Here is a 72,089-nt window from a genome sequence, read left to right as displayed (position 1 = left end):
TTTCACATGTGTATTCCTTGTGACAAGACCTTTCTTTTGGTACCAAAGTTTTTGACCTTGTTACCTTTTGAGTTTTACCTACTTTTAAGAAAACCTAACCCAGGTAATATTTCCTGGACTATTTAAAGTAAGGCTCTCATATTTTGTATATAGATTCCTTATAGCAAGACCTTTGCTAAATATTTGTTTTTTGGGTTATTGTTGCAGTTTTAAGCCCATTATCCAGTATATCGATAGTCAGTTTGAGCGTTACTTGGAAGACGAGAGCGGATTAAACAGGCGACATATTGTCGACAATCGTGTTCATTGCTGTTTCTATTTCATCAACCCATCAGGCCACGGGTAAGTAAAGGAAAACAATTAAAAACAAGAACTTCTAGGAGATGTGTAAGAGTGTAGTTTCATGTTTATTAACCCTCAAGAAGAAAATGTGAGGAGAATATTGATGAAAGGGGTAAAAGTACATGTACCTCAGATTCAGGAAACTGCATATCAATATCTTAAAATGGTGAGGGCTGACAGATTACTGAAATAAAAAATTCTTGATTAAAACTCCAGATATGTAGAATGGTCCTTAAGGGTTAGTGATATGAATACTGAGCAAGACATCAGTGTCGGAACATTTTGCGATTAATGCCAGGATGATTTGAATGGTTGTCTTTTCAGGTTACGTCCACTCGACATTTCATTCATGAAAGCAGTTCATCACAAAGTCAACATAGTCCCCGTCATTGCCAAGGCTGACACATTGACTCAGCAGGAGTGTAAACAGCTGAAAAGGAAGGTCAGTATGTCTGGTTTACATGTAGTTTAGTCTGGTTTATATGGTTTGTGTTCAGCTTAAGAGAAATGTCAGTATCACTGGTATTAAACTGATGTACGTAACTGCAGTTACGTACATCCCAAGATGGCGGAAGAAGAAACGGGTAATTTTTCAATTTAGATTATATCTTATCCTATCAACTATTCAGTGATATTAATTAGTCAAGTTTGTGTATTTCTTTACGCTTTATAGTTCAGAATGGTAAAATCTGTTTGTTTCTCCTGAATGGACGAGTTAAACTTGTGTGTAAAAACACATGTGATGTACGTAACTCATTAAAATATTTTTGGTTGATGTACGTAATTTTCCTATATGATGTACGTAACTGTGCAATTCACTCGTAGTTCGACAAAGCCTAAAGCTTGCTTTCTAAGCAGCTAGCTAAACTAGCAGATAAGTAATGCACATACTTTGTGGCAGAGAAAGAATGCCTTTAGCGATAAAAAAAAACAACCTCATTTGATAACCTCTTGAGATATTTGATACGAAAAGAAGCTGCACACAGGGAAGGGGGGGGGGGGGGTATTACTTCAAATTTTGTACCATTTAAAGACTATGCCTATTCTTGGGAGGACAAATTTTGAATTTTGGTGTCTTTTGGAGGTCCAACAAAAATCAAAACCGTAGTATTTCTGTCGGGGGGGGGGGGGGGGGGGGGGGGTAAAATGGATGTTTTGGGGTTGGTTTTCTTGTTATTTTGAAGGGGTTAAAAATTTAAAGGAGAAATTTACATCATTATCATTAACTTGTATGAATGTTTCACAAGCTTAGAAGATCTTGATTTTAAGATGTTTTATATTTTTCAGGTTATGTAGATTTTCAGTAATTCTTTATTATTATTTTTTTGGGGGGGGGGGGGGATGTGCATAGATATTTGGGGGATGTTTTTACCAGGTATTTCTTTAGAATACGTTGACAAACATGATTTGTTTGGTATTCTTTTGCTGCAATACTACGTAGACTCAATTACTCTGCTGGAATTAACTCTCCTGGAAATTTTTCATGTGATCTTCAGAGCTCCAGAGTCTGTTTTATCCGAGTACAATTAATACCAATTAATTACCTTCAATATATTATTTAAATATCATTTCACGCGTTCTTATCTGCATATGCATGATATACATAAGTGTTGTAACAGATCGAAATTTTCATATTTCTTCATATAAAATTACATTTTTTCAACAATAACAAAATCTGTTGATAGCCATTTTCATCCGATTTTTGTGAACATTCTTATTGTGAAATTCAGAAATATATCTAATTTCACTGTTTAATGTTGAAATATTTTTATTACTAATGCTATAACTTATAGCATTATAGGTACTACATCATAGATATGAAAGAACGTTCCTAAATCTTCTTAAAAGAGCTTAAATTGAAAGTTTGATTTGATGGCATGTTGGTAGCATTATCTAACATGTGATTTTTATTGATGAAGGCATTCTATCGGGCTTTTTGAATGAACAAATGAATAAAAGTTTAACGGAGATCTTTTGAGTTACGTACATCTTTAATGTGCAAATCGGAAAGTTACGTACATCATATTGTGAAAGTTACGTACATCAATCTACGTATTTCAAATACCGATTACAGCAAATTCAGGACAGTATCATGAAGACTTTGGGTACAATTGTGAACTATTGATATAAATAGACATCCTCTTTCATGAAGTGTATTTCACTTTGCTTTCTAAAAGACAAAAATATCGCTATTCTAATTTACCCGTTTCTTCTTCCGCCATCTTGGGATGTACGTAACTGCAGTTACGTACATCAGTTTGATACCAGTGAGTATGTCTGGTTTAGTCTGGTTTATGTGGTCCGTGTTCAGCTTGAGAGGAATGTCAGTATGTCTGGTTTGTGTTCAGCTGGAGAGGAATGTCAGTGTGTTTGGTTTAATCTGGTTTATGTGGTCTGTGTTCAGCTTGAGAGGAATATCAGTATGTCTGGTTTATGTGGTTTGTGTTCAGCTGGAGAGGAATGTCAGTGTGTTTGGTTTAATCTGGTTTATGTGGTCTGTGTTCAGGTTAAGAGGAAGGCCAATTTGTCTGGTTTATGTGGTTTGTGTTCAACTTGAGATGTAAGGTCAATATGTCAGGTTTAGTCTGATATACATATGATTTATTGAGATGTAAGGTCAATATGTCAGGTTTAGTCTGATATACATATGATTTATTGAGATGTAAGGTCAATATGTCAGGTTTAGTCTGATATACATAGATGTAAAGTCAATATGTCAGGTTTAGTCTGATATACATATGATTTATTGAGATGTAAGGTCAATATGTCAGGTTTAGTCTGATATACATAGATGTAAGGTCAATATGTCAGGTTTAGTCTGATATACATATGATTTATTAGCTCTTCTGAGCCAAAGGCTCAAAGAGCTAATGCTATGGCCATTTGTGCGGTGTGCGTAAACTTTTTAGAAAAAGGGCTATAACTCAAGAACCCCTTGGCCAATTTCTTTCAAATTTGGTACAGGGTATCATTGGCCCAAGGGCTTTCATACATACTAAATAAAGGGATGTGACCCTTTAACAAGGGGAGATAATCAGGAAAATACAAACAAAAGTAGTGGTTGGTAAAAAATCTTCTTCTCAAGAACCACAGGGCAGATTATCACCAAACTTACACATAAGGATGAGGATATGTTGTAGATTAAAAATTGTTCAAGGGATTACCCTGGGGCAAAGGGCGTGGTCTCAAGGTCACTTCAAAGTTGACCTAAATTTAAATTTTTTTTAAATTCCTTAAATCTTAGATATTTTAGCCATTATAAGGACTAGGATCATCAAATTTTGACAGTTGATGCATCTTAGGACCTTTTGTCAAGTTGTCTCAAAAGTAGGTCACGGTGACCTACTTTTTGAATTTTGCAGGTATTTATTTTAAAATTAATTTTGATGCATATCTTGGACACTTTGAAGCCTATGATCATCAAAACTTGTCAGTTGGTGGATCATGGGACTTTGAAATGCGTCAACTGAAAAATAGGTCACCGTGACCTACTTTCTGAATTTTATGGCTTATCATTTATAGATATATTTTAAGTTGTTATTTCAAATACCGAGAGGTTTAGAATCATCAAATCTTGTAAGTTGATGCATCTTGAGGCCTTGAAACATATTTATAAAAAAGTAGGTCACAGTGACCTACTTTTTGAATTTTGCAGATATTCAAATTTCACATTTTCAATTTTAGATGCATATTTTGGGCACTGTAAAACCTAGGATCATCAAACTTTGTCAGTTGATGCGTCTTCGTCTTCGGTTTGTGTCGACCAAAAAGTAGGTCACCGTGACCTACTTTTGGTATTTGACAGCTAAATTACTATATTTCAGACACTATTTGACCTACAATCATCAAACTTTGACAGTTGATGCATCTTGAGTCAACGGAGTGTGTCGACCAAAAAGTAGGTCACCTTGACCTACTTTTGGAATTTGACGGCTATATTTATATATTTCAGATACTATTTGACCTACAGTCATCAAACTTTGTCAGTTGATGGGTCTTGCATGTTCGGAGTTCGATGACCAAAAAGTAGGTCACCATGACCTACGATTGGAATTTGACAGCTATATTTCAATATTCAGATACTAATTGGCTTAAAATCATCAAACTTTGTCAGTTGATATTTCTTGGGTTCTCAAAATGTGTAAACCAAAAAGTTGGTCACATTCACCTACTTTTTTTGAATTCTTAGGATTTAACTAAAGATTTAGAATGCTAAGAGGCTAAGAATAGAAATGTTGGGGTTGTACAATTTATCAGAAGAGCGATTCTAGGCCCTTGGGCCTCTTGTTCCTGTTTATATGGTTGTAATGTCAGCATGTCTGGTTTAGTCTGGTCAGTGTGTTCCGTTTTCAGCGTGAGAATTATGTCAGTATGTCTGGTTTAGTCTGGTCAATGTGTTCCGTTTTCAGCTTGAGAATTATGTCTTGTTTAGTGTGGTCAATGTACAGTGAAACTTCTCTAAACCGGCCGGCTCTCGGACCGTAAAAAACGGCCGGTTTAGAGGGATGGCCGGTATACCGAGAATTTAGCAATTATAGACGTTTTATCTCAATATTCACAAAGTAGGTACTGTTCACTTTGATCTGGTGATCTATGATCAATTATCGGTGGAGATTAAATAAGTCCGCTTGTACCTAAAGGTAATTATGAATTACAAAAAATATTCTCGCTGAAATCATCTAATTTAAAACTGAAAATCTATAACAGGATACATAAAGAAAACACAGAGGCCTATTATTGGAATTCCTCTTACCTATAAAAACTCTGTTTACATTCACCGCTTATGTCATTAACAATTTTGTTTTGACGTTTTTAAAAAGTACAGTAGTAAATATGAAATTATAATTTGAATATTTCTTTGGAATTTTAAGTGTATGGAAACCAAGAAAATTAATCTATCTTTTAATAATTATCATTAACTGTCATGGGCTTGTTCTTTATTAACTACTGCTTATATCCATACGATAGTGTGGTGCAAAAATATGGCGTTTGATACTGTATTCATTCATTATGTTCCTAACTGTTTTTTACATTTTGTACTGAACTTGGAAGGGTCTCTTGGATTAGCTAAGTGCCAATTAACACCCTTGTGAGCACAGGTAAACAATAGAAATTAAAGAGGTCACTAGTGTTTTTCACCTGGCCAGTCTGTCAGTCAATTTGCACACCTGGACGATATTGATCAATCTCTGGCCAAACTTTTCTTGTCTTCAAAAAGTGGCCGGTATGTTAAGGGTAAATTACACATGTTTGTTAACAAATGTACTTTCAAAAGTGGCTGATGTCCGGTTTACAGGGGTGGCCGGTTTTGTAAGACTTTCTTTATAAGGAAATGTTAAGATTTCTGCCTGGACTTTGAAAATCGGCCGATATTCAGGGAGAACCGGTTTCTTGAGGGGCCGGTTTGGAGAAGTTTCACTGTATTCCGTTTTCAGCTTGAGAATTATGTCAATATGTCTGGTTTAGTCTGTCAATGTGGTCCGTTTTCAGCTGGAGAATTATGTCAATATGTCTGTGTGGTTCAGCTGTACACAAAGTGGAGAGGAATCTCATCCAATTTTACTAGACCCCCACTCCTGATATCTGTAGTTTGAATGCTTTTGGGTTTTGATTTTTTTATTTTAGCACAAATGCACACAGAAAAAAAAAAATTGGTAAGATTGGTGATAAAAAGATTAAGTCATTGAATTTAAAATTGAATTTAACTCAATGAGCTTAAACTAATGCTGAATGTTATGTACACATTGGAAATATGCCTCTGGCTTATTGGACAGCACTTACAAAAATGCAAAAAAGCTTGTACAATGCTTTTGAACAAAGTCTCTAGGTATGCTAACATTTTTTCGTACATTTCACAATATACAGGTAATTTTGGGAAGAGGTTCATATTTTGCAGTAAGAATGAGCACATTTTGAAATAATTAAACAGATCCTAAAACCTCAAGTGAGGATGTTTTAGTTGGATATCTGCCGACACAAGTGGGGTTTATTTAAGAAAGTCAGAAGATCCAATTACATATGTAATAACGTGGTTTTATATCTGTGTAAATATAACTGTGACATTTGTCAGTTTTTGACAATGATCAGCTGTCTACACTCCTCCCATGCTCGGTGTAATGACTAAATTTTGTGCTCTTTTCATCTGATTCAGTTGAAATATAATGCTCTAGTGATCAGCAGTTCTCTGCAATTATTTGTCAATAAAAGTTTGTTAATTGGGAAAGGGGATCTCATTAAAGCTTCTCCTAAACCTTTATTTTCATAATAGCAAGAATTTGCAGAGTTATAGAAAGTTGGCAGAACACATCAGATACTTTGTTCTATCAAAAAAGAAAAGTAAGAAATAGTACAGAAATGTGAACTTTATGTAGAACTGAATAAAAGAAATGAAAACAATTGTAAAATTTTGATAACTTGGATGCTTATCTTCAATATATTTTGACATATGTGCAGGTGATGACCCAAATAATGGAGAATGGAATCAACTTGTATGCTCTCCCAGACTGCGATGAAGACGAAGATGAGGAGTATAGAGAGCAATGTCGACTCCTGAAGGTCAGTTATATTGTTTCTATGTTAAAAGGTGGTATCTGTTTCTTTCTAACAAAAATATCTGTTACATTGTTACAGTGTCATTATTTTTATATATGTACTTCTTAATTGAATTTCTTTTGCAGGAAGCGGTGCCTTTTGCAGTCATTGGTGCTAATACTGTGATAGAGGTCAAAGGTAAAAAGGTCAGAGGTCGTATGTATCCCTGGGGAGTCGTAGAGGTGGAAAATCCTGATCACTGTGATTTCATCAAACTCAGAACCATGCTTATGTAAGTTGAGATCATTTCAATTTAGTTAAACTGGAAACCATGTTCATGTAAGCTGAGATCATTTTGACCATGCTCATTTACATAGGATCAAGATTTAAGATATGTGACATTATAAATGTAAACAGGTTGTGAAATTCACCAAAGAGCTTAATTTCCTACTGAAAAACAATCATGTTCATTGATTCAAGAAAACAGTCACAATTTTCATAATGAAGTATTATTTTTCCAGAATCTTCCCTCTGTTGCTGTTGGAAAACTTTTTTGCAGAATGATTCTCTTTTTCTCCATTTTGTCTTCTTCCTTTTTGCCTTTTGAAACCTTTTGTTAAACTTGTGTTATATTTTTGTATAGCACTCACATGCAAGATTTACAAGAAGTAACACAGGAAGTTCATTATGAGAATTTCCGAGCTGAGAAATTGGCGGATGGAGGTTCAGTACCCAAGAAAACAAGGTATGCAAGTGATTTAGATGCGGGACTCTGCTGCTGTTGTCTGTTTATGAGAAATTAAATTAAATTTATGGCAATATTTATGTGAGCAGATATTTAAACCTGTGCTTTATTTTGCTTATATTGCTTTGTTTATCATTCAGGAAATTTTGAATTATTTTTAGTTGATATGTGAATTCACTTACATTATTGGTCTCATATAACACTTGCCCTGATTAAATTTAGATTAAAATCAATCTAATTAAAATTAGATCCTTTGATCCGCTCATCTACTATCGCTACACAAGCGATAGTAGATGAGCAGATCAAAGGATCTAATTTTAATTAGATTGGATTAAAATAAAATTGAAATTCTGTGAAAAAACTTTTTTTGATTATTTAATAGGTAAAATATAAAATGCATTTAGAATTGAGTTGATTTTATGAAATGTCAATCAAATTTACAGACGACCTCGCAATGAAGAAACTTACAATGAAATGATAGAGTATGTCTTATTTTTATTCAGTTTCCATAGTTACAGATTAATATACCCCCTCCACCACCGTAAGCATGTAATCACTTGTTCGTAGTTAATCTAACATTTTTTTCAGTTTCACCAATGTACATGCAATGAATTTGTGCAGAATGTAATGCCAGTAGACTAGACTCCCATTAGATTGCTCAACCAAACTTTTGTGTTTTTTGTGGGAATGTTTGTACAAGTTTGTAAGATTTGCAAATGTCTGCATCTGTAGAATAAAACAAGGTTTGCAGAATGATTCTGTTTGTCAAAATATGTATACATGTATTTCAGAAATATGTGTGTAGAAAATATCCATATTGTTGCCCTGATTTTAAAGTTTACCAAATAATTACTTGGTTTTGGTTTCAAGTGTAGTTCAGATCCATTTTGTATAGTTGTAGGAAATTTCACCCACATAGAGTCCTATTGATGTAGTACATGTAGTACTTCCTGAATGATTAAGTGGGAGGACCTTCCCAATATAACTAAGGTCGAAATATGAATTTGAATAGTTCATACTTATTTGTCTTCCAATGACATAAATACAGGAATTAAAAGATTAAAACAGAGAAATATGTGTGGTATGGAGAATGCATTACTTTCAAACAAAAATTAATTTTGAAAAATGCATGAAACTAATATTTGTTTCTCTTTTGTTCTTCCTTCCCTGTTCTAAACCTGTGGTCACCTGACACTGGTGTCTGGGTAAGCATACTTCTCGTCTCATCCGTCGACACTTCCTGTCTTGTCAGCTGGCACTGTGTGGGGTCTTTCTAACCTTCATTCTGTCCAAACTTCTGTTTATTGTATCATTCCATTCACAACAACCTTAAGAATATCCTGTATGTTAGAATTTAAAAAAATACCTTCTATGGTAGATGTTTCACTAAATGTTCAGTGAGCTAAATATGCATGTGTATGAATATAAAAGTGTACTACAAATAAGATTTTAGAATGATTTAAGATATATTCTGTTTGAGGTTGTAAATATGATGAACTCTTTTCTATTTTAATTTATCATCATCACAATATCACTACATCTGTATGTCTTTCTATCTGTCTGTCTGTCTGTACAACTAATTTAACACATCAGCTTAGTACAGTCACACACAAGTTACTGGTCATTCATCTAGATAATCAGTTTTTTGCCTCACCTGAGCTGAAAGCTCAAGTGAGCTATTCTGATCACCCATCTGTCTATCTGTAAATTTTTCAAATTTTCTTTTCTTCTCCAGAACCACTGGGCCAATTTCAATCAAACTTGGTACACATCATCTATGGATGAATGGGATTCAAGTTTATTCAAATGAAGGGCCATACCCCCCTTCAAAGGGGAGATAATCATGAAAATGTTAAAATAGGGTGGGATCCTTTAAATTTTTTCTTCTCAAGAATCATTGGGCCAGAAAAGTTGAAATTTACACGAAAGCTTCCTGACATAGTGCAGATTCAAGTTAATTCAAATCATGGCCCCCGGGAATACAGTGATTATATAGGGAAAGTCTTTAAAAATTTAAGCACCACTGGACCAGAAAAGTTCAAATTTATATGAAAGTTTCTTGACATTGTGCAGATCCAAGTTTGTTCAAATCATGGTCCCTGGGGGTAGGATGGGGCCAAAATAGGGGATCAAAGTTTTACATTAGAATATTTAGGAATCTGCTCAAAAACCACTGGGCCAGAAAAGTTCAAATTTACATCAAAGCTTTCTAACATAAAGTAGATCCAAGTTTGCAATTTATGCCCCCCCCTCCCCCCAGGGTAGGGTAGGGCCACAATAGGGGATCAAAGTATAATGTGCTGATATACTACAGGTTAAATCTTTAAAAATATCTCTTGCACTATATAAGCTAGGTCTTTCATATTTTGTATATACATGTATATATTTTATGGAAAGACCTTTGATGTGATCCAATGATATGTGATCTTGTGACCTTAATCTGGAAGTTTTTTCTTCTTTTAATAAATATATGACCTATACAATATGTCCTGAACTATCCAAGATAGATCTTTCATATCTTATATATTTATGTATATTTATGGCAAGACCTTTCATTTCATATCATGATCTTTGATCTTTTGAACTTCGAGTTTTACCTACTTTTAAGAAAACATGACATAAAATTTATTCGGAACTGTTTTAGGTGGGGCTTCCATATTTTGTATATAGATTCTTTATGGCAAGACCTTGTTCACATTGTTGTTTGATCTTTTGACCTACTTTTGAAAAAAAAATCCCTGACCTATTCAATATCTCCTGGAGTATTTAAGGTAGTGCTTTCATATTTTGTTTATAGGTTCTTTATGGCAAGGCCTTAATATTTTATGAAGCTTGACCTTGTGACCTAGACCTTAGAGTTGGACCAACTTTTTTTTAAATCTGACGTAGTCAATATCTCTTGAACTATTTAAGGTAAAGCTTTTATGTTTTGTATATAGATTCTTTGTGACAAGACCTTGATATACTTAGGTGTTTGATCTTGTGACCTTGACCTGGAAGTTTTACATACTTTGATAAAAATCTTAACTGTTTGATCTCTACAACTATTTAAGATAGATCTTTCATATTCTGTATATACGTTTGTTATGGTGAGGCCTTTATATCATACTATGACCTTGTGATCTTAGTCTTATCCAGGACAACAACAGGATAAAATCCATGATCAGGGATCATTTCAGCTTTAATAATCAATCTTTCACAAATAAAGACCTCAATGTATTTTAGTGTTTAAATGCAAGTATTGGAGACCATCGCAATACTCAGCACTACATCTTGTTAGTGCCATGCTGTTGCCCAGTATGGATCTTGGTTTTGAATGCCCCCCAACCCATGAAGAAAAGTTGTGTTTTCAGTTCATTTGTTTTTGTGTGCTGATTAACAGTCATAGATTTTCAATTAAAATTTTCTACCAAGGATAGGCTTATGGATGATAACAAATGATTAAATTTTTAGACCGGGTGACCTATTGCAATTGGTCTGCATCCGTCATGAATCAACAATGAAACATTTTTAACATCTTGATAGCTACCATTCCAATTTTTTGAAAAATTTGGTATGAAGGATCTTTGGGACAAGGGGGACATAAATGGTAAAATTCAGGACTCCTGCACCCCTTGGGCCGTAGGGGCTGGGCAAAGATTGACCAATTTTCATAAATCTTGTTCTCTACAACTGTACATGTGTAAGAAAAGCTAAATGCATAGTGTTGTAGAGCAGGAAGGCCTCTACCAAAATTGTAAATTTGATGATCCTTGGGGTAGAGGTTCTGACTCCAGGGAAGGGTAACTTACTATATTGTATTCATGTGTAAAACATTTGAATAATATCTTCTTTAATGCAATTGATACTAAATGGAAACTAAATAGATATTTAGATTGAGCAGGTAGTCCTTTACCAAAATTGTTGGGGTTTTGGTATCGCAGTGAAGTCAGTGGTCAGTGATAAAATGTCTTAACAATTAAACATTTTAAACTTCTTGATAACTACCTTTTCATTTCTTTTCAAATTTGGTATGAAGTGTCTTTGGGGTGTAAATTGTATATTTAAGGACTCCTGCACTCCCAGGGCCTTAGTAGCAGGGCAAAATCTGCCCAAAATTTACAAATTTTCAAAATATTCTTCTATACAACTGCATATCTCTAAGAAAAGCTAAGTGCATAGTGATGCAGGAAGACCTTTATCAAAATTGTAAATTTCATGATCCCTGGGGTAGAGGTTCTGACTAGAGGGCTTTAATGATGATGATACTAAATTGAAACTAAATAAATATTTTAGGAAGAGTAGGTAGTCCTTTACCAAAATTGTAAATTTCATGATCCCCAGGGTAGAGGTTCTGACCCAAGGGTTGGGCCAAACTTGGTGTATATATTAGGGCTGAAACGATACACCCCCTTCACGATATGATACATATTGCAGACCTGATTTTATTCCGCTTTTTAGCGGAATTCCGCTCTTTAAATTTGTGCAATCTGTTTATAAATTTGTATTCCGCTTTTTTAAAATGGACATACATGACCGTTTTTGTTCGGTGAATCTATTTTAGATCCTTTTATACTATCTTATCATTGGACGTAACACGTAATTTCATTGGTTCTTGGAAGCTAGTAGTGTATGTTTAACCAATCGTTGGTAGTTTAACTGAGAATGTTGGTCGCGGTAAAAATCCGTAATGGATGTCAAAATTCTACGACCTTGGTTGGAGAATAAAAGTGTTCAAGAAGTCGATAAAGGTATCAAAACCCCATGGAGATGGGAGTGATTGGATAAAAGGTGAACGATGATTAATAGTAGCGGGAAGGGCTTTGCCAATTATGCCATGAAGAAATCAATTACTCGTCACGTAGATGGTTGGCACTGGAACAGTACATCAACAAGAAAATTGCATGAAATCTAGTAGAGCCAATCAAAGTTTTTCTGGTAACTACAAAATAATATAAATCCATTGATTTACGATAACAATAAACAGAGATTTATCAGTACCTTCTCGCGGGAACCGAAATTCGTCTCCCTAATATTTTTTAAAGTCTTATTCTTTATCATTTAAAAGTGTACAATACCTTGAGGCTTTCATGAGAAAACAAAGTAAAACGGTCAGATCATCCGTAATTTCCCCTCATTCACCTCATTTAGCAATACTTCATGATTGATATGTTATAAGCACTATATAAACATCTCCCAACTTTTATAACCCGAATTTTCTTAATTTCCTCTGTTATGGTAATTGCAATGAAGATAGCTCATGATATCATTTTTACTTTCTCAGTTAACTAAAGAGTTATCTAAACCAAGAGGAAGACTAAGAAACTATAACAAAACTTCAAAAAAGGCTAGATTAAAACCTCCTTTTATATTGATACATGAATTCATATTAATTATTATTGCTGTAATAATCTAGGGGTAAAGAAAACATATGTAAGAATTAAGAAAGTATATGTAACATAAAAGTTTTGTATAAGAAATAGACAATTTGAAAGTGAAAAAGAAGTGCCAGGAAATGCTCAGAATGCAGGATTTTGCACCATTTACCCCAGACCCACCGGCCTATTATCTTTAAATCAGCTTTTTTCATTTCCTTGCAAAATCAGGTCTGATATTGCAATACTTATGCCGCAATTCAATACTTTCAATACGATACAATTTACAGAAGAAACCACTGATAACATTTAGAAAAAAAACCCACTGATAACATTTAGAAAAAAAATTAATTACCAAGATTCACATTCATAATTTTAAAAGCAAAACATTTCCAAATTGCCAAACAGTAAGATGCCTATTGGCTCTGTAGTTTAAACTGATGAAGTTCATTATTATTTTCGTTAGACTCAAGGCAAACAACAGTCTGAACGTTATTCGACATTATTTTGTTCCTCATGCAGATAAAAATTATAAGTATACAGGCCAAGCCTGATGTATTTTACTGAACCAGTTTGTAATAAACGTATTGAACCGAAAATCGAGGCAATGAACCGAACATTAAATTGAGGGTTTATATTGAACAGTATCGATATTTCGGTGAATTGTTTCAGCCCTAGTATATATAGTGTATATGTGTAATAATTTAAATAATATCTTTAATGCTATTGATACAAAATTGAAACCAAATAGATATTTTAGAAGGAGTAATTAGTCCTCTACCAAAATTGTAAATTTTATGATCCTAGGAGGTAAGGGCCGGGTTGGTTTCAGGATGGAGCCAAAATTATTATAGTAATTGTTAGAGCTGAAATGATTCACCAAAATATCGATACTGTTCAGTATAAATGCTCGATTCAATGTTCGATTCATTGCCCTGGTTTTCGGTTTGATACGTGTATTACAAACGGTTTCAGTAAAAAACATCAGGCTCAGCCTGTAGTTATTATTTTTACCTGCATGAGGGACAAAATAGCCTCGAATAACATTCAGACTTGTTTGTCTTGAGGCTGACAAAAACAATAATGAGCTTTATCAGTGTAAACTACAGAGCCAACAGTCATCTTACCGTTTGGCAACATTTTCCTTTTAAAATTGTGATTTTGATTCTTGATAATTAAATTTTTCTTCAATATTATTATTGGTTTCTTCTGTAAATTGTATTGTATTGAAAGTATTGAATCGTGGCATAAGTATTGCAATACATATTGTATCGTGAAGGGGGCATATCGTTTCAATACATATTGTATCGTGAAGGGGGCGTATCGTTTCAATACATATTGTATCGTGAAGGGGGCGTATTGTTTCAGTCCTAGTCATTATTGCCTTTTATCATTTGAAGGACTTCTTTAAGTTTGCTAATACAGTATAAAAACTAAATACATATTTAGGAAAAGCAGAAAAGGATGTACCAAAATTGTGAATTTTGCAACCCCAGAGTTTTGACTCTAGGACAGGTCCAAATTAGCCATTTTGTGTTAATGTTGCATGCACCTTATTATGTAAAGCCTTTCATCAGTATAGGCACTTTTGAGGACATTTAAGTTTCAAGAACACATCTTGTTTTAAACTGTTGCTGAACATTAGAATTTAGCTTAGATATTCAGAACAGGACATTTTTTCTAGATTTCATATCCCGTGGGACTAGTGATACTTTTCTCTTTGGGACTAGTGATACTTTTATCTAATACTCAGGTGACTGATGAGGCCTGTGGGACTAGTGATACTTTTATCTAATACTCAGGTGACTGATGAGGCCTGTGGGACTAGTGATACTTTTAACTAATACTCAGGTGACTGATGAGGCCTGTGGGACTAGTGATACTTTTAACTAATACTCAGGTGACTGATGAGGCCTGTGGGACTAGTGATACTTTTATCTAATACTCAGGTGACTGATGAGGCCTGTGGGACTAGTGATACTTTTAACTAATACTCAGGTGACTGATGAGGCCTGTGGGACTAGTGATACTTTTATCTAATACTCAGGTGACTGATGAGGCCTGTGGGACTAGTGATACTTTTATCTAATACTCAGGTGACTGATGAGGCCTGTGGGCCTCTTGTTGGTGATATTTTTCTGGTGGATGCAGGATATTGAGAGACTTGGATGGATTTAATGTTTTACATACTCATTAATGAAGAAAGATGATTTATGAAAATGCTACGATTAAATCTAGGGTTTTTGGTGATGGTTCATAGACCTACATACTCTGATGATTTCATGAAATTTTTGTGAATTTACATCCCTGGAATTTGTCTTCTGATTTGTGTGCAAACATTTAAACCAGTCTCGGTTCATGTGATATATCTGGTTACTGAAATCTTTGATAGGCTTTAAGGAAACACTATCCTTTTTAGTCGCAATTTAGCAGATCTAAAGAAGGGTTACCATGATTGCAATTCCCTATCCTCCTCCTCCCCTCTCCCCCTCCCCATTTTGTTGGGAAAAAATGTTTTAAAAGAGGAGGTAATTTTCTTTCATTTTGGATTCTGCAAACCCCTTTTAAAATGGATATGACACTATCTTGGGTCACTAAATAACCCCCACCCCCCTTTTGTATATTTCTGGTTCTACCACTGTACGTTAGGTGATTTTAGTAGTTTCAGCGTTTTCTTTTTCCTCTAAATTGCAGAATGATAAACACTGTTAAGTATATATACTTCATTTGAGAATGATTATCATATAATAGTGAGTAGAAAATTACTGCAGGTTAATAATTTGGATAGATGGATTCTGTACATATTCTAGTTTTATGTACAGTCAAACATATTTAAGTATGGCTAGCATATAATACTCAAACACAGAACTTGGTACAAATTGGTATTGTGACCTTGTTTGGAAATATCTTTGAGAATATCTTAGTCTTCATTGATTTACAAGATATCACTTGGTAGTTTGACTGAACTTAACATTTCATATTGATTTTTATTAAGTAGACTTTAATCAATAATTAGTAACATATTTTACTCTTTAATCAATCAGTACTGCTGTATGACTTCGGTCGACATTATGCTTTTGCAGATTGCAATTTTCAAAATTTTAAAATTAAATGATGCTCAAATATTTAAATTTTAAAAAAAGATGAAGGTGTAGCATGTTAAACTGACTCTTGTGTTTATTTTTAGCAAACGCAGGCCTGAAAATCCACAAACTGATTTGTCAGAGCGAGAAAAGCAGCTTGTGGAGAAAGAACAAGAGGTGATGTATTTATATTTTACTACTGGACACTCGGACAGGCCAGAATTCTGTTTAGTCAACAGCTAAAAGTAATTTTGTTTGGATAAAATAATGTAGTTTGGTAGATAGTTATAAACATTTCTGTCTACAGTAAGTTAATGTACTTCTGTAATCTTGAAACTAATTGAAAAGGAGTCCCTCTGCTGTAATTACATTGAAAATCGAGGTCATTGACTAAGGCCTGGGTTTCCCTGTTTGATGGAAGGTTATTTATAGAAATCATTTTTTAGTCTGTGACAGTAATGGTAGACATTTAATATACCTTTAGGACAAGTGATGGTGGTGGATGAAATCTCAGATGTAATTAATTTAAAAAGAAATAATTTGAAAATTTGTTTAATGGCTATTATTTGTAATGCAATACTGGCCATGTATACATTTGGGTCATAAAACAGCAGTGTCCAGATTTTATATGCCTGTCGGGAACGTATTATGGTATGGTGGCGTCTGTATATTTGAGAGGAAGATGCCGATTGTTTTTCAAGGTCAATGTTGTAGTATCAGTTGTAAGCAGGATACATACTGAACAATTGGGGCTAGGACTGTCAAACATGGTACATATACACCTTATGGCAAGCAAAGGATGCCTATTGTTTTTCAAGGTCATAGTAACACTTAGTAGAAAAACCTTGTTTTTGTTACAGATACAGATATTGCCCTGAAATTTAATCACAAGCTTCCTCTTGGAGGAATATAAGTTCAGTTTGCATTTCAACTGGATTGGTGCACCATGACCTTGACCTACTTTAGAGGTAAAAGTGGTCAAACAGTTTTCCAGGTTTTTTTCGTTATGAATACAGGTTTTGTCCAGAAAGTTTGTCACAACATCCCTCTCAGAGAAATACATAATCATTTCACATTTCAACTTGGTTGGTGCACCTTGGCCTACTTTAGGACTAAAAGTAGGTCAAATAGTTTTCTGGACTTTTTTTCATGGGTATAGATATTGCTCTGACATTTTGTCACAACCACCCTCTCCGAGAAATGCATAATCAGTTCACGTCAGATAGACTGGTGCTCCATGATCTACTTTGAGGATTTTTTATTTGGAATGTGTATGATATCAATTCAGAGTGCATAATGTGCTTACTGGTCCAATGGGCATATGGTGTACCGGGCGTATGTTTTAATGTTTGCGGTACTCTTAATTGTTACAACAGTTTTACAACTAAGATAAAATGCTGACACACTTTGATTTCATTGTAATTCATTCCTTGAAGATTTCTGAATTAGTTAAGAACTAGTATGCATAGGTAATAAAACTTGTGTATTTGCATAACATATTGTGATATTTTCTTGAATGCATGCAAGTTTGAAAGAATCTTATATTTTTGTAAGGCTACACAAAAAGATCTGTTGATTCTTGGGCACTGCTGTTTTATAATCTGCATCATTTAAAGGGACTGGTTCATGATTTTTTATAAAAGTATTTTTCATTTTTGATGTTAAACATTAGAAATATAGCTCATTTAATGTTGACAGCCAAAATTTTGACCTTCTGAATGCAAGAATAAAAGTAATATTTTAGCCTTAAATATGTGTTATGTAAACAAAGACTCGAGTCTTTTTATGTAAACAAACAAACAAGTGAACTATTGATTTTGTAATATAATGCATCTTAATTTTGCTTAGTCACAAATTTTAACTTTTAGATGACACATTTCACCCCAAAAATGCTTGAAATGTGAAAGATATAATAATACTTAGAACGATATCCATTTCTTTTGAAAATTTCATAAGCAATAGCATACCGCAATCTTTGCTTACAAAACAAATAATAAACTCTCTAAAATGAGCTTCTGTGATGATATATCACCTTAATTTTCATGTGAAATCTTTCAAACAGTAGATTTTGATCATTAAAAGTGAAAAACAAAATTTTGGGTAAAATCGTGAATCAGTCCCTTTAATATTGATTTTTAACAAATTTTTATATGTAATTTTTTTTTTATGATCATGTTCTAATATTTATAGCTGAGAAGAATGCAGGAAATGATTGCGAAAATGCAGGCTGAAATGAATCAACGCAATACTCCACAGAAAACGCATCAAAATGGAGAAGTCAAATCTCAGAATGTCTAAAGCTTATTCAGGTGAATTCAGAATTAGTATTGCTTGTCTTAAAAGATAAAAAAAAATGAAATAATTTGTGAGATACTCATTTTATACAGTTTTGGAAGTGGTGAATCTTGCTCACAAATGATTGTAGAGTTTATTCATGAGTCATTACCAGAACTTTTGATTAAAATAGATACGTATTTCTGAATAAGGGAATATATATGTAGATTTAGATAGCAGCAGACTATCTAAGAAGCATGCAATATTACAAATAAGTGATTTATCATTAAAAGGAGCCTTCAAACGAACATTATCAATACATGTATTTCATAGTACTATGGGTTTACATAACATAAATCATAATCCTTTTTTTATATACTAGCTGTGTGCACATTTATGGAATTGACAGAACATTTCTAATGCTTTCTGTATGTATTTTATTGGAAAATAGAGTTAACTTCTCTTTATATCATAAAACAGCACAATTTTGAAGATTATCACTTAGATATTTAGTAAGAAAGTGTTTTTAAAAAGAATAGAATTTCATTTGTAGACTTTCTATCAATGAATCACCCACTGCATGTAAATAGAGAGTTATCTGCTCTTTATATAAATAAAGTGTTATCTGCTCTTTATATAATAAAACAGTGCATTCTCACATTAAAATACAGAGTTATCTGCTCTTTATATAATAAAACAGTGCTTTTTCACATTAAAATACAGAGTTATCTGCTATTTATATAATAAAACAGTGCATTCTCAAATTTAAATACAGAGTTATCTGCTCTTTATATAATAGAACAGTGCTTTTTCACATTGAAATACAGATTTATCTGCTCTTTATATAATAAAACAGTGCTTTTTCACATCTCTGCTATTTATATAATAAAACAGTGCTTTTTCACATTGAAATACAGATTTATCTGCTCTTTATATAATAAAACAGTGCTTTTTCACATTTCTGCTATTTATATAATAAAACAGTGCTTTTTCACATTTAAATACAGAGTTATCTGCTATTTATATAATAAAACAGTGCCTTTTCACATTAAAATACAGAGTTATCTGCTCTTTATATAATAAAACAGTGCATTCTCAAATTTAAATAAAGTGTTACCTGCTCTTCTTATAATAAAACAGTGCATTCTCATATTTAAATACAGAGTTATCTGCTCGTTATATAATAAAACAGTGCTTTTTCACATTTAAATACAGAGTTATCTGCTATTTATATAATAAAACAGTGCATTCTCACATTTAAATACAGAGTTATCTGCTCTTTATATAATAAAACAGTGCATAGGGGGGGAAGTGCACATGCTCGACATGTAAGGTTGTGTTTTTCGATCGAACGATAGTTTTTCACCAAAAACCGGGATTTATAGAATTCACAGGTTATCACAAGTAGTTTTTGGTAGAACTTGCTCAGACACTTGCAATCCTCGAGCATGTTGTCAGGTTCAATATTTGTGGGAGTTTTTCCAAGTCTTCGCCGCAATGTTTTTTTTCCTTCTATTCTCTTTTCTTTCCTTAGAGGTACATATACATTGAACAGGACAAAGCTCCTGTCAGAACTTTGGCTATCATGGATAAAAACTTAAGTGAAAACAATCTTTACATACTTACCTTAAACTGCCAGGGACTAGGATGAATATGAAACTCGCTGGCAGAGAATATGTGGAAACTTATGATTAGTATATACATGTAGGTCTATACTATACTATATCTGTACTTTTTCATCAAATGGTTTTTTTTTTTATGCCCCCGAGATCGAAGATCAGGGGGCATATTGTTTTTGTCCTGTCTGTCATTCTGTCTGAAATTTTAACCTTGCTAATGACTTTTGAACAGTAAGTGATAGAAATTTGGTATTTCACATGAGTATTCCTTGTGACAAGACCTTTCCGTGGGTACCAACATTTTTGACCCTGTGACCTTGACCTCGGAGTTTGACCTACTTTTTGAAACATTTAACCTTGCTAATAACTTTTGAACAGTAAGTGGTAGAGCTTTGATATTTCACATGAGTATTCCTTGTGACAAGACCTTTCCGTGGGTACCAACATTTTTTACCCTGTGACCTTGACCTTGGAATTTGACCTACTTTTTGAAAACTTTAACCTTGCTAATAACTTTTGAACAGTAAGTGTTTGAACAGTAAGTGGTAGAGCTTTGATATTTCACATGAGTATTCCTTGTGACAAGACCTTTCCATGGGTACCAACATTTTTGACCCTGTGACCTTGGAGTTCGACCTACTTTTTGAAAACTTTAACCTTGCTTATAACTTTTGAACAGTAAGTGGTAGAGCTTTGATATTTCACGTAAGTGTTCCTTGTGACAAGACCTTTCCGTTGGTACTAAACCTTTTGACCTTGACATTTGACCTACTTTTAATTTTTTTTTTTTTTTACATTGATCATAACTTCTAAATGGTAAATATTAGAGCTTTCATATTGTACATGAGCATTTCTTGTGACAAGATCTTTTTACTGGTACCAAGATATTTGTCCTTGTGACTTTGGCCATCTTCGGAATTGGCCATTATCGGGGGCATTTGTGTTGCACAAACACATCTTGTTTTTGTTTTGTTTTTTGTCTGGTTTTTGTGTGTGTGTGGTTTGATCAATAGATATATATAGATCTATTATAGTTATCAAAATAGGCAACGAAATTAAGGGGAAATACTCGCTAAATGCGAGTTCAAAATTAAAATTGCGAGTGAAAAATCACAAACGATCGCAATTTTTTGCGAGTGAAAAAAATCTTTTTTCGAATTTCCTCGGTTTGCTGGCTGTACTTTGAAGTTTACAATAATTTTGTCTTTGTCTTGTGCATAGAAATGCTTTACAGAATGAATATAAATGTATTGAAAAAGTAAACGTGGATCGAATAAATAACTAAGGCCAAGATCATCTCAGTCAGTGATGTCGAAAATGGCCTACTTCAAGCACACTTCAGGCGTCTCGGAGACGTCTGATTTAAATAGCAAGCATGTTGATCTCGTCCGTGTTTACTTAACACATGAAGTGTTAGTGTCACCGCTTCAGGCAGTGTCCTGCTGTAGTCTATAGTCAAACACTTCGAGTGCGCGGGTTGTTGTTTTTTTTCAACTAGAATTTATTAGATGAAATTTCCAAAAGTTTTTAACATATACATGTAGTTTGAATTGGCGCTAACAGTCTTCAAGATTTCAAACCATGTGGTGTTGTAAATAGGTGGTAGATCTCTGGACAGCTAGTACACCACACAAGTGTATCCTATGACCCTCACCATGCACCAATGCATGTTGTCTGATAATTCATTAAATGGTAAATGAAAGAATTCTCAATCTTATTTTTATTATTGCACTTTAAAGAAGATTTTTCCTATATTTTAATATAGAGACATGCTTGTTTTCTTAAATTCCTGTAAAACAGCAATCGATTGAAAAATGCTAGTAAAAGCTAAATTTTGCTAGTTGGACAATAATCCACTAACTAAAATTTGCTAGTAGTGAAAACAGTTAATTTCGATCCCTGCAAAATCTGTTGCCAAGAAATTAATACTTATGTACCTTTATCTTTTTCCTCCCCCTCTCTCTCCCCCCCCCTCTCTCTCTCTCTCCCCATAAAAAGATTTTTACATCATACATATACTTACATAAAAGAATAAGATAAACATGAAATGCAGACAGTATACCTGATGTTATTGAGTTGTATTTCAAAATGAATATGTTGTGTGAAAATATCCGTGTAACCTATTTCTCATATGTATGCAACAGTGATATATGTGTGAAGTAAAAATTTCGTAAATATAAAAGAACTAAAAAAAATAATAAAACAGTGCATTCATATATGCAAATACAGAGTTATCTGCTCTGTATATAATAAAACTGCATTCTTCTATTTAAATACAGAGTTATCTGCTCTTTATATAATAAAACTGTGCATTCTCACATGTAAATACAGGTCAGTCTTGTTGCAATGTCACAAACGCTGGAAAGTTCCCCCATTTCCCATGGTGCACTTTCTAAGACGGAAATTTCCTATGAGAGATTAAAAAAGAGAAAGAATTAGAATTGTGTAGATGATTTCTGTACTGTAGAATAGTTGTTTTCCATGTGGTACAAATTTCTGTTATGTTTGTGGTCCTAAAAACTGCAGACTTTAGTACCAGTTCAACTATAAATTCTTATCATAAATGTAAGAGGAGTTTTGCACAAGCAATTTTACTGGTATATTATTCCCCATATTTATATTGTTATTATTTCATGTAAATATCTATATTGTTATTATTTCATGTAAATATCTATATTGTTATTATTTCATGTAAATGCATTAAGTTGTTATATTTGATGTGTTCCTCAAAATTGAGGATAAAATCTGATCAAATAATTACACCTTGATCAATATGTATTGTTTGTGTCAATTGTTTAAGACACATCATAAACAGTGGTACAGAGGCATCAGTAATAACTCATTTGATGTTGATTAAGTTTAATGTAGAAGATATTCTGACAAACAGCATCTTGTTACGCTACTGCTGATTTGACATTAGATGTAGGTATGATGAAACAGTTAAGTACTTTTGTCTGCAGGGTTCTAATTCCACAGATTTATGTTCCTTAAGGTCATAATTCTGTAGATTTGTATGTGATAAATACAATAATTCATCTGTAGTATTCATTTCTAAACTGTGACAAAATTCTAATGCTAAATGACATACATTTCTTTAATAACTTCATATTCGACAGAATGTAAACTTTGGAGCCATGCAACGTACGGTATAAGACAAAGCACAATGTAAACCGTGGAGCTATGCATCGTACAGTATAACACAAAACGCAATGTAAACCGTGGAGCTATGCATCGTACGGTATAACACAAAGCGCAATGTAAACCGTGGAGCCGTACATCGTACAGTATAACACAAAGCGCAATGTAAACCGTGGAGCCGTACATCGTACGGTATAACGCAAAGCGCAATGTAAACCGTGGAGCCGTGCATCGTACGGTATAACGCAAAGCGCAATGTATATGGTTCTATCCACTGCAGTTTTAGTAAATTTATTCCTGTTAACTACTTTATAGATATAATGGTTAGGTTCTGTTCACTGCAGTTTTAGTTTCATGATGTTAGTCTACAGTGAAAATAGGTAAAATTAAACTGCAGGAAAACTCGGACAGCTGTACAGTACTTTGTTCCACTGACAGGGTCTGCATGTTCCCTGTACTGAAAAGAATGACCAGTAACTCCATATAACCCTAAAGTCATTTATATACTGATGGAAAATTTTGAAAGATCATCAATATTTATACAGTTGCAGTTTTGAGATGCATTGCGTATGTATTCACTAACATTTAATTTTTGTTTTATAGATGACCATTTCAATTGGACCAGTATTGAACAAATGAGATTGTCGTATTTGTACCTTGTGACCTCGGACAATCCTTCACAATAAGAATCACAAATTAATCACATCGTTACAGGAAATCACGTCGCAGCAGAGAAGTGTTCATTTTGTGATGTGTAACATCAACTAAACTGCTTCTGGTTTCTAAATTTACTCTCTTATCTGCTCTGTATGTGTAGTAAACAACTGGAATACAATATTTATAGGTGGAAAATTTTGAATGTTAATCTGTTATAGATATGAGAAATTGTAAATCATTGAAAAACAAGACATTTTATATGCATGCAGTTATAGAAAATTCTTGAGGTTATGCATTACAGATGTACTAACAAATTAAGCTTTGATTTCGGCTAAGGTTTGTAATTCACGTGAGAAGTCCAATATCTAATTCGTGTACATTTTGTATTATATTGATGTCATTGGACATAAAGGGCTTTGTTTGTATTCCAGTCATAGCAACTATCGCATCGCAAGGAGAAAAATAACTGTACAACAGGCGCATGGTCTAGTCATCTAATTTCGCGTTCAACAGTAACAAGGTAGAGTTATCTGCCTTGGATAGTATAGGTCAATCAATTTAGAAGTAGGGCTTGCAATAAAAATTTTGTTGTGGCACACAGTTTTGTCTTTGAATTTTATTTTAGTGATATTATTTCCATCAAAACATTCTTTGTATAGCTGATCTCCCTTGTAAAATTTCCTTTCCCATTTTTTGTTTCATTTTTCATGCAGAGATGTATTAAGTACACTTTGCTAATGTTAAGTGTAATTTTTTCATTATTAATTTTTTTTTATTATATATATATATTTTGTAAAGTACTGTTTTATTTTTGTGTAGTCAACATATATAATATTACCTTTTGTGTCGTTATTTCTAGAAATTAAACCTTTATTATATTGTAAAGCATATGAACAATTTGTTGATCTGAAAGTGACTAAGATGCATAATGGTCCAGAAATTGAAAAGGAAACCAAAATGTTTATATTTCAGTGCTTCATCTAAAACACATAAAACCTACAGTTCATAAATTAACCTGTTAGACTGTGTCATATTCATGTACTAATTAAGGGATTCTTTGAAATTTTGTGGGGACCAAGTTTCTTTGGGATGTAGATTTCATGCATATGATTTCTGTATAATGAAGCATTATATAAACTATGTATTATGTTGAGATTTTGTCTGGTACAAGAAAATTGTACCCTGAAATGTTTGTAATTTGGGCCCCTACGAAATATAATGAGTTCCCTGTAATGAATTGTACTGATATTTATTTCCTGATTTTTGGATGAAGAAATTGACCTGTTGTTTGACTGCTTGAAAGCTTGTTCTGCTGAATTTTATCAATCTCTGCAATAATTTTGTATTATTTTTATTTAATTTGTACATGAATAAATTAAATGTATAACAAGTTCTTTGTCGTTAGTCTGTGATGAAGGGGATCATTTTGATATTCAAACATTTAGGATTTCCTTGTTCTGTTTACTAAGCAGTTATTAAAAATAGACTATGTTTTCAGAATGACCCCCCATCTCCAGAATTCTCTAGTCATCCGGTCATGTTAACAGTTACAATCTCTGATTAATACATCCGGTCATGTTAACAGTTACAATCTCTGATTAATAAATCCGGTCATGTTAACAGTTACAATCTCTGATTAATAAATCCGGTCATGTTAACAGTTACAATCTCTGATTAATACATCCGGTCATGTTAACAGTTACAATCTCTGATTAATAAATCCGGTCATGTTAACAGTTACAATCTCTGATTAATACATCTGGTCATGTTAACAGTTACAATCTCTGATTAATAAATCCGGTCATGCTAACAGTTACAATCTCTGATTAATAAATCCGGTCATGTTAACAGTTACAATCTCTGATTAATACTAGTCATCCGGTCATGTTAACAGTTACAATCTCTGATTAATACATCCGGTCATGCTAACAGTTACAATCTCTGATTAATAAATCCGGTCATGTTAACAGTTACAATCTCTGATTAATAAATCCGGTCATGTTAACAGTTACAATCTCTGATTAATACTAGTCATCCGGTCATGTTAACAGTTACAATCTCTGATTAATACTAGTCATCCGGTCATGTTAACAGTTACAATCTCTGATTAATACATCCGGTCATGTTAACAATTACAATCTCTGATTAATACTAGTCATCCGGTCATGTTAACAGTTACAATCTCTGGTTAATACTAGTCATCCGGTCATGTTAACAGTTACAATCTCTGATTAATACATCCGGTCATGCTAACAGTTACAATCTCTGATTAATACATCCGGTCATGCTAACAGTTACAATCTCTGATTAATACATCCGGTCATACTAACAGTTACAATCTCTGATTAACACTAGTCATCCGGTCATGTTAATAGTTACAATTACAATCTCTGATTAACACTAGTCATCCGGTCATGTTAACAGTTACAATCTCTGATTAATACATCCGGTCATGTTAACAGTTACAATCTCTGATTAACACTAGTCATCCGGTCATGTTAACAGTTACAATCTCTGATTAACACTAGTCATCCGGTCATGTTAATAGTTACAATCTCTGATTAATACATCCGGTCATGTTAACAGTTACAATCTCTGATTAATACATCCGGTCATGTTTACAGTTACAATCTCTGATTAATACTAGTCATCCGGTCATGTTAACAGTTACAATCTCTGATTAATACATCCGGTCATGTTAACAGTTACAATCTCTGATTAATACTAGTCATCCGGTCATGTTAACAGTTACAATCTCTGGTTAATACTAGTCATCCGGTCATGTTAACAGTTACAATCTCTGATTAATACATCCGGTCATGCTAATAGTTACAATCTCTGATTAATAAATCCGGTCATGTTAACAGTTACAATCTCTGATTAATAAATCCGGTCATGTTAACAGTTACAATCTCTGATTAATACTAGTCATCCGGTCATGTTAACAGTTACAATCTCTGATTAATACATCCGGTCATGTTAACAGTTACAATCTCTGATTAATACTAGTCATCCGGTCATGTTAACAGTTACAATCTCTGGTTAATACTAGTCATCCGGTCATGTTAACAGTTACAATCTCTGATTAATACATCCGGTCATGCTAACAGTTACAATCTCTGATTAATACATCCGGTCATACTAACAGTTACAATCTCTGATTAACACTAGTCATCCGGTCATGTTAATAGTTACAATTACAATCTCTGATTAACACTAGTCATCCGGTCATGTTAACAGTTACAATCTCTGATTAATACATCCGGTCATGTTAACAGTTACAATCTCTGATTAATACATCCGGTCATGTTAACAGTTACAATCTCTGATTAACACTAGTCATCCGGTCATGTTAATAGTTACAATCTCTGATTAATACATCCGGTCATGTTAACAGTTACAATCTCTGATTAATACATCCGGTCATGTTAACAGTTACAATCTCTGATTAATACATCCGGTCATGTTAACAGTTACAATCTCTGATTAACACTAGTCATCCGGTCATGTTAACAGTTACAATCTCTGATTAATACTAGTCATCCGGTCATGTTAACAGTTACAATCTCTGGTTAATACTAGTCATCCGGTCATGTTAACAGTTACAATCTCTGATTAATACATCCGGTCATGCTAACAGTTACAATCTCTGATTAATACATCCGGTCATACTAACAGTTACAATCTCTGATTAACACTAGTCATCCGGTCATGTTAATAGTTGCAATTACAATCTCTGATTAACACTAGTCATCCGGTCATGTTAACAGTTACAATCTCTGATTAATACATCCGGTCATGTTAACAGTTACAATCTCTGATTAATACATCCGGTCATGTTAACAGTTACAATCTCTGATTAACACTAGTCATCCGGTCATGTTAACAGTTACAATCTCTGATTAATACTAGTCATCCGGTCATGTTAACAGTTACAATCTCTGCATGGTTAATACTAGTCATCCGGTCATGTTAACAGTTACAATCTCTGATTAATACATCCGGTCATGCTAACAGTTACAATCTCTGATTAATACATCCGGTCATACTAACAGTTACAATCTCTGATTAACACTAGTCATCCGGTCATGTTAATAGTTACAATTACAATCTCTGATTAACACTAGTCATCCGGTCATGTTAACAGTTACAATCTCTGATTAATACATCCGGTCATGTTAACAGTTACAATCTCTGATTAATACATCCGGTCATGTTAACAGTTACAATCTCTGATTAACACTAGTCATCCGGTCATGTTAATAGTTACAATCTCTGATTAATACATCCGGTCATGTTAACAGTTACAATCTCTGATTAATACATCCGGTCATGTTAACAGTTACAATCTCTGATTAATACATCCGGTCATGTTAACAGTTACAATCTCTGATTAACACTAGTCATCCGGTCATGTTAACAGTTACAATCTCTGATTAATACATCCGGTCATGCTAACAGTTACAATCTCTGATTAATACATCCGGTCATGTTAACAGTTACAATCTCTGATTAATACATCCGGTCATGTTAACAGTTACAATCTCTGATTAATACATCCGGTCATGCTAACAGTTACAATCTCTGATTAATACATCCGGTCATGCTAACAGTTACAATCTCAGATTAACACTAGTCATCCGGTCATGTATATAGTTACAATTACAATCTCTGATTAATACTAGTCATCCGGTCATGTTAACAGTTACAATCTCTGATTAACACGAATTTAGAGAACAGAATTTGTAAAGTTTGACAACAAATTTGGATTGAGAAGTGTGATAAGTTAATTATCACACATGCACAAAATGTCCTCGTTATATCAAGTACAAAACACTTCTACTCAATATTTTCTTAACTGGATTCCGGCACTTTGAATAGATTGTCATGTACATATTATGTTTTACATGATGTTAAACACAGAATGAGAACATCCCTATGTATGGTACGAAGTCTGTCATTCTAGATAGACATTGAAACTAATCGTGTAAAGTGAACAGATAGAAGCACCAGAAGAGAATGATGGGTGACCAAGCTTACATGATCATTAAATGTTAGATATTCAGTTAATTTTCTCTGTTGGGGACTTTGTTTTTACTCACCTCTCATCCCCCCACACCACCACCACAGGATGTTTAACCTTGGTCATAAATTGAACTATACAAGATGAAGATTTGATCCTTGTTGAACTGAAAGGTTATGGTTACATGTATGTCAAATTCAGGATAAAGGTCAAATTCCATAATATGAGGGTGAGTCAATAAGTAACCAGCTTATCCCATTTCCGATTGACCGAGATGGTCACAATTTTCATGCCTTGTTTCAATACATGTTTTGTACCTGGGTACAAAATTACACACGTATCAAGTTGTTCTTTAATAAGATATTGAATGTCAAACATGGATATAGTGATGCAAAGGCATGCTTTTCATCTAATTTAAAGTTGAGTACCGGGCTATAATTCGGTACTTGTACTTATAAAAGGTAAAACAGACAAGGAAATACACGGTGAGTTAGCTGATGTTTATGGGTCTTCTGCACCATCTTGTGCTCAGGTAGAATTCTGGGTAGGGGAATTCAAACGCGGTAGAACATCTTTAGAAGATGAAGCCAGGTCTGGATGCCATGGACGAAAAATGTGTAAGAAAGTTCGGGATCTGGTATACTCGGAGTCGATAGGGGGAAGAAATAGTGCAGGCATTTGGCATTTCACATGTTAGCGTTTCAACAATCTTACATGATGGTTTAGGTATGCACAAGCTAAAAGCCCGTTCGGTCCACAAATCCCTTAGCGATGATCAAATGTCAACCAGAGCATTAGTACCCAGTATGCAGCACCTTGTTGAAGCGTTTTAGGTCAAAAAATGATTTTCGTTTGTGTCTGGTGACTGTAAATGAGACTTGCGTTCATTATTATGAGCCAGAGAACAAAGCTCAGAGTCGTCAGTGTCCCCGAGGCCAAGAAGTTCACGCAACCATCTGCTGGCAAGGTGATGGCCACAGTATTTTGGGACGCAAAAGGCGTTATTAAGTTGGACTTTTTACCCAAGAGAAGAACAATAACTGGAGTGTACTATGCAAACCAACTGAGAACCGCCATCCATGATAAATGCCGAGGTAAACTCTAAAGGTGTTTTGCCACAACAGGACAACGTGAGAGTCCACACTTGCAAAGTTGCAATGGATGCTGTAGAGCGAAACGGGTATGAATTAATACCACATCTTACCTATTCGCCTGACCTTACTCTTTGCGACTTCTTCCTATTCCCAAACTTGAAAAGGATATCTGTGGATGTCATTTCCAGTCTGACGAAGAAGTCGTGATGGCAGTTGAGGAGTGGGTCAATGGAAAGGACCCTGACTTTTTCAGTTCTGGGCTGGTGGCACTTGGAACACAGTTGGTCTAAGTGCATCACACTTAGGGGGCAATTACATTGAAAAAGAAATGGTGGATCTCAACCAGAAATAAGTTAGGTTGGTTACTTATTGACTCACCCTCATAAGTTTTAGTATTACAGACTTTACTTGTTAAAGTAGAAATAAACTTGCTCTGGACTACATAGAAGCGATTTTAGTGTGCTGTCATATTAGACTACATAGAAGCGATTTTAATGTGATGTCATATTAGACTATATAGAAGTGATTTTAGTGTGATGTCATATTAGACTACATAGAAGCGATTTTAATGTGATGTCACATTAGACTATATAGAACCGATTTTAGTGTGATGTCACATTTGGTTTTTGTTTTGGATGTTTTGAGGATTGTATCCCTCTGATAATCACACATAGAAATTACCAGCTGCAGGTCAAGTGCCACAAACTTTGACGGATGCCAAGCACTTGGAAGACTATTTAGCAGTTCTCTTATAGTGTCAATACTATCCACGATACGTACCACACCACTATTTGATGTAAGAGGAAATGTACTGCATTAACATGTATTTCTATGTCCCTTAATTTGATTATGACAAAACTGTAATGAGGCTGAACTTTAAGTGGACTCTCTTAAGGACGCTAATTTGTACCCAAAAAAATGATGCATGGGTTGATACATATTTTTGGATTAATTCCTTGTATCTGAAATAGTGAGCCTTGTGGTAGGCAGTGAGAAATAGAGAGCCTTGTGGTAGGCAGTGAGAAATAGTTAGCCTTGTGGTAGACAGTGAGAAATAGTGAGCCTTGTGGTAGGCAGTGAGAAATAGTGAGCCTTGTGGTAGGCAGTGAGAAATAGTGAGCTTTGTGGTAGGCAGTGAGAAGAACTGGAGTGTGCAATAACAGTAGATAGAAGACATAATCAAACAAAATATTGATGCATGGGTAGATATATATTTTTGGCTGTTAAAAGTTAATAAATTTGTGAAAAAAGTAAGGGACTTGAAAATTTTCTATGATGTTCAAATACCCCTCCCTATATTACTAAATAAATTTCCCCCACCTTTTTGGACTTTTAAAATTAAGAAATCATGGGAATAATTTACATTCCATATGGTAAATAGTATTCATTTTACTTATAAAAGCATAGTTTTCATTCTCATCATTTTTGAGTTGACTCACAAAGCGAGATGCTTCTTGCTCACAGTCACCTGTGTCTTTTAAAAGCGGATTTTCAGCGGCTCACAAACTTTCTGTTTATTCTTACCCATGCAGACAGCAAATAAATCCTGCACATAAAGATCTTCAAAAGTTTGATTTGCTTTTTTGAACAGCTCCATTAAGTTTTGAAGACATCATATGTTGACATTCTCATAACAATGTAATTTAAATGAGTCCTCTCAATACGATTAAAGAACTAAATGTATACATGATGTATGCAAATTATGTGTCACAGGTGATTGTACTTGTTTATCAAACATTTGACGTACGTATGTATAAATATATCGACTAAGGAAAATAGATTCATCCTTAAACATGAAACAAGTGTTAGTGCGATGGTTATGATATTTCATATTATGTTGGTTGATTATGAGTAGAAGAGAACCCATGAATAAATTCCTTTTATCTGAAATAGTGAACCTTATGGTAGGCAATGAGAAGAACCGGAGCCTTATTTCAGCTAAGTCAAACGGTCAAGGGACAATCGATCCACTCTAAATATGGGAAGATACTGTCCACTCAATATCTTGAGAACCCTTTGCTTGACAGACATCAAACTTGGTACACTGGTACAATGTAAGCAGTAGATGGCCCCTATTGATTCTAAGGTCACATGGTTAAAGGTTAAGGGTCAAATTGGATATAGGAATATACTGTCTGCTCAATATCTTGAGAACCCTTTGCTTGACAGACATCAAACTTGGTACACTGGTACATCCTAAGGGGTAGAGGACTTCTATTGATTTTGAGTTCACATGGTTAAAGGTCAAGGGTCAAACTAGATATAGGAATATACTGTCTGCTATAAATATCTTGAGAACCCTTTGCTTAACAGATGTCATAATTGGAACACTGGTACATCATAAGGAATAAATGACCCCTATTAATTTTGGGCACATGGTCAAGAGTCAAACTGGACATGATAATATATTGTCTTCTATATTTCAAGAATCAGTTGCTTGATTGACACCAAACTTGGTACACTGGTACACCCTATTTATTTTTAGGTCACATGGTCAAAGGCCAAGGGTCAGACCACTCTGGACAGGAAGATACTGTCTGTTGAATTGGTTTGGTATTATTATCAATTAAATGATGCATGTGTATAACCCGGCCTTTTCAATTTTTCACCACATAGGGATATATGTTTGACAAACATTTCTTGTTTGTTTTAATAGTGGCATTTTATGACTAGTTGCTGAATAAATTCTCTAAGAATATACATTGAGAGTCAGTACAGTAAAAACAACAATGTTTCTTACAGATGTCAACTGTATAGTCATTGTAACATTAAGCTCAATTAAGGTATTGGTTTGCTAAACTTTTTTTGTTGATAGACTCTTCTTACAACCACACTGTGGTACTTATTTGAGGGTTTTCTGTTGTGATATAAAGTACTATATGACTACATAATGATTGTCCTCCAATTCTTAGCATTAATTGTACATCACGGATTGTTTAGCAGAACTCTTTACATCCATGTTGGATATGTAATTTAAATTTTGGCTGTGGTCATGACTTAGTTGATGTATAGTCACTTTACAAAGGCATGATGCATTAAAGTATAAATCCTGCAAAAGAAGCATGCACACACGCTCACACACACAATGTTCTTCATCCACACACACACACACAATGTTCTTCATCCACACACGCACACACAATGTTCTTCATCCACACACGCTCACACACACACACACCACACACACACACACACACACACACACAATGTTTTTCATCCACACACACACACACAATGTTCTTCATCCACACACGCACACACAATGTTCTTCATCCACACACGCACACACAATGTTCTTCATCCACACACGCACACACAATGTTCTTCATCCACACACGCACACACAATGTTCTTCATCCACACACGCACACACAATGTTCTTCATCCACACACGCTCACACACACACACACCACACACAATGTTCTTCATCCACACACACACACACAATGTTCTTCATCCACACACACACACACAATGTTAATCTTCATCCACACATGCACACACACACACACCACACACACACAATGTTCTTCATCCTTGATTACTACTTTATGTATCTTAATTGCTCCTTGAAAATCATATACCTATTCCAGTTCACAATGAAATGTGAGTCATACTCTCAGGCCCTTCAAGTATTTGATTTTCAAAAAGTATAAGTGTCGTACGTAGCAAATCACATAAACTTATAATGGTATTTGGAAATTAAGCTAGATCTACAATTTTCTCAAACTTTCATGATATATGCTTGCAATTATAACTAATTAAAAAAAGATTGTACCATATACCCGTACATCAATTTTGTTTTTCTTGTGTGTTCATAACTGCGAAAATGGGGCTGTTATATCAGGGTACTAAGGTATATAATTCCATAATGCCAAAATTACATGGGAACGTCATGGTGAATAAAATCTGTAAATTTAATCCCCTCTACAATCTAATTTGATTTAGTATTCATTGTAATTGTATTCAAATGGCAGTTGTCACATGTTATTGAAGCAGAACACTGTCTGCCTTGTGTGACTTTGCAGAAGAAGGTGTATGATCAGAGGTTGGCCATGCCATCTCCATGATAAACATGACCAGAACCCTGACAGTGGGGCTTTGTATTTTGTAGGAGGGGCATAAAGAAGGGACAACGAATTACAGGGGTGATGCTGATAATGACAGGTAAGCACTGTTACTTATACAATAGCACATTCATTATGGTAATTAAAGGAGGTATTCAAAAAAAAAATATTAAAAATATATATAAAGTGAAAAACAAGATATTTCAGTTCAGCACAAATCACCTAGCTTTGGTCTAAGCAAGCGATTCATAATTCCTTGGATGTTTTTGTGTGTGTGTGTGTGTGATTGACTACTTTGTTATGTTAAGGTGATTAGCTTGGCTGTAGAGGAACAGAGTTGACTTTGGAGGTAAGCTGTAGATCTGCAGATAGATAAATCTGATAACCTTCAGCTTTTGTCAGCCTCTGTATAATTACTGCCATAAAACAGTAACCAGTAATGAATTAATGAAAAGGAAATCTGTAAGACGTTTAAAAGTTTTTTATGCATTATAATCAGTTGGGAAGCAGATACTCTCTTCCTAGTCTAGGTCTAATGCCTTGTGGAAGCTGTAGATAATTGATTCATAGATTCAGGTAAGGCCAGAGCATTTTTCAAAAATTAATGGCTGTATATAGATACAAATGGTTTTTTTTTTTTACTGTTTAATGATTTGTTCCATGTTAATCTCTGATCTGATTTCTTGGTATAAGTTTTTGAAGAATGATTTGTGATGTACAGCAGGACAATAATTCATGTAAAGTTTTACAGACATCTTAAGAATCTCGTATAACTCTTCCTTTCTGCTCTATGTTAGCATTTTAACTATAATTAACAATTGCCATCTCCATTTCCACCTGATGTAGTATATTCCAAGTCTGTTTACAGAAGATTAACATTACACAGCCGATAGCCACCTGAGATTAATTCATTGATGTCAGTTGACGAGATTCTGGATACAATTCCTGGGGCTTGTACGCTTAGTGACTCATGCAGTGCATGCTTGTGCATTTTTTCTGAGTTGATTAATTAAGTGACATTTGTTCAGGTGTTTGGTGTTAATGAACTCTCTGACAATCTGACCATTAAGTATCCCTTCATCTGATCAGTCCTTGCCAGATAGAAACAGGACATGCAACTACTGGACTCCCTACAGACTCCAGTATAGGTATATATATATATACTTCCTACAGACTCCAGTATAGGTATATAAACTACACTCTCTTTTCTTATTATATAGTCTTATCTTTGGACAGGATGAATTATCATAGAGTACAATGATGTATGTATGTTTGTTTGTCCATATGTCTGTGTGTTCATTTGTCTGTATGGATGTGTGTACATTTGTCTGTGTGTTCATTTGTCTGTATGGATGTGTGTACATTTGTCTGTGTGTCCATTTGTCTGTATGGATGTTCAGGCTTTCTGCTCTGATTTTCATGGACTTAATTTAATGCTATAATTTTTTTAAAGCCAGTTCACCCATTTTTGGAAGAATTTTGCACCTTATGTGAAATTAACCTTGACACAGGGAGCATACTCTCACAGCTAAGTTTACAAGCTAGGGCCATATATGCATATTATTTCACACAAATTTAAGCTTTGCATGCATGAATTTTGATTTTTCCTTATCTTTTATGGAAATTTTAAAATATAAGTGAAATTGTGTCAACTACCTTTATTTTTACAAAGCTGTTTTAGTGATGTTTTGAGGGATCCCTTCTGATGAGGTATAGGTTTTTGAGGGAGAAATATTTGATAAAGATATAACTCTAATATTGCTTTCAGTTTGTTTTAATTATTCTGTGGGTGATATAATTAAGGATATTCATTGCAATTGCAATATGAACATGAAGACTTCAGACATCAATTATAAAAATGGGACGGATCCAAACAGAGCTGGAGTAGAAATTTCTACTTTAGGAATTTCTTTTAATTGATATAATAATTCAACTTGCAATGATTTTAATATTGATATTGTTATTTTGATTAGCTGTGTTACAATTAGTAGATAGCAATTTATTTCATCTTCATTTAATAATTTGGTAGATAAAAATTTAAACTCTTGAAAAGAAATTTTACTATAGCACAGTTGTATATCTAAATCAACCATCTACAGATGCACACCAGCTTTTGGGAATGATTCTGATGCTAACACCAGGCCTATAATTTTCAAATGAATGATCAGGATGTTAATATAATCAGGTTCAGGGTACGTTGCATGGATTCTCATTATAACTTCATAAAATCCATGAAATAAGATATACGATTCTCTTACGATTTGTGTGAACTCACTGTCATTAAGTTATTTGAAGAGTCTGCTTGCATTCTTACTTCTGACAGCTTTTGTTCATTAATGAATTATTGGTATACTGCATATGTAACAGGATGTAGTGATTTAAAACTGAGAGAATTACAAAGATATAATGCTAGAGTAGATTTGGAGTTTCCCAATGCCAGATGGGTAAATATCAGATCCTGGGTCCCTGGAGATCATGTACTTTGGTGTTTTAGTTGTGTTCAGAGCAAAGTACATCATCAGATGTCAACAGCACATAATCTCTCTAGATCAGAGCAAACCCTACATTGGTACATGATGGAGGGGGTCTTGTGTTGGTAAGTTTCACCTCTAGGCTCAATGTTTGCCCTGTAATATATTCTCTGGCTAAAACAAACTTCCTTTTGGCATATTTAAATTCAGTGCAGTACATGAAAAGCAGTTGGCAAGAATATTTCCTGTTCTTGTGTCGTTTAACTACATTAAGTACTGTACCAGCTGATTGTATAGAATAGTTATCATTGTACCTGCTGATTGTCTACAACAGTTATCATTGTACCAGCTGATTGTATACAACAGTTATCACTGTACTAGCTGATTGTAATCAAACAGTTATTATTGTACCAGCTGATTGTAATAAAACAGTTGTCATTGTACCAGCTGATTGTATACAACAGTTATTACTGTACAAGCTGATTGTATACAACAGTTATTATTGTACCAGCTGATTGTATACAACAGTTATCATTGTACCAGCTGATTGTATACAACAGTTATCACTGTACCAGCTGATTGTATACAACAGTTATCATTGTACCAGCTGATTGTATACAACAGTTATCATTGTACCAGCTGATTGTATACAACAGTTATCATTGTACCAGCTGATTGTATACAACAGTTATTACTGTACCAGCTGATTGTATACAACAGTTATCACTGTACCAGCTGATTGTATACAACAGTTATCATTGTACCAGCTGATTGTATACAACAGTTATCATTGTACCAGCTGATTGTAATAAAACAGTTATCATTGTACCAGCTGATTGTAATACAAGTTATTATTGTACCAACTGATTGTATACAACAATTATCATTGTACCAGCTGATTGTATACAACAGTTATCACTGTACCAGCTGATTGTATACAACAGTTATCACTGTACCAGCTGATTGTATACAACAGTTATCACTGTATTAGCTGATTGTAATAAAACAGTTATTATTGTACCAGCTGATTGTAATACAACAGTGATTATTGTACCAGCTGATTGTATACAACAATTATCATTGTACCAGCTGATTGTAATAAAACAGTTATCATTGTACCAGCTGATTGTATACAACAGTTATCACTGTACCAGCTGATTGTATACAACAGTTATCACTGTACCAGCTGATTGTATACAACAGTTATCATTGTACCAGCTAATTGTATACAGCAGTTATCATTGTACCAGCTGATTGTACACAACTGTTATCACTGTACCAGCTGATTGTACACACCAGCTGATTTTATACAACAGTTATCACTGTACCAGCTGATTGTATACAACATTTATCATTGTACCAGCTGATTGTATACAACATTTATCATTGTACCAGCTGATTGTATACAACAGTTATTACTGTACCAGCTGATTGTATACAACAGTTATCATTGTACCAGCTGATTGTAATACAACAGTTATCACTGTACCAGCTGATTGTAATACAACAGTTATCATTGTACCAGCTAAATTGTACACAACTGTTATCACTGTACCAGCTGATTGTAATACAACAGTTATCATTGTATCAGCTGATTGTATGCAACATTTATCATTGTAGCAGCTGATAGTATACAACAGTTATCACTGTACCAGCTGATTGTAATACAACAGTTATCATTGTACCAGCTGATTGTATACAGCAGTTATTACTGTACCAACTGATTGTATACAACAGTTATCATTGTACCAGCTGATTGTATACAACAGTTATTACTGTACCAGCTGATTGTATACAACAGTAATTATTGTACCAGCTGATTGTATACAACAGTTATCATTGTACCAGCTGATTGTATACAACAGTTATTACTGTACAAGCTGATTGTATATAACAGTAATTATTGTACCAGCTGATTGTATATAACAGTTATCACTGTACCAGCTGATTGTATACAACAGTTATTATTGTACCAGCTGATTGTATACAACAGTTATCATTGTACTAGCTGATTGTATACAACAGTTATCACTGTACCAGCTGATTGTATACAACAGTTATCATTGTACCAGCTGATTGTATACAACAGTTATCATTATACCAGCTAAATTGTACACAACTGTTATCACTGTACCAGCTGATTGTAATACATCAGTTATCACTGTACCAGCTGATTGTAATACAACAGTTATCATTGTATCAGCTGATTGTATGCAACATTTATTATTGTACCAGCTGATTGTAATACAACATTTATCATTGTACCAGCTGACTGTATACAACAGTTATTATTGTACCAGCTGATTGTAATACAACAGTTATCATTGTATCAGCTGATAGTATACAACAGTTATCACTGTACCAGCTGATTGTAATACAACAGTTATCATTGTATCAGCTGATTGTATACAACAGTTATCACTGTACCAGCTGATTGTATACAACAGTTATTATTGTACCAGCTGATTGTATACAACAGTTATCACTGTACCAGCTGATTGTATACAACAGTTATTATTGTACCAGCTGATTGTATACAACAGTTATCATTGTATCAGCTGATAGTATACAACAGTTATCACTGTACCAGCTGATTGTAATACAACAGTTATCATTGTATCAGCTGATTGTATACAACAGTTATCATTGTACCAGCTGATTATATACAACAGTTATTATTGTACCAGCTGATTGTATACAACAGTTATCACTGTACCAGCTGATTGTATACAACAGTTATTATTGTACCAGCTGATTGTATACAACAGTTATTATTGTACCAGCTGGTTGTATACAACAGTTACCACTGTACCAGCTGATCATATAGAACAGTACTGGAAGACACTAGTTCCTGGTTAGTATCATAGTTATTGACCCTCTTCTAGACGTGTTCAGATGAATCAATTCTCAGTGTTGTGTTTGTACATACTGGTATGGTGTTTGTACACATATATGTGGTGTTTATACATATGTGCTGCATGTTTAATGCAGTGAAGATATCTTCCTGATTTTCAGGAAGTAGAATGTATCGAATGTGTACACATTTTAAAGTAATGTTTCTTTTTATATGTTCTTCAAGGAAATACAAATAAGTTTGCCATATGCTGCATTGCTTAGGTCTGATGTCCATTTGTGATTATGTTTAAGTAAGAGTTTGAACCAATCAGATTCCTGTTTACATTGCAGCATACCTGAATTTAAAAGTGAAGTCTGGGGTCCCTAAGATGCGACCTTAAAATCTCAAACCTTGCAGCATTAGTCACTATAGATCCTTAAAATATCAAAATGATTTAACATTTACATTGGTCATCCATTTAAAGCTTTGAGTATATTGATGTTTGTCCAGGAACTGTGCGTCATTAGCAATATCAGTTAATTTTTCCAGGATGCATTAGAGGTAATTTGGAGAATTGCCTCAGATTGTTTTTAAACAGACAGTGTATATACTTGTAACTCCGGGCACTACATTAGATGTGTTGTATGCAGGTGTGAAGGAACCCATCCACAATATAACACAGATTATGTCTATGAAACATTGGAGCCAAAGAAATAGAAAACATCCCAACAATTAGACACAGATAACATTCAGCAAGCCTTTTTTGTATGATTTTTTTTTTTTTTTTTTTTTTTTTTTTATAAATTTCAGTTTGGTGCTGAACAAATGGAAGCTCGGCTGACATTGAGGTAGTCAGGATGTGAGATCAGCACATTGAGGTAGTCAGGATGTGAGATCAGCACATTGACACCTTTTTTCTGCACTTTGCATGTCTTATATGTTTTAAGGTGCATCCACAATTTAAGTAAGGAGAAAATTTATAGCATCAGAAATAAAACTAAATACATGGACATGTTGCAATGTGAGCTACATATAAAAATTCTGGGATCTGTGTCACTCAGATGAAGCATTCTGTTAATCAAACTTAATAATCCATGCATGCATTTGAGTGATCTGGATTCAGTCTGAGCAATGTATGGGTACATGTTTTGTAATATTATATCACTCATTTAGAATTATAAGGAAGATATATACATTGTGCAAAGGGAAAACATGTACTATATTTTTTGTAAGTGAATTGTGTTTTCGAGAAGGCAGCTAGGATACAGTATTGAGTTAATTATACTGTATAGTTTTTCTTGGGTGCTTTCAGTGAATTTCAAAGTACATTGTATAGAGTTTTAAAGAATTATGAAGATAAAGTTACTGTGTGACTGACCATGAAAAAGTTTTGTGAATGAGACTTAAAAGTTTTGATTGTTTTCTGCAAGTACTTATTGTTCTTAATTTCCTCCTGGCTATTGATTTTAACAATTGAGGAAATATTAAGTTATTTCTGTTTGTATATTAACAGGAAGTTTGATCATCCATTTATAAAGGGAAATAAATTTTTAGAACCCGCAATGTTCGGAAATCTAATGGCCAACCCGAAGTTCACTCACTTACGAGAGCAAGGTAATTTTTTTTTCTATCTCTATCTATACAGAGAATTTCAGAATTGCCATTCAATATGCAAGAGCTCTTGACAGCTCCATATGTATTTTATTTACTCTCAGCCTATGACTGCATTCTATTTCATCTGATCTTTTAGGAATCATAAACAGACTAATCCTTTTTTGCAAATGAGCTTTACAATCCAGAGAGAGAAAAAAGAAATGATCGATGTGATCTATGTGCATAGTTTACTATCATTTTTACTTATTTACACTGATTTGTAAAATTGCAAATTTTGCTTAATGGTAAAACAGGATAATTTGTTTTAATAGATTGATTGTTTGGGGTGGGAAGGGGGAATGCAATATATGTATTCTGTATCTCTCATTATTATGAAAAAATCTTCTTGGTTTTGTAGATCCTATAAGAAAAGTGATATTTTTATGTTACTATTAGACCCAAACATGAAAAACAAATTATTTACAATCAATATGTAGAATTTCCTGTAAACAATCACCTTTTCCTTATTTTTTATTCTTGGGTAAGCTTATAAGTAGAACTGTTAATTGCATTTCTTTCAAAATTAGCTGAAAATTAAATTCATAAAATGCATGTGTTGTCAAATTAGATCCTGTCATCAAAATGAATAGTGATAAGATTTAAATCACCATGTGGTATATTAACTTATATTCAATAACTTACAAGTGGTGGTTGAGTGCATGTGAATCTTGAAACAGTAGAAATCCTGGTCATGACACCATAAACAGTTGGATTATACTGCTGAAACTGCACCAAAATCAAAGTGCAGAATGTACTCTTTTCATATCATTGTATAAAACAAACATATCTGTTTATATATATAGTGCTCATAATTTGAAATAAGCTCTCTTTGTTTTTGAATTTAGGAATATATTGTTTGGAGGCCCACACCAAAGTCTTACACAATATATTCATGTGCACAGTGTGTGATGGCCTAGGGAAGTTGAACAATTACCCCCCCCCCCCACCACCACCACCACCACCACCACCACATTTTGATGTGTGAACTGGACTTGTTTGATTGTTTGTTAATTGTTTTATTTCCCATTTGAGAATATTAGCCACATCACCAGCTTTAGATGAGGTGCCACAAACTTTGACCTTTTGACCTATGCATGATGTGCAATACTGTAGCAGTGAGGGCTCTTTGTCATACAGTAACACAGGAACTCTGTCATTATGGTCAAATCTGATATAGGCCTTACTTTTGTTTCTAATGCCGACTATTAGGATCGAGCAGTCAATCCTTATGTCAGGTTTGACGCTGTACCAGGATCAAGAATGTAAATACTATGGCAATTAAGCCCTTTCACTCTTTATTCGAAAAATAAGATATCTCTTTAGATTAAAGAGATATCTCTTATTTTAAAGAGATATCTCTTAATTTTAAGAGATATTTCTCTAAAAAAGAGATATCTCTTTCACTTAGAGAGATATCTTTTTCACCTAGAGAGATATCTCTTTTACTTTTAGAGATATATCTTACACTTAGAGAGATATCTCTTTCACAGATATCTCTTTCACTTAATAGAGAGATATCTCTCATACTTTAAGAGATATCTCTTTCAATTAGAGAGATATCTCTCACTTAAAGAGATATCTCTCTTACTCTGAGAGATATCTCTTTTACTTTGAGAGATATTTCCTTCACTTAAAGAGATATCTGAGACTCTAAGAAATCCTAGAGAGATATCTCTCAAAGTATAAGAGATATCTCTTTAATTGTTGAAAAAGAGATATCTCTCAAAGAAAAAGAGAGATCTCTTTCCAATATCTTTATTAGTTTGAATACTTAAGGAATCCAAAGCAAATCTTAGCATGGTGGCTGCAATCCTGGGGGAAGATTTTGTGTTTACTGCATGTGAAGTGTATACTGGTAACAAAAAAAACAAAGAAATATGTAAGCTAGACTGGATTTAACCTCTCAGTAACTTGATAATGTTACCCCAAACATCTCTTCAACCTTTTCCGCCATTTTTACACTAGAAGTATTTTGATTGGTTAAAAAATAGGGTTACATCATATTAATGGCGATGCAACAGGGAAAAGTCATTATGATCACCTGGGGAAAAATTTAAATAGATATCTCTTTAAGTTAAAGAGATATCTCTTTTTGAAAATTTAAAGAGATATCTCTCTAACTTAAAGAGATATCTCTTTTTACATTGATAGAGAGATATCTCTTTATGCTAGAGAGATATCTCTTTAAGTTAGAGAGAATCTCTCTAGCTTTAAGAGATATCTCTCAAAGAGAAAGAGATATCTCCCCAACATAAAATTAAGATATCTCTTTTGTTTAAAGAGATGTCTTTTTTAGTCAAACAGATATCTCTTTTGGTTAAAGAGATATCTCTCTAGTATAAAAAGATATCTCTCTTATTTAAAGAGATATCTTATTTATCAAATAAATAGTAAAAGGGCTTGCCATAAAATACCCATACCTCTGAATTACAAAGCAAACGCTCAGCTAACCTCATGCACAACGCTTTACCACAACCAGCCATGGATTCTTCTTAATATTGCCAAACAACATGTAACAGTAAAAACATATACATGTATTGACCAAGGGCATGCTCTCTTAACAATATGATTACAGGATTTAGAAATTTTTTAAGTTGTTGTTTTTTTAAAGTGTTTTTTCCTGCAATGCTTGTAAAATAATCTAGATTTTGTTGGGTTGAGATGGTGAATATATCAAATCAGCCTCATCCAAGTCAATTTTGTTTTCATTTCTATTTGTTAAACTATATCATGATTGGTATTATTATGGAAGTTCTAAGATTTTCCTGACTCTTATCTCAAACTTTTGATAGAACCTGCCAGCATAACCAGACGTAGAGAAGTGGCAGACAGACAGACAAGGCTGACAAACCAAGCTAGCAAACCAGGATTGTCCAGACTACAAGAGGACACTCCACTGGTCAGTTAGAGTTCTCTCAAATCTGGACAAATTGAGACTTGAAGAATCATTTAGGAAAACCCATGGTATAAAGAAACAATAAATCTAATTAATGTCAAGTTTCATGGAGAAGTATATCACTTTACAAATTGTGTTGTCACTGATCCACAAAACTTCTGTATATCTGATCCCACACAACATTCTTAACCTGCAGGGGTCACATTTTTGTCATATTTCTGTCCATCTTTTTTGTGCCTAAATAAGTTTTACACCCAATAATGATTTAATGTAAGCATGTTTTATTAGGTCACCTGAGTTTATTCAGGTGACCAATTGCAATTGGTTGTCATCCGTTATCGTGCGTCATACATTAACAATTGAACATTTTTAGCTTCTAATTACTATTCCAATTCTTTTCAAATTTGGTATGAGGCATCTTTGGGACAAGGGGGACATACATTATAAATTTCAGGATTCCTGCACCCCTGGGGCCCAAGGGGTGGGACAAAAACTGCCAAAAATTGACAAATTTAAAAAAATCTTCTCCACAACTGCACCTGTGTAAGAAAAATTAAATGCATATATAGTGATGTAGAGCGGGAAGGCCTCTACCAAAATTGCAAATCTCATGATCCCCAGAGTAGGGGTTCTGACCCCAGGACGGGGCCAACTTTACTTTATTATAGTGTTTATGTGTAAAACACTTAAATAACATCTTCTTTAAAGCTATTGATACTAAACTGAAACTAAATGGATATTTAGAAAGAACAGATAGTCCTTTACCAAAATTGTGAATTTGATGATCCCAGGGTTAGGGGTTTTGGTATCAGGGTGGGGCCAAAATGGTCAGTTATTAAATGTGTGAACAATAGAAATTTTTAACTTCTTCATGATAATACTATTTCAGTTCTCTTTAAATTTGGTATGAAGCATTTTTGGAACAAGTCTGGGAACATAAATTGTAAATTTTAGAACTCCTGCACCCCTGGAGCATTATAGGGACAGGGCACAAACTGCCAAAAATTGACCAGTTATTAAAAATATTCTTCTTTACAACTGCACAATTGTAAGAAAAACTAAATGCATTGCAATATAGAGCAGGAAAGCCTCTACCAAAATTGTAAATTTCATGATCCACAGGGTAGGAGTTCTGACCTCAGGGTGAGGCCAAACTTATTATATAGTGTTTATGTATAAAACACTTATTCAACATCTCTAGTGCTATAATGATACTAAATTGAAACTAAATGGATATTTAGAAAGAGTATGTAGTCAAATTGTAAATTCCCTGATCCTAGGGGGTAAGGGTTTGGTTTCAGGGTGGTGTCAAAATTATAATAACAATTTAAAAGATTTCTTGAAGTTTGCTGATACTGTATAAAATCTAAATGCATACTTAGGAATAGCAGAAAAGAATGTACAAAAATGATGAATTTCACATCCCAGGGTTTTGACTCTAGGATGGGTCCAAGTTAGTCATATCTTTTAATGTTAATACATATATTATATCATATGTAAAGCCTTTCATCAGTGTATGCACTTTTGGGGGCAGTGAAGTCTTAAGAACACATCTTGTTTTATACTGTCGCTGAACATTAGAATTTAGCTTAGATATTCAGAACAGGAAATTTTTCTAAATTTTATAGCCCTTGAGAGTAGTGATACTTTTCACTAGTACTCAGGTGACCAATAAGGCCTGTGGACCTCTTGTTGTATATAGTGATTCATATCAACAATGTACTGGTGTACACAACCTACATCATGTACACAACCTACATCATGTACACAACCTACATCATGTTCACAACTTACATCATGTTCACAACTTACAGGATGTTCACAACCAAAGAAGGTGTCCTCGACATGTTTATTTGCAGTTAATGACAGTTATGGATTTCCATAATCCTGTAATAGTTTAATTTCCTCAGAACTAATCTATGATAAATTACACAAGTGATAGGAGAAAAATAATCCATGAGGAGTTGATCCACATGAAATTGATGGATATGAATATGTTGATCAGGAACTCATTCATGGATGAAATATTCAACTCCTTGAGTGTGATTTCCCTTATCCAGTATCATATGTCTATATCCTCATACTCAGAATGAGGCTCCATGACCATTTATATTCATTTGGAAATAAAATGACATTAGATATTTTTCTGGAGCTAATATATTGCTTCATATAGATGGGTGATTTTGAAGGCTGCACATTCCACAGACAGACTGACGGTCAGGAAATACTGGACCATCTGTAACATTAGGCTGACAGATTTCATTCTGGATGAGGAGGTGTCAATGTTTGACTAGGAGTAAGCAATACTATAGCTAACACCTGAAATTCCATGCCTTGTCACAGACACTGGCTTTTTAAAAATTATTATTCTTTATAAACCTTTAATTAATTAATGGCTTGTACTGTATTTAATTAAAACTGCTACTTTGTTAGTTGTGACAATGTCAGTTCAATACCAATGATTATATTCTGGTGAGTTTAAATAAGCATTGCATGTTTAATGAACTGTAAAGGGGTAGGGATTCTGATGGGTTCGTTAATGAACTCAGAAGGAATGGTATTCTGGTTAGTTACTGTAAGTCCCATACAGACTCTGTGGATTTAATTAATGTTATAGTGTGAAATTGGATGCTAGCATGCTGAGGAACAAGCCAGTGAATTTTGAAGTAGTGAGTGAAATTTTGTGGGAGTTACTTCCTTTGGAACTCTCTCTCTCTCTCTCTCTCTCTCTCTCTCTCTCTCTCTCTCTCTTCTCTCTCTCTCTCTCTCTCTCTCTCTCAATCATGTTCATGTTTTCATTTCATAAATACTGTCAGTGTTAAAATTCTGTTGTAGAAAAAAAAGCACACTATTGTATGGAATTTTCCAATCTATTGCCAGTAGTCTTTTATTTTCTCCATATTGGTTTCCTAAACATTTTATAATGTAAATTCTTTCCTCTCCATAATGATTTTCAAATTCTCTATCTTTGTTGAATTTCATAACATTTTAAAGCTGCTGAGGTATAGGAGCAGAGCATCTCAGACAAGAGACAAGAATCTTGGCAGACATTGCATAGTGCCTAATTGCAATCCCCTTATCAGGGCTTGGACAGCTTTGTAAGGAGTGGTTTCCCCTTGGAAGGAACAAACATACTGACAGAATTCAATTTCTAATCCAAACCTTTAATGAATTCACCTTTATTAGCTTTGCTTTATCTTTAGGACGGAGAATTTGCAATTGAAGGTTAAACAGAATTCTAGATGTAAACTGTGAGAAACGTGACACAATTCTTTGATTCGTAAAGTTAACTGCCAGGTGTGTGCTGAATGTGACATTCAATTTTACTTTATTTTTTCTCTGTATATTTCATTGAAAACAACTTTTTGTACTGTTATGTTGACATTTCCATTTCCAGTTTTATTTTGAACATAAGAGAGTAAAGCAGAATATGATTACACTGTATCTTCAGTTTTCGTGGGGGGGGGATGAGAACCCTTGTTAATCAGTTTATGTCGATTTTAAATCCATAATGAATTTTTGTTGTTCAGTGGTAGAGGACATTTCTGAAAACTTTTGAACTAAAGATGTTAAAGAATTGATATTTAGCAAAATGATAGAAATATATGAGAACATTACAAGTGATCACCACTTTCAGGGTTGTGTTTATCAAACACATCAACAATGTCTTGGTTTACTTTGTGTTTATCAAACACATCAACAATGTCTTGGTTTACTTTGTGTTAAAATTGGCACAGAAAGACATCATGCTTAGTGTTTCATGTATTTTCTCGCCCATCAAATTTTGTGGTTTTCTTTCTGTTCTATGTATTTCTGGACAGGTTCTTTGATAGCTGTCAATATATTTCCTATCATCCTGTAATAGCCTTACCCAGGGGACGCATCCAAGCTGGATACTAAACAGCTAGACATGTTATGTAAATCACCGGATTCAGTCTAATCGCCAAAGGAATGCCAAACATCAACCAAGAGCCTTAACAGTCTGCATGGCTCTGTAGAAATCAATATAGGTCCCCACTGCGTGCAGTCCTGATAGGGTAAAACTATCAAGGTCCTTCATTTTATCAGTAGGTGGGGGAGGGGTATTTTGTCTATTTTTCTCCTTTGGGAGAGTGTTCCACCTTAGACCATTTCATGTCCATGCATTTAATGTATATCAGAACATTCATTCACTCGAGGGATGCAGCTCTGTAGTAGATTACTCTGTCTGTATACCTGTCTGTTTTGGAGGGATGCAGGTCTGTAGTAGATTACTTTGTCTGTATGCCTGTCTGTTTTGGAGGGATGCAGGTCTCTAGTAGATTACTTTGTCTGTATGCCTGTCTGTTTTGGAGGGATTCAGCTCTGTAGTAGATTACTTTGTATTCCTGTCTGTTTTGGAGGGATTCAGCTCTGTAGTAGATTACTTTGTCTGTATGCCTGTCTGTTTTGGAGGGATGCAGGTCTGTAGTAGATTACTTTGTCTGTATGCCTGTCTGTTTTGGAGGGATGCAGGTCTGTAGTAGATTACTTTGTCTGTATGCCTGTCTGTTTTAGGACACACAACAGTTACCATTTTACATCACTCCAGCTCCAAGCAGATGTAGCAATTTCTCATGTGAATTCTTTTTTGTAAACAAGATCAATAATAGTGAGTGCTCTGTGGAAAGTCCTAGGCAGATATTGATCTAAGATTCATCATAAATCAATACAGATCATGGTCTATAGCCAGCCTTGATGAGCTACAACTCAGCTTTGTGTCAGAGGCTGGAGACTAAGCATGTTTAGATCGGTGAGTGTAATTAATTCTAGCTTAATTCTCACCAATTTATGCTCCATTTAATTTTGTTAATGATATGTTATGTAGTCATTGTGTTCTGCTCCAGTATCCAGGAATTTGGTTTGATATGGTCCGTGAAATGTTTATGTTAAATCAGACTGGAGGTTTGTATTGAAGTAAGCACTTAGTCTAGGATACCCCATGTTACAGTCTGTTTGGGCAGTTTTTATCAGATTGGTAGTTAGATCAACTCTGTAAATAGAGAATGTTGTATAAAGGCCCACTGCGCGATGTAAACTCAGATCTTACTCTATAAACTGACACCAGCCAGTCCATGTAATGGGACAATCTTTTAGGTGTCTGAGACATTTAATGTCATTAGACTCAAGTTCTATCAACAATTTGGGGACATTTGAAAATTTAAGAAATTCATTTCAAGGGACATAATTCATCCAAAAGTTTAAATAGGCTGTAATAATTTATATCTGTAATATTGTAGAAATTTTATGTATGTTATCTGTGATGCCTAATAGGGCCGTAGCTGCAGATTTGGAAATAAAGAATGTATACTACATGTATATACATCAAGCAGTCAATGAAATATGTGAGGAAATAAATACAGATTTGAATGGGAGTCCAAGGACAATGTGTGCTGGACTTTTAAATGGAGACCATAATTAGTGTACACTGATGGGACAGAAGCTTACTATGTAGGTCTGGGGCAGAGGTCTTTATGGGTTAGTAACATGGTACAAACTGGTACTTGTATAGCTCCTGGAGGACCAACCCATTGTCTTGCTCCTTGTGACGTCCTCTCCAGCCACTCTCACTGACCTGAAAACCAGCGGGATGGAGGATCAGTTTTCCCATGGATTATAGTTCTGTTCTGTACCATCAACCCTCTCTCCATCTGCTGGAGGACATAGGTCATCATTTTATTGTTAACACCTGTGTAAGACATTATTTTTGTTATTGTTTACATACTCATACACATCCAGCCTTTTGAAATACCTGGGTTTTTCTAAAAAGGTTGAACAGGTATTTTGAATTCATTTGAAAGAATGGACTTGGTAATCGGTGTCTTATCTAAATCTGATTGCCTGCAGTCTTTTAAATAATGGACTTGATTGATTTACAAAGACTGTATTTTCAAGATAAAGAACTTATTTAAAAAATGAAAAGAAGGAATGAATGAGATGATTAACAAAAACTCTCAGAATAAAGCAGTTTTAAGGCATGTTTGTTGTTTACATGCTGGGATTAAAAATTTGAAATTCAATTTTGTTACAATGATTGTAATCTCTGGTGCAGAGAGCTTACTGGGGGAAAAGAAACACAGCCAGGAGCCCAGACAAACATCTGTTGTCATTAAATTTAAAGTTGATGTAGATAATATCATTTATTGTCATGGTAATAGAAATGTCTCGTAGGGGTGATAAATTTTGTAAAAATACATGCATATTGAGTCAGTGTTGTGATGTGGAAGAAAAAATAGAATTTATTTGGGCTTTTGACAGCTGTGTGTTTGCAGTGGGCTATTAGTATATGTGTTCACCATCTGTGTAAATATACTTTTTAAACACATTCTTTAAAAATTAAATTTAACTTTTGCACAGAAAATTGTTTTAACTTGTTTAATAAAATGGTTTTACCCTCATCAATTTGAACTTGTGTATAAAAATTAACACAGTACTGTCTGTATGTGTTAGTAGATTAGAGTATATGTTATTGTGTAACATTTAATAATTGTATGATGAAAATGAGGTAGTAATTTAAAAAAAGAGCATGATCAATGTATTTAATGTAGATCAAAGTTAATATATCTTGAATTGAACTTGAGCAATTCCGACACATAGAAATTCAGTAATGCAAATTGTTGCATGTAAACAGTGATTATGCAAAATGTTGCAATATTATCAGCATACCTCAGTCTCATAAAATGGAATGTGCCATAAGGTGTATGTAAGGTAGGTAAAAACATGGACTGGTCCACATGCAGGTAAGTTAAGGGCAGCCTGTGGCTGTTTATCTGTGGACATCATTAACAGACTACCAACCACACTGTACTGAACTACAGCAGACAGGAACCCATTCACATTGGACAAACGGACCGTGACACAGATTGTAGGGGTTCACCTGACCGTGACGGAGACACTGCCTCAGCCACTACAGAAATTTATATATGCATGTGTACTGTGTTGATTCAGTACTGAGTTGTGATGGTAATTTGAAGAAATTACATGTGAAAATCAGTGACTCTACTCCTCTGATGTTCCTTGTGCAAGATCTTATGGAAAATTTTGAGATTTCTGTGGAGTTAGCATGGGAGATGTGAAAGAATTTACACCTGAAAAGAGGTTTACTGTGGGTATAGATTATTATTGTACTTGTAATGGATTTGATATGGTGAACAAGTTCTAATTGACTTGTAATTGTGGAAGGAATGTCAACGTAGGTCAGTTTGTTTTAAATCGTACCCCACACGATGGAAGGCAGCAGTCAGCAAAAGAGATTTCGGACACCCTTCAAGTTTTCACTGAGTTCTTCTTCGCTAAAGCCAAGTCCAAACCCAGCAAAGTCAGAACAGTCAGCAGCATCCATCCTGCGACCTCGTAAACTCTTGAGTAATGACAATGCTAAGAACCGCTGGTCATTCTCTCCCATCAGTTCCAGCCAGCTTCCCAATGACCAGGCAGGAAGTGAGTCCAAACTGCAGAGTCTCAGCCACTATGAGACCAGCACAGGGGTCAAATACTCTGCCCACCCTATCATAGGTAGGTCTCACCAAGAAAATGGCATCCTTCATCAGGAGGAGGAGCGGGGTCGACGGATTTATGACAGACCACGGTCCCAGGTATATCCTACCTCACCTTTGACTCCGTCTCCTCAGGACTCACTGTATGACACACCGAAGATAACAAACCAAGTGCCAGATCCTTCCCTCACAACTCCACCCTCATCTAAAGGAGAGGTGGCAAAATATGGCAGTCAGCCCTCTTCATCCAGCCAGGAGGGCAAGGACCTCAACCAAAACTATCCTCCAAAGGTCACAGAGGTCAAAGGAGAGCAAGAAACTAAACTCTCATTGTCAAGGTCACTAGGACCATCCGATATTGGATCAAGATCATCAGGACCTGTAGAGGACAAAACAGTAGGAGTTACTTCTCCTGTTCGTCCACCCAGACGGAACAGTAGTACATCCAGTGCTGGTCGGAAACCTTTGTCCACGGTCCCTCCAGTTACTGAGGTGCCAGACAAGGCAGAGACTAAAGAACCTAAACGGAAACGCCGCTTAACCAGGAGAATTTCACTTGAACCCAAAAAATTGGTGAGTTTGGATTTTTTTTACATGTATTTTGAAGTCATTATTTCATCTGGGCCAGTGAAGGAAATTGGTGAGTTTTTAAAGATAATTTTAGAGAAAGCAGTATATAGGTCAGATGTCAAAATTGTGTCAGTTTATCATTACTAACCAAACTCAAGTCTTTAGTGGCTTTTAATATTAATGGAACCAAATAGGTATTTCAACTCAATCTATAAAAGTAAAGTTATTCACTTTGAAAGTACAAAATAAAGGCTGAGGAAGGCAAAATTCACTGGAAGCTGTATTTAAATCCATGATATCATATGACAGCTAGGTTAGATTCCCTCATCTTAAATCTTACAGTAGTGTCCTATACAGTATTAACTGTTCTTTGTAAATTAATACAGTCTGATATGATTAGGTACAATTGTGGTTGCAAATTCTAGTTTGCGGTTTGAGTGGTCAACAGTGAAACCACTGACCGACTTAGGATAAAATTGCATTCTGAAGGTGTGAATCAGTACTAATTAGTGATGAACGTGGTAATACTGGGGGATGCTCTGAGTGATTGACATGTCAGGTGGTGACACACCGCCAAGGAGCTCTGACCACGAATCTTATAGCCATTTCACATCCAACTTACTGTCCATTGTGGTTATTTTGGTCTGTGATGTTTCTGGTACATCATATCTGACAGCTCAACACTTATAAGTCATTATTATGATTAGTGACCTATCATGGAACAAGTTTCTAGGTTTGTCACCAATGTACATTACGCTGTTTTTATCATGTATCATAATCCACGAATCAGGTGGATACCAGTTTATGAATTTGATGGGATTTAGTGGAGGCAAACTATATTTTTTGGTACAGTAATTCGATCAATTCAAATTATAATCATTTGTTCGGTGTATTTTACCTAAAAAATTCTGCTATCATTGCAGATATCTCACTTGCTCATTGTTGTGAGTCTCTGCATATGGTAATTAATTAATCTGCACTAAATGATCTATATATCAGCATACACTTTATGAATGAAGTTTTATCAGAGATTCTGAAATTCCCCAGTCTGATTAAAGAAGAAATGAAAATTTCACAATAGGAACCTATATCATTTGATTCTGAAGGTGACCTTGGAATATTCTACCCTGTCAACACCTCTGGGTTTTGTATTACAGAATAGATTTGGGACTAATATATTCTGTCACATTTTTATTCAGATAGATGTTATTTAAAACACTAGAAAACTGATATCCTGATTTTATATAACTCAGTCACTACAGACAGGATGTTTTGTTGAAAGATTCTCATTTCTCCTTCCTTTGAACTCGTTTCCCTGTTCTAAAGTTAGTGCTTGTTGCAAATTTAGCAATTTAACCAAATAATTGTCAGATGAGTTAAATGATCATGAATTAGATATTATGGATGGCTTAGATAAAAATAAAATGAAGAAAGCATTACTCTGTTGTCATGGATACATTCATAAGATGGCCTTCAGGTTTAGTGTTTTGATATTGACCAGTGAGGGTTTTATGTCCAATCTCCAATGACATGGTTGTAATTACAGAGCATGCATGGTCTTGTCAAAGTAAGGTGCTTGGAGTCCAGTTTAATAGGGGGGGGGGGGACCAGTACAATGTGCCCTGTGTATTGTGTGGAGTAGTGGTTGAGCACCATAGAATGTACATTGGGGTAACATATAAAGTAAACATGCAAGCGATCACGTCCATGATGTTGGTGGTCTTAAGTGTCAAGTGTGGGACTGACGTTAAACTGGCCTAAAATCAGTGGCAGAGTGGTACAAATACAATCAATTACAATCAATTAGCTATCTAAAGTCATGATGTTAAAACATTCTTGATCATTGAAAGAGAAGGCAGAATTTAAAATGAAATATTGTTACACCATGATACCAGATGATTAAAATTAAATCAAACTCTGAAGATAAAGGCCACACATGATGCGCATCATCTCAAAATTACAGCTGTTTCTAATGTAAGACTTGTAAGTGCTAATTTTAAAAGTACTAAAAACCTGTTGATGGGTGATACATGTACAATGTTATTTTTAAAAAATTCATATATGTATTAAAATCCCCATACCAACTGTAGAAGCTATGAAAGTTAATATATTCACTTTTTACAAAACACCCAGAAGAATTTACTATATACATGTAGCCAAACACCGATTAAGTTATATTTTGTTGAACAGCCAGTGCTCCGGGTAATAACAAGCTAGTTATCTCGTGACAGTCCACAGCCAGTGGTTGACATTTTAATGAAACCACTGAAGGTTAAAGGTCGCCCCAATGACATCACAGTCTTTTGATGTTTTACTATGTGAAAGAATGTTATTCCAGATGACAAGAAATTAAATATACATCTGGCACATTAGAAAATTATGATTACTGGTACCTGATATATTTTTAATCTTCAATTCAGCAAGGCTACATGTTGTAAGTGTTCAGTATGTAAATTGATTGTACTATTGATAGAATATGTATGTTAGACCATGCAGTAACTTTAAAGTAATTCCACCCTCCTGTGATGTCATAAGATTTTGCAAAATCAATGATTTATTAGATTTATGCATGATAGGAACATAAATTTTGTTGGAGTCTTTTCCTATAGTTATTGTAAAAAATCTTGTTAAAAATAAAATATTTCAAAAGTGTAAGTTGTAGATGAATAATCAATGATACATTTCAAAATATTGAATCCAAGGAGTTATTTTCTATTTCTTTATCAATTAAGTCTACAATGCGATATATTTCCTTTATTTTTTACAGACATTTTGTATATTTTTGTGAAGATACAGTTTCATGAAATTGTTATGAGTGCATGCTACTATATCGTCATAACCAGTTTGTATGGAATTTTTATAACGCTGTTTAAGGAAAATTGCAATTTTCTGACGATGATATATGTGTTTATGTATGTCTCACATCTTAAAATGTGTGATGACCTATGTATTTTATTTGATAATTTGTTAGTTTTAACTCTAATGAATGAAAATAAATACACATTTTAAACTTGTATCAGATAAAACTGTGAGTATGGAGTTACCTTAACAATGTGGAATGAAAAGTGAAGATACTGAAAAGTGATATCAATTTCATAAATACCAGAATAATGAGCATTAATATCATAATACAAAATTTAGAGTAGGACGTGGGTGGGATGAGATGCCTAGGAGGAGTAAGCATTCCCTGTTGCCTTATCATCACACCCACTGCCAATCCTATATCTTGATCAGGCAAATGGAATAATTTAATCCATAATTAAAGTCTGTGAATAAAATGTACTATTATAACATAATTATAAGTATGTATTGTTTATCTATAAGTAGCACTGCTACATGTGGTGATATAGAATGGTTTTCTGTAGCGATATACAATGGTTTTCTGTGGCAATATACAATGGTTTTCTGTAGCAAAATACAATGGTTTTCTGTAGTGATATACAATGGTTTTCTGTGGCGATATACAATGGTTTTCTGTGGTGATATACAATGGTTTTCTGTAGCAATATACAATGGTTTTCTGTGGCGATATACAATGGTTTTCTGTGGCGATATACAATGGTTTTCTGTGGCGATATACAATGGTTTTCTGTGGTGATATACAATGGTTTTCTGTGGCGATATACAATGGTTTTTTGTAGCAATTAATATACAATGGTTTTCTGTAGTGATATACAATGGTTTTCAGTGGCAATATACAATGGTTTTCTGTAGCAATATACAATGGTTTTCAGTGGCAATATACAATGGGTTTTTTAAAGCTTTTCTATTTTGTATCAACCTATCTGTAAATGTAAATAGGGTAATTATTGCCACAGGAGTATGATGAGATTGCAGGATACAATGGACTTTATGAATTAGCATCACCATTAGCTTGTAATAAGATTCCAGGAGTCAACTGAAGATGATGAAGCTGACTACATGTAAATCAGGATGAAATTGCCACAGATTTTCAAACACAGATCGGGAGTATCATTGAAGAAAGTGCAGAAATCAGTTTTCCGAGCTATGTGGCCTGATTTTTAATTGCTACCTAGGGCCAATTCTTTATATTACATGTCAGAATGATTTTTGAGTGTTCATGGAATGGTCATTGTCTCAGTCCTGGCCAGACTTTCATCCTCTTGATATCATCCTCATGGATGAAGTCACTGCATCCTCATTTTTCAGTGAGCAGTACAGCTCATATTACAGTTTTTTAATCTTCAATTCTTTTATCCAGATTCCAGCTTCAATTGTCTCGTAGGATTTTGAAATTGAGTGTGAAGTATTTCATTAAACAATAGATGACCTTGGGATAAACTATTGTACCCATTTGCACTATTGTAACGCATATAGAAAGTTTTCTATTTGGACTTGTAGTATCATGGAAATGAATTAAGTTTGTGACCAATCAGCATTGGGGACGTGTGGACTTAACATGGTCCACTTTGTCTTAATACTCGAATTAAGGAGGTTTCATAGGAATTGGAGGAAGAATTAAAATAAAATCACTTGAAGCTCTAAATTTTCAAATAGATTTAAATTTTTCAGCAAAACTTTCACTAGAGAGAGCAGGAAACTCCAAGACTAAATCTTTTTCTTATAAAGATGCAATTCCTAGACTTATTGGTCACATGACTTTTCTGTCATTAGTGATTTAAAAAGTCTAAATCAATATGGCACTGTGAACTTCAAACCACTTGGATATTTGCTTTCAGTCTAACTTGGATATATAGTACTATCGGTTTGCATCTCCCTTTTGTAGGATGATGATGAATTTATAGGTTTTGCTACACTACCAGATCAAGTGCACAGAAAAGCTGTCAAGCGGGGCTTTGAATTCTGCATGATGGTTGTAGGTAAGAATCAGAATATATATATATAGCGGGGAAAATTTCAATATACTGAATTGTAGTTGGCACAGATGTTGGACTAATGTTAATCATTTTGTTTTGTTTGAGTAATGTATCATTTTGTTTTGTTTGTCTGATCGAGTAATGTACCATTTTGTTTTGTTTATCTGATGAATGCAATCTGATTAAAATCAGCTCCTCGATCCGCTCCTTTATTTCTTTTGATTTGTCGCTAGTAAAGGAGCGGATTGAGGAGCTGATTTTAATCAGATTGCTGATGAATGGAACATTTGTTTTGTTTGACTGATTAATGTATCATTTTGTTTTGTTTGACTGATTAATGTATCATTTTGTTTTGTTTGACTAATTAATGTATCATTTGTTCTGTTTATCTTATTAATGTATCATTTTGTTTTGTTTGACTGATTAATGTATCATTTTGTTTTGTTTCTCTGATTAATGGATCATTTTGTTTTGTTTGACTGATTAATGTATCATTTTGTTTTGTTTGACTAATTAATGTATCATTTGTTCTGTTTATCTTATTAATGTATCATTTTGTTTTTGTTTCACTGATTTACGGATCATTTTGTTTTGTTTCTCTGATTAATGGATCATTTAGTTTTGTTTGTCTGATTAATGGATCATTTAGTTTTGTTTGTCTGATTAATGGATCATTTGTTTTATTCATTTCATTAATATGTCTGTCTGATTAACGGATAATTTGTTTTAGTTATCTGATTAATGGATCATTTGTTTTGTTTATTTGATTAATGGCTCATTTTATTTTGTTTGTCTCCTTAATGGCTCATTTTGTTTTCTTTATCTGATCAATGTATCATTTTGTTTTGTTTATCTGATTAATGGATCATTTTGTTTTGTTTATCTGATTAATGGCTCATTTTGTTTTATTTATCTGATTAATGTATCATTATGTTTTTGTTTGGCTGATTTACGGATCATTTTATTTTGTTTTGTTTATCTGATTTATGTATCATTTTTTGGTCAGATTAATGTGTCATTTTGTTTTCTTTGATCAATGGATCATTTTGTTTTTGTTTGACTGATTAATGGCTCAATTTGTTTTGTTTATCTGATTAATGGATCTTTTTTTTTTGTCTGATTAATGTGTCATTTTGTTTTCTTTGATTAATGGATCATTTTGTTTTTGTTTGCCTTATTAATGAATAATTCTGTTTTTGTTTGTCTGATCAATAGATCATTTTGTTTTGTTTGTCTGATTAATGAATCATTTTGTTTTGATTAGTTTATTAATGGATCATTTTGTTTTGTTTGTCTGATTAACAGGTAATTTGTTTTAGTTATCTGATTAATGGATATTTTGTTTTGTTTATCTGATTAATGGCTCATTTTGTTTTGTTCTCTGATTAATGGATAAATTTTTTTTCCGTCTGACCATTTGTAATTTACTGTTTTGTTTTGGTTTGTCTGCATGACCAATGTATTGTTTTTTTGGTTAGACCAATGTATTGTTTTGTTTGTCTGATCAATGTATTTTTTAATATATTATTTTGTTTGTTAGACCAATGTATTGTTTTGTTTTGTTTGTTAGACCAATGTATTGTTTTGTTTTGTTTGTTAGACCAATGTACTGTTTTGTTTTGCAGGAGAAACTGGGCTTGGAAAATCGACCCTCATCAACAGTTTGTTTCTGACTGACCTGTATAAAGACAGGAAACTCCCACACCACATCCTGGGTAAGCTCCCACACCACATCCTGTGTAAACTCCCACACCACATCCTGGGTAAGCTCCCACACCACATCCTGTGTAAACTCCTACACCACATCCTGGGTAAACTCCCACACCACATCCTGGGTAAACTCCCACACCACATCCTGGGTAAGCTCTCACACCACATCCTGTGTAAGCTCCCACACCACATCCTTTGTAAACTCCCACACCACATCCTGGGTAAACTCCCACACCACATCCTGTGTAAACTCCCACACCACATCCTTTGTAAACTCCCACACCACATCCTTTGTAAACTCCCACACCACATCCTGTGTAAACTCCCACACCACATCCTTTGTAAACTCCCACACCACATCCTGGGTAAACTCCCACACCACATCCTTTGTAAACTCCCACACCACATCCTGGGTAAACTCCCACACCACATCCTTTGTAAACTCCCACACCACATCCTGTGTAAACTCCCACACCACATCCTGGGATCCTGGGTAAACTCCCTCACCACATTCTGTGTAAGCTTCCACACCACATTCTGGGTAAACTCAGATGAAAATTCCTCTTTTACTTCGTTAATTCACACAATATGAAACAAAATGTATGCCTCTTTATAAATGAACTATTTTGAATATGAAAACTCCCACACCACATCCTGGGTATGAAATATGAAATATGAAATATGAATATGAAATCTCCTAGATTAATTATGAAGATGAAGAAAAAGCACAAACTGATTATCTTAATAATGTTAAGCCAGGCTTGGATTTATTTAAAAAGCGTCAAACTCAAATTTGAGTTTCTTTTATATGAGCAGTCGAAATTTGAGTAAAATCCCAGTTTTGACTTCATTTTTTTCTTTTAGAAATCCAGGCCTGATCACCAAACAGTAACACCCCATGTCAAACACCCCATGTCAAAGTGGAAGGCAGTTTCTAAGCAGTTATTAAACCTTCCCAGTTTTACTTCAGTAGCAGTATTTTAGCAGTTCCTTAGCCTTCCATAGTCTGTTAGCCAGTCAGAAGGCTCTCAAAAACTCCTTATGAATAAGAGCAGTTTTAAGCAGTTTTTTTTAGCCTTCCCAGTAACACTGGTGATTAATACAATATTTTCTTAAAATACATGATATTTTTGTACATTATAGACAATGCTGAGCAGACTACAGACATTGAGAAGAAGCAGTTAGACATTGAGGAGAAAGGGGTCAAAGTTCGTTTGTCTGTGGTAGACACACCCGGCTTCAGTGAGGCGATGAACGGTGATGAATCGTAAGATAGCTGTATATTTCATTGTAGTATAATTGATGGAGTAAAGATATTAGCCTGAATAGCTCAGTGCACTGACCAGTAATGCAGGGATTATATGGGTTCGATTTTCAATCCAGTAATATGCTTTCTTCTTTCCTACCATATTATCAAAGTGAAAAATCAAATGTATATATTTGCAAGCTGCTAATCCAGATTTTTCTGATAAATTAAGATTCAAAATGTAAGTCATAACACAAGAAATGGAGTCAATTTTTGACAACATTTACTGGCAAACTATTGTGTATTCACAAGTATGATAAAATCTACTGTCTCCTCACTATCCACAATACTCATGTATACAAAAAAAAATTCACCCCCTCCCCCCCTCCATTTTATTTTCTCTCATTTCACCCTTATTCTAAAGAAGCAAATTTGAAACTGAACAAATAAAACATTAATCATTACACTAATGTAACAAAAAGGGTTTAAGTTGATTTGAGCAATATGGTTAAATTGTATTTCAACGCGATTGGCAAAAATAACATTGATCGAGCAACCCTGTTTGCAATGTATGTGAAGTTGGTGTTATAATGCCTGCTTGACTTTTGACAGCTGGAAGCCGATCGTTGACTATGTTGACCGACAATTTGAGCAATATTACCAGGCTGAGAGTGGTGTCAACAGAAAAAACATCCAGGACAGCCGGGTTCACTGCTGCCTGTACTTTGTATCACCATATGGACATGGGTAGGTGTCAACAGAAAAAAACATCCAGGGCAGCCGGGTTCACTGCTGCCTGTACTTTGTATCACCATATGGACATGGGTAGGTGTCAACAGAAAAAAACATCCAGGGCAGTTGAGTCAAGGCCTATCGCTACATGCATTTAGGCCTAGTATCATTCTCCAAATATACATATGTATGCTGGTTTTCCTTTTTCAAAGGACTATAACATTCCACATTAGTTTGGCAGTTTCCTTTTTGCATCACATATTTATGGTGGATTTTCACAAATTGCAAACTTTTGTTTTCTGTGTACATGTATTGCAAGGACTTCGCAGGCAAAGTTTTGTTGTTTTCTGTTTTAGTTTGAAGCCTATAAATTTTGCATAAATCCTCTGTAGGTTGAAGCTTATAGATATATTTATGATAGGTAAATCATCTGTTTTAGGTTGAGCCTATAGATATATAGATATATTTATGATACTGGTAAATTATCTGATTTAGGTTGAAGCCTATAGATATTTATATGAGAGGTAAATCCTGTTTTAGGTTGAGTCTATATAGATATATTTATGATAGGTAAATTGTCTGTTTTAGGTTGAGTCTATATAGATATATTTATGATAGGTAAATTGTATGGAGCACCAAATTAACATAAACTCAAATAATAGAAGATATCTTCAATTATTTGAAGATCGATATCATCAATTCAATTATTGCTCTCTTTAATTGATTTAATGCGCGCATTAAATCAATTATTGCTCTCATCAAATGAATTAATGTGTGCTTCAATTCAATTATTACTCTCATCAATTCAATTGATGAGAGCATCAATTGAATTAATGAGAGCAATAATAGATTTGATGTGAGCATTAATTCAATTATTGCTCTCTTCAATTCAATTGATGAGAGCATTAATTTCCTAGAAATATTGCTCGCAATAATTGATTTAGAGCTCGGTATAAATAATTTGATGATCTCTTTAATTCAATTGAAGATATCTTTAATTATTTACAATGCTTTTGTATAAGGAATTAATGCGCGCATCAATTCTTTTAAAGAGAGCAACAATTCAATTAAAGAGATCATTAATTCAATTGTGGATATGTTGAATTGAAGATATCTTTAATTATTTAGTTGCTCTCTCTAAAAGAATTATTGCTCTCTTCAAATGAATTAAAGATATCATTAATTCAATTGAAGAGAGCAATAATTGAATTAATGTGCACATTAAATCCATTATTGCTCTCATCAAATGAATTAATGCGCACATCAATTCAATTATTGCTCTCATCAATTGATTTAATGCGTGCATTATATTAATTATTGCTCTCTTCAATTGAATTGTAGCGCACATCAATTCAATTGTTGATATCATTAATTAATTTGAAGAGATCATTAATTCTATTAAAGCGCGCATCAATTCAGCAGAAGAATTAATTCTATCATCAATTCATTTAATGCACGCAATAATTCAGAATTGAAGATATCATTAATTATTTGAAGAGATCTTTAATTAAATTGTTGCGCGCATCAAATGAATTGATGCTATCTTCAAATAATTGAAGATATCTTCAATGATTTGAGTTTATGTTAATTTGGCGCTCCATAAAATTGTCTATTTTAAGTTGAGCCTAGTATAGATATATTTATGATAGGTAAATTGTCTGTTTTAGGTTGAAGCCTATAGATATATTTATGATGAAGAAACTGCACCATAAAGTCAATATTATACCTCTTATTGCAAAGTGTGACACTTTGACACCAAAGGAAAAAGCACGCCTCAAAACCAAGGTAACACTGGAACATACATGATTAGTAGTAACACTGGGACATACATGATTAGCAATAACACTGGAACATACATGATAAGCAATAACACTGGAACATACATGATTAGTAGTAACACTGGAACATACATGATTAGTAGTAACACTGGAACATGCTTGATTAGCAGTAACACTGGGACATACATGATTAGTAGTAACACTGGAACATACATGATTAGTAGTAACACTGGAACATACATGATTAGTAGTAACACTGGGACATGCATGATTAGCAGTAACATTAGAACATATATGATTAGTAGTAACACTGGGGCATACATGATTAGTAGTAACACTGGGACATACATGATTAGTAGTAACATTAGAACATACATGATTAGTAGTAACACTGGGGCATACATGATTAGTAGTAACACTGAGACATACATGATTAGCAGTAACACTGGAACATACATGATTAGTAGTAACATTAGAACATACATGATTAGTAGTAACACTGGAACATACATGATTAGCAGTAACACTGGGACATACATGATTAGCAGTAACACTGGAACATGCATGATTAGTAGTAACACTGGAACATACATGATTAGCAGTAACACTGGAACATACATGATTAGCAGTAACACTGGAACATGCATGATTAGTAGTAACACTGGAACATACATGATTAGCAGTAACATTAGAACATACATGATTAGTAGTAACACTGGAACATACATGATTAGCAGTAACACTGGGACATACATGATTAGCAGTAACACTGGAACATGCATGATTAGTAGTAACACTGGAACATACATGATTAGCAGTAACACTGGAACATACATGATTAGCAGTAACACTGGAACATGCATGATTAGTAGTAACACTGGAACATACATGATTAGCAGTAACATTAGAACATACATGATTAGTAGTAACACTGGAACATACATGATTAGCAGTAACACTGGGACATACATGATTAGCAGTAACACTGGAACATACATGATTAGCAGTAACATTAGAACATACATGATTAGCAGTAACACTGGAACATACATGATTAGCAGTAACACTGGGACATACATGATTAGCAGTAACACTGGAACATACATGATTAGCAGTAACATTAGAACATACATGATTAGCAGTAACACTGGGACATACATGATTAGCAATAACACTGGGACATACATGATAAGCAATAACACTGGAACATACATGATTAGTAGTAACACTGGGACATACATGATTAGTAGTAACACTGGGACATACATGATTAGTAGTAACACTGGAACATACATGATTAGTAGTAACACTGGAACATACATGATTAGTAGTAACACTGGAACATACATGATTAGCAGTAACATTAGAACATACATGATTAGCAGTCACATGGAACATGCATGATTAGTAGTAACACTGGAACATACATGATTAGTAGTAACACTGGAACATACATGATTAGCAGTAACATTAGAACATACATGATTAGCAGTAACATGGAACATACATGATTAGCAGTAACATGGAACATACATGATTAGTAGTAACACTGGAACATGCATGATTAGTAGTAACACTGGAACATACATGATTAGTAGTAACACTGGAACATACATGATTAGCAGTAACATTAGAACATACATGATTAGCAGTAACATGGAACATGCATGATTAGTAGTAACACTGGAACATACATGATTAGTAGTAACACTGGAACATACATGATTAGCAGTAACACTGGAACATACATGATTAGCAGTAACACTGGAACATACATGATTAGCAGTAACCTGGAACATACATGATTAGCAGTAACACTGGAACATACATGATTAGTAGTAACACTGGGACATACATGATTAGTAGTAACACTGGAACATACATGATTAGCAATAACACTGGAACATATATGATTAGTAGTAACACTGGAACATACATGATTAGTAGTAACATTAGAACATACATGATTAGTAGTAACACTGGAACATACATGATTAGTAGTAACATTAGAACATACATGATTAGTAGTAACACTGGGACATGCATGATTAGCAGACTTGCAGTGATAATTAGTGCATTTGCACCCCCTTTGAAAAGAGTCAAGCACATTCAAAGGCAAAACCAGTATTCAACACCCTAATCTTCATTATCAGTATGGTATTTGGTTCATTTTAATAACATTTAAGGAGGGATAACACAGAGAAATTGATATGGATGAAAAGCGGAGGATACATGTATGTACAACAATATTTTAAGAATCTAAAACTTTCAAAACTTTATATAGTCAAAAATGCAATTTTAGTATAAAGTTATATGAAACAAATTTAAAATCCCTCCTGGTCTCAAACCCGCGATCTACAGTTCAACAGATCAAATTTCATCCATTGTTATAAAGAATTTTATATATACATATACAACAAAACCCAATAGATTTTGATACTCTAGTTGTATGCTATAGCTGTAGTATGGATATTTATTCATAGGGTATCGAATGACTGCAATCAAGAATCAGAGAAAGCGTCTTTATTGAGGTCAGCGGATCAAATCTCAAGTTGACTAAAGATGATCAGGCTAGGGTCAGATTTAAGAATTCAGGGTCACAACTAAGTGTATGTAAATATCTCCCATTTACCATTAAATATACAATTACTCTTGAGTAAGTGAGGGGACAAACTTGTCCAGATTTTTTGTTTTGTTTTCTATATTTGTAACAATCAACCAAGTTAATACTACAATATTTACATTCCCCATAAAATCACATTGATGATACTGAGAGCATTCTTGTTCTGCCCCCCCCCCCCCCCCCCCCCCCCCGAAAATGGGAACTTAATATAACCAGTCAAAACTGCTACCAAGTAAAGTAAGCCAGTTCCCACTGTTCTGTCAGTTTCCCATACAAGTAAGAGGTAGACTTTAAAATATCATATCACTTTATGGAGAACATATGAATATAAGCATCAAATGATTTTATATGCCCCTGTAATCAGAGTTACAGTTTATGGTCTGTCTAATGCCTTCAAAAACTTTAACCTTCGCCATAACTTTTGAACATTTCACATGTGTATTTCTTGTGACAAGACCTTTCTTTGAGTATTAAAAGTTTTCGCTCACCTGAGCTGAAAGTTCAAGTGAGCTTTTCTGATCACCCATGGTCCGTCATCTGGCACTGCCCATCCATCTGTCCGTCTGTCTGTAAACTTTTCATACTTTCGACTTCTTCTCCAGAACCAACTGGGCCAATTTCAACCAAACTTGGTACAAATCATTTTTGGGTGAAGGGTATTCAAGTTTGTTCAAATGAAGGACCATACCCCTTTCAAAAGGGAGATAATCACAAAAATGCAAAAGTAGGGTGGGATTATTTAAAAATCTTGTTCTCAAGAACCACTGAGCCAGAAAAGCTGAAATTTACATGAAAGCTTCTTGACATAGTGAAGATTCAAGTTTATTAAAATCATGACCTCCAGGGGTAGGGTGGGGCCACAATAGGGGATCAAAGGTTTATATGTGAATATATAGAGAAATTCTTTAAAAGTCTTCTTTTCAAGAACCACTAGGCCATAAGAGTGGAGATTTACCTGAAAGCTTCCTGGTATAAAGAAGATTTAAGTTTCTTTTGATCATGGCTCCCAAGGGTAGGATGGGGCCACAATAGGGGATCAAAGTTTTACATACAAATATATAGGGTAAATCTTTAAAAATCTTCTTCTCAAGAACCACTGGGCCAGAAAAGTTTTCATTTTCAGGAAAGCTTCTTGACATGGTGCAGATTCAAGTTGGTTAAAAACCATTGCCCCCAGGGGTAGGTTGGTGCCACAATAAGGATCAAAGTTTTGCATGCGAATATGTTGGGATAATCTTTAAATATGGACCAAGGTGACTCAGGTGAGCAATGTGGCCTATGGGCCTCTTGTTTATTTTATGACTTTGACGTAAAGTTTGACCCAGTTTTGAAAAATGTTAACCTTGGCCATCATCAGCTTTGCTGCCATATGGGAAAATCAGTGTTTTGCAAATACATCTTGTTTTACATCGATCTATTATGTGAATAACATGAAACATGTGCACACACATGACATTATCATATCAAGTTAAATGTTTGATTTGTCTACATACCATTTCTTGATATTTGCACAACAGATGTAAAAAAAAAAAAAAAAAAAATCATTCAATGCTTGAATAGCAGCAAATATTTGTTTCCTGGGTGAATCATCTCTTTTCCCACTTTCCTGTATATATGGATGTATACCAATTACATTACAGTTTTCTCGAAATCTAGATGTAATTACAGCTCCTATTCAAACTTTTATCCACCATAGACACACCCATCCGGTGGACATAAGTTGTAGACACATCCGGTGAACATAAATTGTAGACACATCCGGTGGACATGAATTGTAGACACATTCGGTGAACATGAATTGTAGACACATCCGGTGGACAGAAATTGTAGACACATCTGGTGGACAGAAATTGTAGACACATCCCGGGACATGAATTGTAGACACATCTGGTGGACATGAATTGTGGACACATCCGGTGGATATAAATTGTAGACACATCCGGTGAACATGAATTGTAGACACATCCGGTGAACATGAATTGTAGACACATCCATTGGACATGAATTGTAGACACATCCGGTGGACATGAATTGTGGACACATCCGGTGGATATAAATTGTAGACAAATCCAATGGACATGAATTGTAGACACATCCAATGGACATGAATTGTAGACACATCCAATGGACATGAATTGTAGACACATCCGGTGGACATGAATTGTAGACACATCCGGTGGACATGAATTGTAGACACATCCTGAGGTTATGAATTGTAGACACATCCTGAGGTTATGAATTGTAGACACATCCTGAGGTTATGAATTGTAGACACATCCTGAGGTTATGAATTGTAGGCACATCCTGAGGTTATGAATTGTAGACACATCCTGAGGTTATGAATTGTAGGCACATCCTGAGGTTATGAATTGTAGGCACATCCTGAGGTTATGAATTGTAGGCACATGGTACATGTATATCTATGTAGATGTTTTAGAATTTTGAATACACTTGTAGATTTTGGATCAAATAGATGAAAATGAGATTAAGATTTACCAGTTCCCGGAATGTGATAGTGATGAAGATGATGAATTCAAGCAGCAGGATAAAGCATTAAAGGTCAGTATCAATAGGGGTCAAAGGTGAAGGTCATTTTATAATGGTAGTCTTTTGAAATAGGTCAGATTAATAAGCAGAAGTAGATTTAAAAATATTAAAGAAATATTAAAGTCTCTTCAAATTTGTTAAAGTGACTAACCATTAACGACATACATCTAGAGCAATAAAGAATCACTCAATAGATATAAATCAATAGATTCCCACAAAAAAATTAAATCCTACCAAGTTTGATGTGACATTTCAGGCAGCCATTCCATTTGCTGTGGTGGGTAGCAACACTGTTGTTGAAGTGGCAGGGAAAAGGGTCAGAGGTCGAATGTACCAATGGGGAATTGTGGAAGGTGAGATTTACAGTCTCTTTTTGAAATTTTGGGATAGAAGGATTTAAGTTATGTCTTGATTTCTGTAGGATTTCCATGGGATGATATGATTTAAGTTATGTCAAAATTTTCATGGGATAATACAATCTTTTACTTATGTCTAGATTTTTAAGATATATGCTTGTCTCTGATTTCAGTGGAGAATCCTGATCACTGTGATTTTGTAAAACTACGACAGATGCTGATAAGGTAGGGAGTTTGTAAAACTACGACAGATGCTGATAAGGTAGGGAGTTTGTAAAACTACGACAGATGCTGATAAGGTAGGGAGTTTGTATAACTACGACAGATGCTGATAAGGTAGGGAGTTTGTAAAACTACGACAGATGCTGATAAGGTAGGGAGTTTCAAATTCTCCCTTTGTTATCAGTTAATGGATTTTTGACAATATGCTCAACTTCTCAATGATGCAAACAAAATTTCATTGACTTGCGACTCACTATAATAAAATGTGCAGGTTTGGAGGGAAAAATGTCACTTATCGGATTTTATAGTTCATTACTTTCGTGTATTTGCTGGGGATTTCAGTCTTCTACAAATATTAAAGATCTTAATACAATGACAATAGAAACTAAAAGTACAAATATGCTTGTTGCCTTTCAGCACTCACATGCAGGATCTGAAAGAGGTCACTTCAGATGTTCACTATGAGAACTACCGAAAACAACATATAACCCAGCAGAGGGACCGCTCAACTAAAGAGAGAATGTGAGTTTTAAGGGTTAAAATTAAACCAAAATTTTCAACAAATGTAAAGTTCACCCTTGCAAATATATTCCCCATTGGCCCATTGTAGACAAAAAATCTATAAAACATACTAAAGGATGAGGTGAAATAGCTATTGGATTCGACCCCTTTTTCTATGATCAACAAAAGCAATTCTACTGCACAAAGGTTAAAATTTTATACAGACACCACAGACGATGGTTTCTGAATAGTTCTTTACATGTTGCTTTGCTATCAAGAGAGGAGGAATCCTATTGATTTTGGAATCAAAAGTCAAGGTCACTACTGAACTTCATAGAAAAAGCTTTGTACACACTCATTGCAGAGCTGCCAACCCTTACGATTTTGGTGTAAGGCTTATAGATTGAGCATCTAAAATATGCCGTACGATTTCTTTATTTATTTTTCTGATTTTCTTGTTTTTTCAGTCAAAAGTTTGAAATACCAACATTTTCTTAACTGTCCATCTTCAGTTTTTATGATCAAAATAAAAATACAGTGCTTGCTTGTCAATTTCTTATGCAAACTTGCTCTGTCATTGTAGGGAATGCCCTGCCTTGTGGAGCTCTTGTTTTATTCTATTCTCTTCAAATTTTACAGGAAACTGAAGAGAGAGTCTGCGGTAAACCTAGGACAACTAGAAGATACAGACTTTTTAATTGCACAGAAAGATGCTGAGGTAGGCTTATTAGTATATTCTAGTAATGTACAAGGGCACCTTTTAACAGTGATTTTACACTATATAAAACTTATTTATGCATCAAATTGAGAGATAAATGAAACTGAAATGGTAATTTCTTTGTGCATATTGATCACTCATATAGGTACGCCGCATCTGCATAGAGACAATTTGTTAAAAGTTTTTATCAGCATTGAAAATTAAAACATGTATACATAACATCAGGGAAATAGTGTGAAATTAACACCCCCTCCCATCTATGGAGGAACGGAAAAGGAAATCTGCAGTATATTGGGGATCTCATAAAAATAATGATAAAATCCAAAAACAAAATGTACTGGACACCCTGCATGATCAGATCACAGGACTCATGACCAACATTTATCTAAATTTGACCTCATGTAAACTACCCTATGATGGTACAAATATTGGTGAAATATCATTTTGTAGAATTTTACTGTCATTTATGCAAGCTTACATTTTGTAAAAGCTACACTGAGTGAATGTTATTCATTTTGTAGATACAACGAATGCAGGAAATGTTGGCTAAAATGCAGGCACAGTTACAGACTGACCCACGGGCAGCTGTTAATGGGACATAATGGAGTTGATATGTGTACGTGAACTATCTAAACCAAAGAGGAATACACATGTAATTCCAATCTCTAATGTTTATACTCCTAGACACAGAAAGGGAGGTAACTCAGTGATGTAAAAAGCATTCCAGATGTGTTCCTCATCTTTTAAAGCATTTTGCAATTAGCTTACAAACTCTCTGTAGAGTGGTACAACAATTATCTATATTATCTATATCTCTGGACAAACTGTGTACATGGTATAGCAGTTATACTGTGTCCCAGCTGTCACTAGTGTACAGTGTTTGTGTAATATGATGTGCAATTCAAGACATTTAGAATTTACTTGCTGGTAAATAAATATTTACATGAATTAACAAGAAACTTGCATCTGAATTGTCTCTTGTGTGTTTATCGTGTGTGTGTGTGTGTGCGCGCGCGTGCATGCGTGCGTGTGAGAGAGAGAGAGATGATGACAACTTTTGACCTGCATTGTGAAGACAGAAGTTCACCATGAGGATTCTGTCCTTACAGTTACATCCCCATAAGCATGACCCCCACATCCCCATAAGCATGACCCACACATCCCCATAAGCATGACCCAAACATCCCCATAAGCATGACCCACAGAATGTGAAAGATTTAGATACAAGATAGTAGTTGACAAGTGGTGTGGAGACATGTCCTAATTGATATTTTCTCTTAAAATCATTTTTTCCCACAATCTGAAAGAGAGTATTGGACAAAGTTTTATAGGTGTCCCTACAACTACAGTGTAAGGTAGTGCATTTTAAAAACTTTTTTATGATAGATTATGTGAGTACATGTATTTATTTAATAGTGTTGTGATTTGAATGTACTATGCCGAAATAGTAGTCAGGGTTTTACCCAAGGTGCACGAGCCGGAGGTGAGTACATGCAAATCATAACACTATTGTTATTATTATGCTGACTGTGCTACAATAAAATGACAGAAACCTGGACAGTGTTAGTTAGCAGTAAACTTGAGTTCCTGTATATAATTCATGATCTATTTGAGAAGAGCTGCGATGGTGTAATAGATAACATATGTTTCCTTGGCAAGTATTCTGTTCAAACCCTCAAATGAGCACATGATTTTTCATATGTAAAAAGTTTGAAGAAGACAAAAAATAAAGTTACACAAAAGAAATAGAGATAGTGTACATTTATAAATACCATGCAGTTTATGAGAACAGTAGGGTGTTGAATATATGAGAAAAGTAGGGTGTTGAATGTATGAGAACAGTAGGGTGTTGAATGTATGAGAACAGTAGGATGCTGAATATATGAAAACAGTAGGATGTTGAACATATGAAAACAGAAGAGGGTTGAATGTACGGGAACAGTAGGGTGTTGAATGTACGGGAACAGTAAGGTGTTGAATATATGAGAACAGTAGTGTGTTGAATATATGAGAACAGTAGGGTGTTGAATGTATGAGAACAGTAGGGTGTTGAATGTATGAGAACAGTAGGGTGTTGAATATATGAGAACAGTAGGGTGTTGAATATATGAGAAAAGTAGGGTGTTGAATGTATGAGAACAGTAGGGTGTTGAATGTATGAGAACAGTAGGATGCTGAATATATGAAAACAGTAGGATGTTGAACATATGAAAACAGAAGAGGGTTGAATGTACGGGAACAGTAGGGTGTTGAATGTACGGGAACAGTAAGGTGTTGAATATATGAGAACAGTAGTGTGTTGAATATATGAGAACAGTAGGGTGTTGAATGTATGAGAACAGTAGGGTGTTGAATGTATGAGAACAGTAGGGTGTTGAATATATGAAAACAGTAGGGTGTTGAATGTATGAGAACAGTAGGGTGTTGAATGTATGAGAACAGTAGTGTGTTGAATATATGAGAACAGTAGGGTGTTGAATGTATGAGAACAGTAGTGTGTTGAATATATGAGAACAGTAGGGTGTTGAATGTATGAGAACAGTAGGGTGTTGAATGTATGAAAACAGTAGGGTGTTGAATATATGAGAACAGTAAGGTGTTGAATGTATGAGAACAGTAGGGTGTTGAATATATGAGAACAGTAGGGTGTTGAATATATGAGAGAAGTAGGGTGTTGAATGTATGAGAACAGTAGGGTGTTGAATATATGAGAACAGTAGGGTGTTGAACATATGAAAACAGTTGAGTGTTGAACATATGAAAACAGTAGGGAGTTGAATGTATGAAAACAGTTGGGTGTTGAATGTATGATAACAGTAGGGTGTTGAATGTATGAAAACAGTACGGTGTTGAATGTATGAAAACAGTAATGAGAACAGTAGGGGTTGAATATCCGGGAACAGTAAGGTGTTGAATATGAGAACAGTAGAGTGTTGAACATATGAAATCA

The 72,089-nt window shown here is 34.4% G+C and overlaps 2 protein-coding genes and 1 long non-coding RNA gene across 10 annotated transcripts in view; 2 read left to right on the top strand and 1 right to left on the bottom strand.

The window, feature by feature from the left end:
* Positions 1-25,133, top strand: part of LOC125649337 (septin-2-like) — a 45,442-nt gene extending 20,309 nt beyond the window's left edge. Inside the window, exons 5-13 of one of the 4 annotated variants that reach the window (XM_048876795.2) lie at positions 208-342; positions 667-784; positions 6,796-6,897; positions 7,020-7,165; positions 7,517-7,618; positions 8,062-8,100; positions 16,169-16,232; positions 18,246-18,364; positions 23,690-25,133. In XM_048876795.2, the coding sequence (XP_048732752.2) occupies positions 208-342; positions 667-784; positions 6,796-6,897; positions 7,020-7,165; positions 7,517-7,618; positions 8,062-8,100; positions 16,169-16,232; positions 18,246-18,353 (814 nt within the window). In that variant the 3' untranslated portion in view covers positions 18,354-18,364; positions 23,690-25,133. Of the gene's footprint in view, positions 1-207; positions 343-666; positions 785-6,795; positions 6,898-7,019; positions 7,166-7,516; positions 7,619-8,061; positions 8,101-16,159; positions 16,233-18,245; positions 18,365-23,689 lie in introns of all 4 variants that reach the window. The other 3 variants (XM_048876786.2, XM_048876810.2, XM_048876801.2) reach the window with 3 other exon arrangements.
* LOC125649359 (uncharacterized) lies at positions 19,635-31,558 on the bottom strand. Of its 2 annotated transcripts, XR_008800244.1 has the most exons (3): positions 31,385-31,558; positions 20,717-22,356; positions 19,635-20,429 (listed from the first exon to the last, which is right to left on the bottom strand). It is a non-coding gene; the product is annotated as an uncharacterized LOC125649359 (long non-coding RNA). The 2 variants fall into 2 exon arrangements; XR_008800243.1 differs by lacking the exon at positions 31,385-31,558 and having other exon boundaries at positions 20,717-23,166.
* A 4,511-nt stretch (positions 31,559-36,069) lies between these two features.
* On the top strand, positions 36,070-70,098 carry LOC125649360 (septin-2). Of its 4 annotated transcripts, XM_048876864.2 has the most exons (15): positions 36,070-36,120; positions 40,046-40,083; positions 40,749-40,849; positions 43,681-43,787; positions 56,616-56,709; positions 58,332-58,421; positions 59,560-59,683; positions 60,275-60,409; positions 62,062-62,179; positions 67,253-67,354; positions 67,599-67,695; positions 67,872-67,923; positions 68,338-68,442; positions 69,061-69,139; positions 69,661-70,098. In XM_048876864.2, exons 1-15 carry the CDS (start codon positions 36,085-36,087, stop codon positions 69,739-69,741), a joined length of 1,359 nt encoding a protein of 452 aa, XP_048732821.1. In that variant the 5' UTR covers positions 36,070-36,084; the 3' UTR covers positions 69,742-70,098. The 4 variants fall into 4 exon arrangements, with proteins under 4 accessions (XP_048732821.1, XP_056011327.1, XP_048732808.1 ...); XM_056155352.1 differs by lacking the exons at positions 36,070-36,120; positions 40,046-40,083 and adding an exon at positions 40,429-40,463; XM_048876851.2 differs by lacking the exons at positions 36,070-36,120; positions 40,046-40,083; positions 40,749-40,849; positions 43,681-43,787 and adding an exon at positions 49,094-51,871.
* Positions 70,099-72,089: the final 1,991 nt, after the last annotated feature.

This window comes from Ostrea edulis, chromosome 1, assembly GCF_947568905.1.
Source record: "Ostrea edulis chromosome 1, xbOstEdul1.1, whole genome shotgun sequence".
Taxonomy (NCBI): Eukaryota; Metazoa; Mollusca; class Bivalvia; order Ostreida; family Ostreidae; genus Ostrea; species Ostrea edulis.
The sequence above is the reverse complement of the archived record's forward strand: the minus strand, read 5'-3'. Positions and strand labels throughout refer to the sequence as shown.

Coding starts and splice junctions, on each gene's coding strand:
- LOC125649360 (XM_056155341.1), top strand. CDS start 51,029: ATGGAAGGCAGCAGTCAGCAAAAGAGATTTCGGACACCCTTCAAGTTT. Junction 56,710..58,331: donor ATTCTGCATGATGGTTGTAG/GTAAGAATCAGA, acceptor TTTGTTTTGCAG/GAGAAACTGGGCTTGGAAAA. Junction 58,422..59,559: donor ACTCCCACACCACATCCTGG/GTAAGCTCCCAC, acceptor TGTACATTATAG/ACAATGCTGAGCAGACTACA.